This window comes from Manduca sexta, chromosome 7 (genome assembly GCF_014839805.1).
Source record: "Manduca sexta isolate Smith_Timp_Sample1 chromosome 7, JHU_Msex_v1.0, whole genome shotgun sequence".
Classification (NCBI taxonomy): Eukaryota; Metazoa; Arthropoda; class Insecta; order Lepidoptera; family Sphingidae; genus Manduca; species Manduca sexta.
Window position 1 is genome coordinate 6219295 of NC_051121.1, and position 72089 is coordinate 6291383.

Consider the following 72089-nt stretch of genomic DNA (forward strand, 5'->3'; position numbering starts at 1 on the left):
CTTTCATGTTTACATAAATAAGTGAAGCGAATCACTGAATTAATGGAAGCAAAAGGGTAAATTTACAAAAAGAAATTGCTATTAGGAAGTAAATAGTAGTTGAGTATAGGAGTTCATGTAGAAAATTAAATGTTTAGTAATGTGAAGATATGAAACTTTTGTCAAACAGCTAAGTTTACATGGTGGCTAAACTCGGCTGCGTGCAAGTGGTAGTTTGTCGGCATAACAGTGTGCCGATGCGCGACAGGCGAGTAAGCTTTCATGTTTACATAAATAAGTGAAGCGAATAATTGAATTGATCGAAGCAAAAGGGTATATTTACAAGATGAAATTGCTATTAGTTTTTTTTTTTTTTTTTTTTTTCCATTAAACTAGTAAGGTTACAATGAAGATATGAAGGAAAGAATCATACATATTTACAATTAGGTACACAGTACTACAATATTATGTTGGCTGGTCAGGGCCGCACGGGAGTGATGGTACGTGTGTTAGTTAGTAAAGAAAAAGTTTTGATAGTTGACAGTGAGAGTTCGTAACTTAGATATATACATGCGTAGGGGGGGGGGGGGTGTCTGCAGAGATCGCAGAGTGGGGGTATAAGTGATGTAGTGATGTAGTATAGCAAAAGTGAATTAAAGCGTACTTTGTCAGTTGATTTTATATGTGTATATAAATCGAGCATGCAGAACGGTATAGTTTGCACGCGTGTGTATTAATGGACACAAAGTATCCGTTTAGTGTAATAGTATAGGCGTAATGCTGTGCTACAAATATGAAGTGTGCATTATATGAATTAGTATTACGACCGTTCACCGATGTGCGTTAGACCAGTTAGCCGTCGTGTTTACATAACATAAATATGCAGATTTTGCTACACGCCGTAGTGTCGAGGCAATGAGTCATTGGTATTAAATATTGTTGTATTCTTTAAGCTGTGACACTATAGCGTGTATCAGTTGATCTAGTGACTCAACACATTTTTTGTTAGAAATTATACTAGTAATATTATATGGTTCGAGGTTGAAGTGATGGCAGGTTGCTTCATGTGGCTGTCTAGCTTGAGCGAAGCGGGGGCATTCTTCGAGTAGGTGTTTAAATGTTTGCACGATGTCAGGACTGCAGGGGCATCTGTCGGTCGCGGATATCTTGAAGCGATGTAGGTACTGCAAGCAGTACCCATGCCCGGTGAGCGCCTGCGTCCAGGCAAAGTCGATCTCAACCGTTTCACGAAGTTTCTGGATGATGTCCTTGTTGGGCAGGACATTTCGCAGGTGTTGCCCCTGGCGTTCTGAAGTATATGCGGTGTTGCTTTCAAGTTTGCTCTGGTTTTTGGTTATGTATTTTACGAAGCTTATGGGAAAGTAGTTATATTCTTGTGCTTGGTGTGAATGAGCGGCAGCTTTAGCGGCAGTGTCCGCCTCTTCATTACCTAGAATGCCGACATGAGCTTTAACCCATGCGATGTTAATATTGTGTCCGGTTTCGTTTATTTGTTTGATGGTCTTATGTATTTGAACTACCTGTGGGTTGGTACTGCTCGGGTTTTCGATTTCCCTTGCAGCGCTCATTGAGTCTGTGTAGATGATGGTATCTTGGAGCTTTTTCTCCATGATCCACTCGCAGGCTTTCCTTATTGCGAGAAGTTCAGCCTGGAAGACCGAACAGCTGCTGTGTAGTTTGTACTTGCGTACAGTTCTGGTGTTTCCATTGGGGTGGTGGGCGACGAATGCTGCACCCACATGTCCGTCAATTTTACTGCCATCAGTATAGATTTTTGTGGTGGTGTCATGAGTGCCGAGTGCAGAGGTAATTTCTTGTGTGGGGGCTGTAAGGATCTTCATATGTATTTTCTCTGAGGGGTGTAGCAATGCATGTGGTGGTGCTGGTTTTTCAAGAATTATGTCATCCGGTAAATGCGTCGTGGTCGAGGTGAGTTTGGTCAGTTCAGTCGTAGCCACCTCCATGATTTTAGCGTGCAGCGGAATGAAGTCGGCCAATGCGATGGAAGCGGTACCTGACACAGTGCGGAAGCCTCGTATAGCCTTGATTGCAAACCCGCGCTGGAAGGATTTGAGTTTTTGTTTGACGTGTTTATATTTAATGGCAGAATGCCATACTCCAGCGGCGTACGTGATGATCGGCTGTATTACATGCAAGCATATGATTCTTACATTGTCGGAGTGGATTCCCCATGTAGGTCTAATGTATTTACATAGACAGTTATATATTTTGTATGCTTTGCTTATAATGTGATGTATGTGTTTGATGAATTTGAGATTTTTGTCTATTATGACTCCTAGTAATTTGAGTTCGTTCTGAAATTGGATGGCATGTCCTTGCATTTGTATGTTTGCTATGTGTGCTTTGCGAGTGAACGCAACCATTTGAGTTTTGTTCGGGCCGAATTTGAGCTTTACTTTCTCGCCCCATTTAGTGATCTGTTCAAGAGCTTTATTGGTGTTATCTTGTAGGCTGGTGAGTTCTTTGTTTTGTACAATGAGTAGAACATCATCTGCATATGCTTGAATATGGCATCCGTCAGGTAATTTTGTCTCTAATAATTCGTCAAGGATCAAATTCCATATGAGTGGTCCCAGCACGGATCCCTGAATGCACCCTCGGGTCATGTCCTTATGTGTGGTTGTGTCGGCAAAGTTTATATGCGTTTGTCTTTCGATTGTGTAACTCTTCATGATATTGTAAATGTTCCTAGGGCACCTCACAGTATGTAGTCTGTTAAAGAGTGCAGGCCACCAGGCGTTGTCAAAGGCGGCTTGTATATCGAGTGACACCGCTATTACATGTTGTTTAGCTTGTTTTGCGCGCTTAATCGTTTCAATGGCGGTGTTGAGAGCTTGTGTGGTTGATTTTTGTGCTCGGAATCCGTATTGCTGTGGGTGCATATTATTGGTTGTGCCGAGATGATATGTTATTCGTTTAGCAATGAGTTTTTCCAACGCTTTCCCCAGCACACATATGAGCCCTATTGGTCGGTATGAGGCCATATTTATATAGTCGGATTTGCCAGGCTTAGGGAGGATTTTAACGAAGGCCTGCTTCCATGCTCTGGGGAAGTATTCGAGTTCTAAACAGCGATTCATTATTCCGGTGATGATTGAAGGGGAGGTCTTGGCAAATGCCAGGCATATGTCTGACGTAAGATGATCCACGCCGGGGGCTCTATGAGGATTCATGGACTGTAAGCATTCCAGGACCTCTTCCACTGAGAAGGGAGGGTCATTAGTAGTATCAGGGATATTGTGTGAGTTTTGTCTAATTACTTCCTGTGCTGGAGTATCTTTGCTTCTGTCGTCATCCGGGAAATTTTTTTGTATGATTGCTGTGGCCGTCTCCTGAGCGTTATTAGTGTATGTGCCCTCTATGAAAAGGGTGGCTGGTGGTTTGCACGGTGGAGCACATTTGAGGAGGCGGTTAGTGAGAGACCAAACGTTTTCTTTGCCTTGATAGCTGCAAAAGTTACGGAAGTGAGTAGTGGAATCCTGTCGGATGGCCGAAGAATATTCTTTGGATTTCTCATCTTGTTCATTAAGAAGTTCTTGATATGGTATGCCTTTACTTTTGTTGGAGCTGATATTGTGATGAATTCTGATTAGCTGCAGTTTCATTTGTTCCAGTTTGTCGTTCCAGAAGGGAGAGCACGAGTGGGGAATTTCTTTTTTGTGGGAAAGACCCGTTTACAGGTGGTTTGTATAATTTTAGTTATTTTGTTAATGTATTCGTCTAGCATGGTTTGGCTGAATTCTGCGATGTCATATGCATTAGTGAGCTTAGCATCTTCCAGATCTTTGGTGAGTTGTTCGGTGAAAATGTCCCAGTCCGCGTCGTTAGTGTTAAATTTGTAAGTAGTTTGGCTCTTGTTTTTACTGGGTTTGTGATCCAGGGCGAGTGTGTATGAAATTGCGTTATGTTGGGAAGTCGTGCAGACATCACCAGAGACCTTCCAATGTTGTATATAGTTGCTAAGGTATGGTGTTGCGATTGTGATGTCGATAATGGACTGCCTTAATCTCCCGTGAGTGATGGTTTCAAAGGTCGGTGCCTCTCCGATGTTGCAGACGGTGAGTTCTTTGTTAATTATGAGGTTCATGACGTCTATTCCTCGTTTGTTTGCCCTGGGTGATCCCCATACCTGGTGCCAGCCATTGAAATCGCCACCGATTATGCGATGCGAGTCTTTGGTGTAATCGATGAAACGTTCTAGCTTTGATATGGTGTTGTTTTTGTCTTCGTTAGGTTCTACGTATACGCTGGATATATATATACTACGATTGTCGATTTTCATCATCATGGTGGCTAGGTTGGTGGATGAGAACTGACTAATTCCCAGGGTGGAGCCAAGTTTTTTGTTGACAATTATTGCCGCTTTGACCGGCTGTTCGTTGTTGGCGGGAAATTGATGTACGTCATATCCAGGTGGCGCTTTTATAGTGATGGTTTTGCCAACATACGGTTCGGAGATGAGGGCTATATCGCAGTCATTAACCTCGAGGTATTGTAGTAGTTCTTGATAACTGTTGTAGCTACGGTCTAAGTTGTACTGGATAATACTGATGTTATTGTTATTTTTACTATTGTTTTTATAGGCCATAGTCGACCTGGGCGATAATGTTTTCACGTATTTTCTGAACAAGCGGGCAGCGGTATGAGGTGGCAGTGTGATTTACGTTTGTATCAGTTCCTCTTTTGTTATTGATTGTGACACAATTGTGGCACTTGAATGCTTCGGTGTTTGTGCGATCAGGGCAATCAGTGTCTTTGTGTTCGTGTGAGGCACAAAAACGGCAGTGTATGTTGGTGGATGTGCACCGGTTTTTGGCGTGCCCGAATTGGAGACAGGAGAAACAGTGAAGGAAAGGTGTGTAGTTCTCGACGTGCACCCGCTGGTATTCGATATTAATTCGTTCAAGTGCGATGAAAGCTTTCCACACTCTCGGTGTTGCGACCAGAGCTGCGTTGTAAAGCCAATCGTTACGGTTGCTTCTAGTGAATCTTATGGCGATGTCGTCTGTTGGATTTTCACAGGCTTCCGCGATTGTGGGGTTTTGTCCCAGGATGACACTAATCAGTTCTTCGGCGTTAGTTTCTTTGGTTATGCCCTTCAGCATAAGCATAGGCCTGCGTTTCCTTATGGGAGCGGCAGTAAGACCACCGACCGTTTTGATCTTGTTAAGGGTTGTGTCACGCTGTGTTTGCGTATCAAATTCGATCCTGACTTTATTCTTAGAGATTGGTTGAATTTTGGTTGGTGCAAAACCCATGCCACGGAACGTCACTTCCCTCTTGACACGAGTGATAATTTCTCTGGCGTCGGTAGTGTCTTCAGTGGAGGAAACAATGAGTGCCGGCTTGCAAACAAGTTGTGGTTTAGGCAGGGGTGTAGGTGTATGTATGTTGTTGTTGTTATTATTATTATTGAAAGCGACCACCGTAGCGTAGGTTCTTGCGCTGATGTTATTGTTGGTGGCGATGGGTACTGGTTCGGCAGCAGCACCCGCAACCGCCGCCGCTGTGTGCTTTGCGACCTCTTCGCGAACGGTAGCTCTGATGTCTTCCTTGATTTCGTTAAGTGTGAGTTCTATTTGGCACAGGTTGCTAATTTCTTTTGTGATCGCGTCAATTTCCGTGGCAAATGCAATGGTCGCCTTCTTATTTTCTGACGTGACGCTTTTGCCGGTGTTTATTGTGGTTATGATTTTGTTGGTTAGTTTGTGAATGGCCCGCAGGCATGCAGACACCGTGGTACGTGCCACGGGGAGGTTGTTGTTGTTGGCGGCGACAGGTGGAACGTCACTATGTGCGTCAGCAAACTCGTTGTCACTTATGGCATCTTGTTGTGTTGCGGCCATTGTGTTCAAGAGGGTGTGATAACTGGCAATTACCTAGTCTTGCCATAAATATTGTAATAAAGAAAAAAGAAAATTGTTAACTGCAAATAACATTTATTACTTTTACAGTGTGTCAGTTTAATACATAAATATAAAACAATTAAAAATATAAAAAGCTTATTCGAAGTGGTCTCCATTGGCTGCAATACAGTCCTTTAAACGATGAGGCCAGTTATCAATAGAAGCACGCACTCTTTCCATGGGAAAATTCTTCACTGCCAATCGTATAGATTGTTTTAGGGACTCAAATTATCATGGCGTTTAGAGCAAGCTGTACTCTCTAAAACTGACCACAAATCATAATCCAGCGGATTAAGATCGGGACTAGACGACGGCCAGTCTTCAGCTCTGATGAAGTCCGAAACGTTCGATTCCAACCAAGACTGCGTGGACCGAGCTTTATGACCCGGCGCCGAGTCTTGCTGGAAGGACCATACTTGGTTATTGAACATGGTGATGTTAAGGGGCTTAACTACCTTCTCAAGAATGGTATCTTGATACACTTGTGCCGATGTTTTGATACCTTTTTCACAAAAATATGGCTCAGTCACTCCTTCATAGCTAACACCCCACCAAACCATCACTGAAGTCGGATAATGTCCACGTTGCACTCTGTCGACTAATTGGGAAGCTTCCTTAGAGCTTTGAGCATAAATACGGTCATTTTGTTTGTTAAAATGTTGCTCAATTGTAAAAATTTTCTCATCCGTAAACAAAATTTTTCTGTGACCTCCCTTTGCGTACCGCTTCAGTAGTTGTTTCGATTTTACCACCCTATTCTTCTTTAAATTATCAGTTAAGAAATGGCCAGTGCGTCTCTTATAGGCTGCAAGTCCTAAGTCATCTTTTAAAATACGCGACATGGTTCTAGGTGCTATCTTCATTTCCCGAGATAAAATCTTTTGCTTTCGGACAGGATTTCTTCGAATTCTTTCCCTTACTGCTTTGACCACCTTTTTCGTACGAACACTACGTGGACGGCCAGATCTTTTTCTGTCACAAACAGAGGAGGTCTCATTGTACCTATTAATAGCCCGGTACACAAACATTTTACTAATACCAAGTGTATGGAGAGTTTTAAAAATTGCATTTGGCTCCATACCTACTTTGTGTAATGCTATCACAGCGATTCGGTTCTCTTTATCACCCCACACCATTTTAATATCGCAAAATATTTTACAATGTATTGGCGCCAAAATGAGAAAACACAATGAACAATCGTATAAAAATGACAGATTCGAAATTCAAATGTAATATTTTTTTATAATTAAGTGTAACAGTATTTATGGCCAGACTAAGTATATGTGCTTAATATGTGTATGCCCTTAACCAAGCTTCCTACCTTAGGGGGAGCAGGAACAGGAACAACAGCAGCAGCGGCAGTGGCGGTGGCGGTGACCACCACCAGGGTGCGCGCACCCAGCGTATCACGCTAGTGCTTATGTATATATTTGCTTGTTGTGCACTGCCCACTGTATTCACTTTCACAATTCACTGGTGAGTCACAAATATAAGCTATTAGCTGGTTAAAGTCAGTTATTTTATTTTATTTAATTTTATTTTATTTTATTTTATTCTATTTTATTTATTTTATTTTATTTTATTTTATTTTATTTTATTTTATTTTATTTTATTTTATTTTATTTTATTTTATTTTATTTTATTTTATTTTATTTTATTTTATTTTATTTTATTTTATTTGTTTGTTTATTTATTTATTTATTATTTATTGTTAATTTATTTATTTGTTTAGCACTATTGTAAATGTTTAGCTATTGTTCACAGTTTATTATGGTTTTATTATTTAACTGGTTTTTGTTAATGATAATTCACTAATTAGTTCACTATTAATTAATTATTGGTTAAAAGTGTCTTAATTTAACAATAGTTATGTTATAGATATTGCACTGAGTTTATTGCAAATATATATCGGTTAGCGCTTGTTAGATTTTTAAGTCACTATTCACTGTCATAATTTATAATTTATTTAGTTAGTTATTCACTTTTAGCACTATAACACTGACATTCACTTATATCGTGGTACCGAAAGGGTTTTTTTTTTTTTTTTTTTTTTTTTTTTTTTTTTTATTTCTAGTTCCCCCTATCCAGGACAAGGGAATGTTTTTTGCTTATTTTAAATTTTTTCTTTTCTTTTCATATTCTTTTCTTTCTACTTATTCTAGTTACAATTTATCTTATTTCTAGCTCATTTAACTTGTTATTTTACACTTATCACTTATCTATATCTTAACTATGGGACCTGTTTTATTAACCTTATTCTATCTATGTTATATTATTCTATATTATTTCTAATCTTCTCGTACGTATATATCTTTTCTATCAATGACTTATTACTAAAATTATATAATACCTTATTATTATACATTTAGTAATTCTTAATTACTATTTCTTTTTATTACCTTATTTACTATTATTTTGCAATATTTTAGAAATATACTTAAATCTACTTTATTTTTCATTATTCTAGGTATGCTATCTATGGTAATTTTTAAGCCTAATCTTACTTCTAACTCCCATCTTTCTTTGGCGTGGACGGTACACTCGAGTAAAAGGTGCGGGACCGTTTCCCGAACATCAGGGTCACATAGGCACGCCGGACTCTCCTTGCACTTGAATCGATGCAGGTACTCGGAGAAGCCGCCGTGCCCAGTGAACACCTGCGTCAGGAGCGGATCCGGAACGATCTTCCTGACGACCCTGTGCGCCTCGGCGGCGTCTGGAAAGAACAGCTTCGTCGTCGAAGCCGTCTCTCCATCCGCATATCTCCGGCTCCACTCGTCAATAGAGGCCCGACGGATCTCCCTCTTGACGAATGAAACCGGACATTTGCCGTAGTGCGCACGGGTCTTCAGGTGCAGTGCGGCCGCTTTAGCGAGCTCATCCGCCCTTTCATTTCCCTCCAGCCCCACATGTGCCTTCACCCAGAAAAATTTAATTTTCTGGGTGCGTTTGCTTGCTTTTTAAGCAGATTATTAATGTCAAACGCTATGGGGTGGAGGGAGTCACCACTGGTGACAACTTCCAGGGCGGACCTAGCATCGCTAAAGATGCCGCACGTAGGAAGCCCGCTGTGGAGCGCTTCCTCCACGGCTTTGCGGAGGGCGAGAAGTTCCGCCTGATAGACGGAGCAGTATGGCTCAAGCCGTAATTTTCTGGTACTCGTCTCGGCGGCGCCGTTCCAAATGGACAGCGCCGCTCCGACTTTCCCATCAATTTTGCTTCCGTCGGTGAAGATACTTAGTCCCTCACCGACGTGCTGAGCCAGTTCCGCCCCGTCAACCAGGCATTGGAAACTCCCGCTGCTCCGCTCCGCCGGGTGGTCCAGGCTGGCAAAGGCTACAGGGGCCTCTATCTCCCGATCGCCTACCACCCGCTGGGAGTACCCCCTCTTGACCTCGTAAAGGAGTGCAGTCTCCCTCACTCTTATGTCAAGGGGGAGTATTCCCGCGAGCAGCAACGTCGAGTTGAGAGAGGCAGTCCTGTATGCCTTTGTCAGCTTTTGCGCAAAGCTACGCTGGATGGTCCCCAGCTGCTTCCTAACACCTAATTTCTGGCTAGCGGGAGCCCACGCGCTGGCCGCGTAAAGGATAACGGGCTCCACCGCTGCCGTGTATATCGTCCGGATCACTTCTGGTCCCAGCCCCCACTGGACTTTGGCCGACCTGGCAAGCATTTTGTAAAGACCAGCTGCCTTCCTGCACGCCTGTGAAACGTGACTGTTAAAGGTCAGTTTCCTATCGATCGTCAGGCCGAGCACCTTGATCTCATTTGACATGCCAATGTCGACTCCGCCCATGTGCAGGATCGGGGTATCGTACTTTAACTTATTGGTGATTACCATTGCCATGGCCTTGTGTGGCGCGAATTTGAGTTTATTTCGGATACCCCAATCATGCACATAGGCTAGTGCCGCATTGGCCTGCCTCTGGGCAAATACATACAAAAACTACCTTCCTTTTCAACTAGTTTTACTTATTCAAATTTAATATTTTTTTAGAACACATTAATAGTTATATTCTTTTGTTTGATCATACAACCAATCAGCTTAACAACCTTAGATTTTAATTATTTAAGTTTATTTTATTTTTCAACTGTTTGGTCTTCATTTGACAGTTTTCGTCTTCTACTATTTTCTGTTGTCCTTCTGGATGCTTTAAATGAACCACATTCCTTCGCAGTCTTTGTCCTGTTTCTTTATTCCTTACTGTTATATCCCCGCCCACAGATTTTTCCACTACATGTGATGTAGGACTGAATGTAGCTGAAAGCTTATTAGGTTTTTCTATTTCTTTGACGTTCACCTTATCTCCTTCGGTCAATTCTAATGCCATTGTTTGGTAATGAACTCAATAGGCTCATAGCAATGACTACCCAGGGTTCAGCTGGAAGTGCAGGACCCTTCATTGGATCTGGAGGATTCGGTAAACTAACAAGTGTACAGCCCTTACAGCATTTTACCGTCAACTCAACATCCTTATCGATTCTCGGCCACTAAACCTTAGAATGTAGGCGACTTTTCATGGCTACAATCCCTAGATGGCCTTCATGAGCTGCATGTAAAACCTGCATTCTGAGATTTCGTGGAATTACTATTTTATTTCCCCTCAAGATAATGTTTTCATATAAACATTGTTGATTTCCTGAATAGTTTCGGATTCTCTCGATTATTTGCTGCATTGAGGTTGCATAAGGCTTCGCAAGTTTGACTATTTGGTGAACATAGTCTTCGGTTGGTGATTTATCTGGTCGCTCAGAGTACTATAGTCGCGTCAGTGGGCCCGCAATGTTAGTCTTGCCCTGTTTATATTTTATATTATACCGATAAGCCTGCAGCAGTCAATACGAGCCATGGCTTGCCTGAATGAACCAATTATGGCAGAATCCGATGGGTTTATTCATGCCATTAAGTTAAAAAATCTTTTTTCAAATGGCTATTTACTACCTCTTCTACCTATGGGCACAATGTGAGATCGATTTGCTTGAGCTGTTGTTAATTGATGCTCATCTGAGAGATTCTGGCATGTTCGATAGCTACATCCTTCTAATAAATTAATACTGTCTCTAAAGCCCCTATCTAAAATGCATCATGCTTTCTAAAATACGATTGATTGATGTTTGATTTTTAAATAATGAGGACATTACAGTATCAGAGGTTGTTGCTTTATTTAAGCCAAAACAATTGACAATATAGGGATCACTAGCTACTATCAGGAATATTTTTTACAGGTTTCAGTTTTTATATAAAGAGTAACTATATTTTAAAAACACAATTACTGCTTTTGTCTGTATAAATATATGTTCCATAACAGAAGACAATTTCATTGTTATTGGTACCATAATATAACCCACTAGTTATGCTTAAATTACGAGCTATTAATTGCTCTCGAGAAATATGATTAATACCTAGGTATTGAGGTACAAAATCTTCTAAAAGTATTTTATGACCTTGGTTCATGATTGATTCTAACCTGCGACGTGGCTTTCACATTAAAGTGGCTATTCTCTCATCCGACACCCCGATTCTCAATTTTGAATGCAAAGCTACAAGCTTCAGCATTCCATTTCTATTTTCTAAAATGCGAAGTATTCCATCCAATAAATTATTTGACTTCTCTTATGGTAAAGCTATACGTGACAATTTGATGAGCGCCAGAGTAATTGGTCCCACGTGTCATATTACTTTCTAACAATGCATGGTCGAGATATTTATCTTCTTTTTGTTGGCTGGACGTTTTCATCGGAATCTATTTGAAAACTATGGTTTAGAAGATCTATTTCGATGTTTTCCAACAGTGTTAGTTCCTCTTAGGGTTGCCAAGAGGAACTAACACTTTTGACAAAAGAAAAAGTATAAAATTGTTAAAATAGGTAAAAAAAAACTATTTGGACGAAAAAAAAGTATTTTTCATATTTATATTTTTATTATTTTAAAAACATATTTTTGTGTGCTTTTAGCACACGCTAACAATTTTTTGTTCGCTTTAAAACTCTTAAAGCTATTTTATAATCAAAAATTATTAAAAAATTATATTTAAATAACTAAATAGCTCGTTTTTTATAAAATTATAAACAGAATTGGAAATTGTATGCCGTTATTGCGCCGCTTACGCGGACGAGTTCATTAAGTAGGTACCAAATATTACTTGAATTTCAATAACTGACACTTTGTAAAATATGCAGCTGTTTGGTAAAACAATCGTTGCCAATACAATTTAAACAGAATTATTAGATATTGAATGCCGTTATTTCGCCGCTTGCGCGGACGACTCACCACGTAGAAATTATAATTTCAAAGTATGATATTTTGTACATTATTTTGTAGCCTTTCGTCAAATAATAGCAGATATTTTGTCAAATAATCACTCCTTATGTATTTGTGTAGCTATTTCAAAAATAATTTTGTCAAAATTAGCCACGAAATACGTCGTAATAAGAAAAAAACACAAGGTCAGCTTTTTGATTTGAATATAGATGTGATTTTTGATAAATCGTATAAATGGTAGCCAATATATATAAAATAACATTATTACATTAGGTAATTGTACTCACTCATAGTTTTTATCACTCATAAACACAAAAATGTTTTTTGTACACGAAACGCTCGCCTATTTTGCAGCCAAAATGGCGTCTGAGCATTCATTTGTCTTTTACTGTGTTGTCAGAAACAATATTTTTTTTTTGAAATGGGAATATCGACCTCTTGGCCATTAAAATCCAAAAAAAATATAATATAATCCCAAGCGGTCGGTTAGAATTTTCCATCGATGAACAGATGCTGAAAACTATGTGAACCACCTCTGAAGTACCCCAAACAAAGTGACTGATTTTACGGAAGACTTAGCGGCATCGCATAGTACGAGATTGTAGCTGTGACAGCCACAGGGTACATAAACAGCCAAAGGAATTATGTCTAGAATTCTCCTTTGAACCCCAATATTTTATAATTTGTCAGAAGAAGCTCTGAACGCCATATTGTTTTCAGCTAAATAAAGTGTAATATGCATTAATCTAGACAAAACATTATTCCATCTTGTAGTTTCATTTTTAATCAAATGTTGCTCTTGACAATCTATTGTTTTGTCTGTTTTTAAACGTAGTTCAGTTTCAATCCATAAAAGGTAAAAGTTCTTATGTGAAGTGCTATTCTCGTGAATTTTTACATTTCAGACAAGTGTTTCCAGTTGTTATATCCTTCAAACACTAAACTCGACGTTGAGCTACTATCAAACAATCGGCAACAAAAACAATAAACTCGATTCTTGGAAACGGAGTATACTAACCAACGACGCTGAATTGTTTCATTGTTAGCTAGTTTTTTTTTCTGAAATAAAAATTAGAGAAATGTCGCCCTGTATCGTTTTTCGGATAATTATCAAAGAGAGTTTGCAGTGGGCCACTAGTTATTATATGATCAATTATTTTGCTATTTCGAATGAGTGGCCAAGTAGCTGGATCTGCTATATTTGGAACATCAGTACCAACATCATCTAGCATTTGTACTTGTTGTACATCAGTAACGGGGTCATCCTGAGCAGTATCTGTAATTGTAGCACAACTTGCTCCCTCACTGCGGGACATTTCATCAACAATATTTGAGCAGCTATTCATTCTGACTTGTCAGGCAGAGGCTCCACTGCCGATGTATTCGTTCGTATTGCAGATGTAGATGCCACACTCAAGTCTTTATTTTTTGACGTGATATATTTATCTATATTCATAAACTTTTTGTTTTTTGAAATTCCTTTTCTTTTTCTGCTTTCCGTTTCCTATATTCTGACCAAGATGTTTTTTTTTACAAGATCACCGGGATCAGACATTTTGTTAAATTCTGCACCAAGGTAAATATGTGTCGTGTCAGCGAAACATTTCTAAAAGGAAATCGATTAAAATATAGCATCTACGCCACCTACAAGAATTTCATACCTATAAGGTATCGTAACTACTTATCTACCTAGGTACTTATGACAATTTATAAATAACTAGATACTGTAGGGGCAATAAATACAGCTAATAGACCGCATGTAAAATGTCACATAAGTATGAAATACAGGAAAATTTACTGTTTTGCAATTGTAAGTTTGTATTAAAATTACACTTATTACATCGGTCAATAAGTCCCGAGCCTAGGTAAGAAAAAAAATTTTTTTTGACATAATTCGTTTTTATTCATCAAGATAGTCTCCTTCAAAAGTGATACAATCAATCCAGCCCATCTTTAAAATTTTTATACCCTTCCTATAAAACGATTTGTCTAACCCTTCGAAATACGCTTCAGTTTCAGCGATCACTTCTCCATTTGGGAATTCTCCACTTCTCAATTTTTTTTCCGGAAAGCATTTTTTTCAGTTTAGAAACAGGTAATAGAAGCTGGGAGCCAAAACTAGAGAATATGGTGGGTGAGACCTCAACTCAAACTTTAATTCATGCAGTTTTGCCATTATGGCGACCGCTGTGTGACCCGACATTGTCTTGATGGAAAAGCACTTTTGACTTTTGCATTTGAGGCCGTTTTTTCGCGATTTTATGCTTCAGACGCACCAGTTATGCCATATAATATTCGCTATTGATCCTTTCTCCCTTCTGAAGATATTCAATGAATATTATAACTTGCGCATGCCAAAACACGGAAGCCATAACCTTGCCAGCTGACATTTGTGTTTCTGGTCGCTTTGGACGCCTTTCATCGATTGCCGTCCATTCAATTGACTGCCGTTTTGACTCTGGAATGTAGTGGTGGATCCAGGTTTCGTCCGTTATCACATATTGCAAGAAAAAAATCCGTTTTATTTCGCCTTAAAAGCTCCAAACGGCACTCTGAGGCTTCAACACGTTGATGCTTTTGGTCAACGGTGAGCAAACGCGGTACTCACTTTGAACAGAGCTTTCTCATAGACAAATGTTCTTGCAAAATGACAAATGCATTGCCTTTTGATATCTTTAGAATGTCAGCTATCTCCTGTAACATCACTTTACGATCTTCGAAAACGATTTTGTATACTTTTTATGTTATTTGGAATCACAACCTCATTTGGACGTCCTGAGCGTTCAACATCTTTGGTGTCTGTATGCCCACGTTTAAATTCAGCAAACCAACGTTTAACTGTTGCTTTTGATGGAGCAGGGTTCTCATAACATTTATCGAGCCAAACTTTTGTTTCAACGGTATTTTTTTCCATTGAAAAACGATGTTTAAACAACACTCGAAATTCTTTTTCTTCCATTGTTTTAGACATACTCAAAGTAGCATCACTAAAATTACTGTAACTTTTTTACAAATTGTTAAAAGTTTATGAAATTTTGACATGTGTTACTAGAGGTCAGTAATTTTTGAAAGTCGGTAGTATTTATCCGTAACAGTGCAATTTATATATTAGGCTCGGGACTTATTGACCGATGTGTTAATTGTTTTTTGTGCACTTTAATTAGATAAATATGACTGATTAACTCATATTTTTAAGAGTTTAATAGTTGATGGATTAAAAAAAATAGATTTAAATATTTTGTTGCACTCACAGAATTATCAGTTTTACTTTTTCATAACACATAGTCATTCAATAAAACAGTTTAGCTTTATATCTTTATCAAACAGTACTTATACTAAATACATTTGATTTATTTGATGAGAAAATTTTGTGTGCAAATCAGTATTTTTGGTGGTAATTTTCGAATATTCGAATAGATAAAAGTGGATTTACAGTTGTAGGATACTGCTAAATAATGCTCTTATTTATAATGATAATCAACCCTGGAAGAGCTCAGCTTAACTGGATATCGTGCGAAATTATAGAAACCAAGTTAACAAATCGCCGCCGTTCCATCGTGAAGTAAATAATAATAGTATAGGTAGTTGATGTTAAAAAATATAATACTTAGTAGTTTCAATAAATTTCGAATCGAGTTAAATGAACCCATCTTCACTGGTATGTAGTATAAATAGTTAAAATAAATTTGTACTTACCGAATGAAATGTTCCGTCTAAAAAGAAATACCTACTTTCACACTATTTATATGTTTACTTTTTAAATAAAACTAAGAAGACTAACTCGAGCGTGGCGACGTAGCGCTAAAAGTCAAAGCGTTTGCTTTTAAAAAACAATCGAATAATTGTTTTAAGAGCGTCCACTTATGGAAAGAATGAGGCGAGTGCGTTTCGGTTCGTCAAAAATGTAAAAGACTCGGGAATCCCCGACCATAGAGAAACACATGTCAACCATAGATTGCCAACACAACACTTTTCCCTAAATTTGGGGAAACTTACAAGTAGACCTCGCTCAATGAGTGAGGGAACTATAAACGGTGCCTGCGAGAAATTATAAAAAAAGGCGCCGGCCTGCGGCGCCCCTTTCACTCGGCGCCCCTGGGCGGTCGCCCTACCGCGCCCTACCCTAACGCTGCTACTGCCTATGGGCTATGTCGGTAACCTTTGTTCTCCTACGGATCTCCTCATTTCTGATTCGATCTCGTAGGGAAATACCGAGCATAGCCCTCTCCATAGCTCGTTGAGTGGCATTGAGCCTCCTAATGAGGCTCATAGTGAGAGGCCACGTCTCGGTGCCGTATGTTATCACTGGTAACACACAACTATCGAAGACTTTCGATTTAATAACGAAAACGATAGTAAAATAAAATCTCAGCTCCGAAAGAAACTCGGCTCGAAGACTCGATATTGTAAAAAAAAAAAAAATACTGTTAATTGTTCAATACTTTAGATTTTGTTTAATAAAAACCGTTTTAATAATCAAAGTCAAATAATATATTGTAGCATAAAAAAAAATCGGTACCCTTCAAAGAGTGTCGCCTCTCATCATACAACTATCCAGATTTACTAAAGAATTGTTCAGTTGCTACATAAGTAGGTAGCGCTGATAAAAACTTATCTGTTGCTCCCTAAAGCACTTTTTTTTTTTTTTTTGTTTCGCGGAGAAAGTGCCTTATTACTACCGCCCAGCCTTCGTGGGGGGCGACTGAGCGGTTATGCTGGGGTAACCGTGCCTTACGGCCCGGCGTTGAGCCGCCCGGATTTGATGGTGACCTTCGGGCGACCGCCGGGCCGAGTCCCTAACCCTATAGCACCTTGTAAGATGGTGAATACATTGGCTCTCTAAGAAAACTTTCTAGCGCTATTTCGACCACAGAACTTTAACTGTTTTCGTTATTGATCATTGGCTTGTCTTCAAGCTTTATAGAATCATGAGCTGTTCATAAGCTAGGCTGTTGCATCCGTGTTTACCTGAAGATGCACATATCGTCACAAGAGAATATGATCCCACATTCCCTTGAACGCTTGGCTGAGTAAATTTCGCTTTCAATTAGATATTTGGTTTTATACCGTGGATCGATTAGTGTTGCAGTAATTAGTGGAATCAACATTATAAAAATAAAATCCGCTAGTTACGTGCATCTAGTAAATTGATCTTGCCTCTACGTGATTTTCATATTCATAATCTTCTTCGTTATCATTACAAGATTGAGTGTTTTGTTCAGGAATAGATTTTCCATTTAACATTACCACCAATTTATATTACCATTACAACACAACATGAGTCTGATGAAATATCTAACCGGGCTTGGTAAATTCATTTCAAAACATTGATTATGTCTTTCATGAGATTCCATGTAGTATTCGTCTCGAAAATATCTTTTATCTTTTAATTTCCATGTCTATGGTTTTCGGTATAACTTACTTAATTTGTGCAACTTTGTAGGTAATTATAATAATAATATAATTCTTTATTGCACAACCAATAAAACACAAAGAAAAGCAAAAGCAAGCAAATACAAGACATGGTTACACAATGAGCGGTCTTATCGCTAAAAGCGATTTCTTCCAGACAACTTTTGGATGGACAGAAACAATTGTAAAAATAGATGGCGGTGTGCAATAAACGAGTGAGCAAGGAGAAATAGATATATTAGTAAATATTATAATACAATACATATTATAGACTAATATACAACAATATACTAATACATATTCATAAAACATAAAACAATAATGCATGTATAATAGATGCAATTATTTTAAATATATATGTGTTGCAGTGATAGATAGTCGTTTTTCAACATTCTCTTGAACGCTGGTAGCGATTTTGCTTGTCTGATGGCTAAAGGTAATGCATTCCAGAGTCGGACAGCTTGTACTGTGAAACATGAATCATAAAATTGTGACGAATGGGAAGGTGTTTTTAGTTGAAGAGTCTGAGAGGAGCGCAAGGAACGAGAGTGTGTGAGGTAAAGAAATTCAAAGCGATTTTTAAGGGAGCGAGGAGTAGTGGGATTAAAGAGAATATTGAAGAAGAGGGAAAGAATGTGCGCATTCCGGCGAAAGCGGATAGGTAACCACCATTTCAGCTTCTTTCGATATTCGTAAACATGATCGTATTTGCGAAGGCCGAAGATGAATCTGATACAGAAATTCTGAAGACGTTCAAGTTTATTGAGCTGTTTCTTCGGTTAGGTCTGAATATGAGGCATAAGCATAGTCCAAAATTGGGAGTAAAAGGGACTGTGCGAGTGCAATTTTGGTGGACGTGGGCAAAAAGTTATGCAGTTTTTTAATCGAGTGAGCGGATTCGTATAATTTACGCCTCATCTGCGTTACTTGAGTAGCCCAAGACATTTTTCGGTCAAAAATGACACCCAGATTCTTGACGGTTTCACTAATCGAAATGTAAGTTCCATCAAAAATTATTTGATGTAGTTAAGACCAGTCAATTCTGGATATCATTCTTGAGCTAGCCATTTCGATGGTTTGAGTCTTCACCGGATTTATTATGAAACCAAACGATTTACTACAATTACTAATGTTACGTAAATCATTATATGTTATCTTTAGAGTTTCAGGCAGATGATCAGTCGTGAACTGTGTATATATTTGTAAGTCGTCAACATAAAGGTGGTAGGATGAAGTAAGGTTTTGAGAAATAGGATTAATAAAAATAAGAGAGGAGATAAAACACCGCCCTGAGGTAACCACATTTTTCACAAAATAATCATAATCCTTGTCTTTCACAATTTTTCGTATAACACTCCAGCTTTCATCTTCTTGTTCTCTTTATATCCTAGCATTTAACTCAGTGTCTACAAAACATAATATATTCCTGCTAAGTGCATCAACATCAGGCATCATGTCACCAGCTCTTTGTTTTATAGAATAATCAAAATCTTGTAAGTACAGTATGCATTGTGCTACTTTTGCAGGTACATGATTCTTATTTAAAGTCTTCTGGAAGGCCAAAGTTGTCTGTAAAAAATGCACAATAAGATGTGTTTTGTATATCATAATCAGCCTACAACTGTGCACTGCTGAACATAAGCCTCTAGAGCGTGCCACGTTGCTCGGTCCTCTGCTTTCCTCATCCAGTGTCTAACGGCGATCCTACGAATGTCGTCGGACCAGCGGGTCGAAGGTCGTCCTACGCTACGCTTACTGAGACACGGTCTCCACTCTAGGAGTCGTCTGCTCCAACGGCCATCTTGCTGCACTTCAGCTTGCTTATTCTCCGAGCTATGTCCGTTACTTTGGTTCTTTCACGGATAACCTCATTTCTGATTTTATCCGCGAGAGACACCTAGCATAGCTCGCTTCATCGTTTTGTATATACAACTACATAATACAATTTCAGTTCAATTATAAATTTATATTACAATGCATAACTACGTAGTACTATTCAGTATTTTGTGCCATAACCATCAAATCTACTCAATTTTATTTTTCCTTTTTGAATCCCTATTTCCTACAATTAAGGTTTGTAATCCATCCATGATCCTTTTGGTATCACGGCTGTAAATGGGCGATGAACATCACTTGCCAGGTGACCCATTTGCTAATATGATTATGTACAAAAAGAATATCATATATTCTTTTTATGTATTATAACATATTATGTATATGCACACATACCTTTGACATGTTCTGGCTCATTCTTCATCGATTACGTCTTCTGGTAAATGGCCACTATCTACTACATAATAAATTTCTACATCAGTTTTGGGTAAAAGGGCTTCATCTATTAGCGTCTCTTCCTTTTAAGGTGCAGGAGCCGGCTGGTATGACCCTCCACCTGTCAATGCGCGCTTTTTTTTTATGAGCTAGTAGTGCTTTTTTTCTTGTTCTTAAATTATCCCAGCATTTCTTAAGTTGGGATTATGTTTTCTTAAAATTAGAAAAAAGGTTTTATTAATATAAGTGTTGGTTTAATTTGTAACAAATATTTCTTAATTGATTACTTCTGCGTACTTCTGCTATTAATTCTTGGAATCATGTTTTACTAATGGCATGGTAAAAAAAAAAAACATTGTTGTTGTCGTTGTCTCAATTATAAAGAAGTACCCACTTTCAATAAATTATTTAATTCTACTTGAGCATTTAAAAATTGCTCTGGAGGAAGTGTTCGCTGAGCTCTCTGATGTGGTCCCAGGCGTTGGGGTTGCTCTGGAACGGGTTGTTGTGGTGGACATTGGAAAGTAGACGTTTGTAGTTCACTGGACTAAAAGAAAGGAAAATTTAATTTCAATATAGTTCATATTTTAGTAAACACTATTGTTAAATAACAATATTTACTACAAATAGGAACAATACATTGTGACTGCGAACCATAACTTTCAATATTGGTGCTTTGCTAACTAGATTATTGTTTTTAATAATACTAACACCTATTGGCGACTCTTCAGGGCCAAAACCTACTGCCATCTCCTTCCCAATTGTACGCAGAACAAGTGTTGAGGTGTCTGATATATTTGGCACAGGAACTATGTTCCCTGTTGTGTTTTTGGCCTTTGTTATCAAAGCCCCCTCGGCTCTGGCCTTTGCCTTTTGGTAGCGCCAACGTAAAACACACCATTTATATGTCAATTCTGAAAAAAAAACTTATTTCTATTTAAAATATTCATACGTCGTTTATCTCTGAAGGGTTAGGCGGAGGCGAAACTAATGCACACATTTTTCATGAATCTTATTTCGGACCCATGATATAAGAGAGGCCGAGTCTATTACCAAATTGAACACAAATTCTCGGTTACCACTTACTAAAAAACACTACTTATAGCTGAACTGGGCATCCAGCCCGACGTGTCCAACTACGCCACCGGTATTCTTCCTATTTAAATAAGTACTTACCTGTTAATGCTGATGCTAAATGCTAATATGATATGACGTCATAGTAGTTTATTTATTATTTTCCAGTGTTCCACGGATTAACGCAGTCCTAGGTCGTCTAGAGCTTTAAGTTTTGACCATTGCGTATTAATTTGGATAGCTCCCATGAGGGAACGATAGTCGCCTGACGCAAAGTCGAGGTGAATGGACATATATATAAAAAAAATATTTTTGCCTTACTTCTTACACTACAACAGTATTTTTGTGTTAAGTTCCTTATTATAATGTACAATATACGTATATTTTATAAATATGTACTTAATTTATTTACTTACGCTTTCGTTTTACGATTTTCCATATTCGCAACTAAACTTCGTCGCTACGTGAACAGAAACTTATAACAAAATATTTAGGTACTTTTATGGATAAACCAAAAAGAATGTCAAACTGACACTTCTAACGTGGAAAGAAACAAAAATTCAATGAAATAGGTTGTATTGCTTGCGGGTATAGTTGACACCGAATTTAATTGATATTTTATAATCAACTCTTGCAGACACAACTTCTCCGACTGAATGCCTTCCAGCATAAAATATTATTATCCCAATAAAATATATCGTAATTAAGCCCGCCATTGCAATTGTAATAGCTCAAAAAAAAGGACTAGAGCTTGTTTTCAATCCCATTGGCATACTGATGGGAGTAGTGAAATCTGTATATTGTCGGCTAGAAGGGCTAGAAAGGATCGGCTTCAATTGATAAAATGCCTGATTTAAATCTAAGTGAGAGATACATTGCCCCTGATAGAGAGTCAAATATGTCAGCGATGACACAATCATTTAATTTTCTAAAGTCAATTACGAGACGCCACTTTTCATTGCAATCCGTCTCTGACTTCTTAGGTACGAGAAGAATGGGACTCGACCACTCACTCACTGCAGGCCGGTTCAATGATTCCATCCTTTAGCATTATTATTACTTGGTTTTGTATTTAGTTTCTTTGACAATAAGGCAAACGGTATTGCTTAGTATAAACTGGCTCACAATTAGTTTTAGTTTGGTAAAGGCTATAACATGCAGCAACTCCCAGGATTGTGCAGATTATAATTGTAATAATATTGATCACGGAGAGCTGGGTTTATGTCACCGGCATTGACAGCCGCCTGATCGCATGTTGCGCTGATTACGATACGCCCAGCGTCAATTCTATATACCAAGACAGTTCGTATTAATATTTTTAACTCTACCTTATTAGGTCCATTGGTGAAATAATACGCTAACGGCCGCTTAATTATTTTTTTCTGCCTGTTTAATGAAAAAGCAACGGATTGTATAATGGACTGTATTTTCATATAGGGGGAAGTCCCCTAGTGGCGGACACCTAAGGTTATTTATAAATAAAACAAAAAATATTTTAGGAATGTTTATTAAATTATGACTTATATTAGATAACAAAGTTAGAAATCAAATTAAATTAACAAAAATGCAACCTCTGCTAAAAAATAATTAATACTATCAATCAAACTTTGGTAACAAAAATTATAATTTTAAAAAGTGGCACCTAGTACCGGACGAATATTTGTGCCATACCCCTAACACCGGACATTTCAAAATAACCTGCATCGATCACATATGTAGCCATCTCCACACTCTGGAATGTCTGCACATGCTTCATGTACCCACCCACGACAGGATGAGCACTGGATCCAGTCTTCGTCAGTGTCTTCTAAGCAAACTACGCAAATTGTTATGTTTGTGTTAGATGTTTCAGTTAATGGTTCTACTGCATTTCCTTTCTTTCCTGTGGCTTTCACGTTTTTCGCTTCTTTTTCTTTGTCTACGCTCTTTCCTTTGGTTTTAATTCCTTTGGTTTGCTTTCCTTTACCTCCCATTGCTACTTCAAACTTAGATTTTATTTCCTTCTTTTTATCTTTCATGTTCTTTTCATTTTCTTTTTCTTCTGCCACTTTTTTGTATGGCGATGAAGTTAAAATTTCACTTCGTTCACTCTTTCTTTTTCGAGATGCTGTTCGTTTTTTTGCTTTGTCAGGCAAAGGTGATAAGTTATGGATTATCTGAACAAGATCGGGAGCAGAACTTGTCGACGGTTTGGGACTTGTGGTTATAGGATCACTATTAGATTGTTCAGATTCTTTCATTTGCTCTTTTGTGATTAAGTTTGATACCACGACAGCTTGTTCGTTGTTTAGTGCATTCGATGCAGTTTCTGTTTGTTCTGGTGGTATATTGGTCATATCTGCAGGCAAATAATCTAAGTCAGAAAATAAATGCCTGTCAAATGGATGGATTCCAGTGCATTTGAATCCAGATACTGCAATATCCAATCGAGCTACTTTAATAAATGCCTCTTTTACCAAACCAGCAATGTCGTAATCCGTTATCCGACATCCAGCATTTATTCTCATCCACAAGTCGCATTGTTGGTTGTATGCGTCTTTAAATGGTTTCATAAATGTCCTGTCCAGAGGCTGAAGCTTGTGCGTAGTGTGTGGTGGTGAACTCATCAAGTGAATATGATTTTCTCTGCAAAAATTGATAACCGCCAATGTCTTGTGGCTGCAATGGCCATCCAGTAGAAGCAACACAGGGTTCTCTTTGGTTGGTTGCGTGTGTTTGACGAATATTCTTAGATATTGCAAAAAAAAAGGCTGGGCCACACCGATGCTCTCATCTGGAGCATTCATCATTAGCCTTTCATTCATTCTTTGCCTAGGAAATACGAAAAATGGGGGTATGAAGTGACCGTTAGCACTCATACAGAACAAAACTGTGATATTTTTGCCTCTCTCAGCAGAAGTGAGCTTACCTACTTGACGGATGGCTTTCGGAGCAAGAACTTTTTGATGTTTGTGCACGCAACTGACACCAGTTTCATCACAGTTATAAATTCTTGAGGGTGTGAATTTGTACTGTTTCATCAGCTTTTCAAGGTTGTCGTAGAATAGATCCACTTGTGATTTGTTAAATTCTACGGCGCGCATCATGCTTGACGATTCCGGTGCTCTCAACGAAATGTCAGAATGCCTTTTCATGAAGTCGTAATAAAAATGTTTACCAGCACTGCCTTTTTCTTTATTAAATCGATGAGGAATCTTCATGACTTCAGCTAAGTCGTATGCTAATTTTAGAAACTCCTTTTTCATGAGCGGCATCCATCTATTCGATAAATCTTTAATGTGGTCCACCAAGACTTGTTCATACTCTGCTGAGAAGGTGTTAGTGAACCTACCTAACTTTGGTTTCATTGTTACTTCTTCTCCTCGATTTAGGGCCTTTATTTTATCATGTATAGTGCTTTTAGGAATATTGTATCGCATTGCAGCTTGTCTTACACTCAGTTCTTTTGACATAACCTTATCAATAGCAGTTTGTAAGCTCTGTGGCTCCCAGGATCCTTTCTTTTTCTTCTCTTCCATTTTAATTATCTTCTTTCTTCTATACTCTAAAACAAAATTAAATAATTAGAATAAAATACGTCATTTCTTACAAGAAATATCCATATGTTTACTGTCCGGCACTAAGGGACGACTTAGTGTCCGGTGCTAAGGGACACACATTTTCGTTCATTAGGTGGTACCTACTAAAATTGTTTAAAAGATCTAATAATATTCTACCATTTTACGGATAACAATCGAGTACTGCTTTTATCTTTGAATACCACTCAAATGTAAATGCATAAATATACTAGAATTACTTACATTGATATTTAGGTGACGCCGTGATTTCGCGCCTAAAACAGCAAACGGTTACTCCAGCCGCGGCCGTGTGCGTCACTGGCGAGGCGCGGCGCGTGATCCTGTGCCCCCCGCGCCCCTTTCACTTGTATTTTGAATCGAACTGCTTTATACTCGCTTGAATAGTACGAGTGTCCGGCGCTAGGTGCCGTCCGGCGTTACGGGACTTCGCCCTATATAGTTAACAATTAAATAATTTTGCATGGCAGCCATGATGCGTCGCAGTCCCGGGGAAAAAAAGAAAAAAAAGGGGCGAGCGTCACCAGCGTTCGGTGTTGCAAACAACTAAGTTTTGCCACTTATATTTATGTCGAATAATTGTATCGAACAATGCCTTTTATCATAAAAACCAAAGCATGGTTATGAGACCATTTTTTATTTGAAGCAAACTCTTATTTCATCTTTGTATGGATCATATAACACATGGGGAGTTATTGACATTTCGTCAAACAGAACAGTGCAAAAACGATCTTTGTTCTCTATTTCCAGCAGTGTCATTTTCAACCTTTTATAAATTGTAGGATTGATTTCTGGAGTTATCTTAATTTGGCTTAAAGTACGTTTCATCGTTCTTGATGGTAGATAGATGGTAAAATTTTGCACAGAAGTATGTAATACTTGGGACTTTTTTTTTAATAAAGACAATGACAAAATTTATTCCTCTAGTGAAAATCGTCTTCCCTTCGTTTTCTTTTTCGTCTGTAGCTTTATGCATGTGCATGAGAACAAACAACTGTGCTGGTTTTCTCATGTTTTTATTTATTATTTGAAAAGCTACATTATCAGACAATTTTCCAGCACTATGTAATCGCTTCTTAAATAATTCACGTCTTTTACGCAGGTGACATACTTTACTCCGTAACATTTTTATATTTTTTTGGAATAAACTTGTTTATATTCCAATTTGAGTATTGTATACCGCGTGTCTTCTACAAGTAGGCCTCGACTTATAAGGCTAAACACTTTTAAGAACATATATATCCATCTGAACCAAAAGACAAACCTTTGGCACTGGGTAAAAAATAATTATTGTGTTTACTTATAGATACATTTTAAAAGCAATGTGATAATTAATACTTGCTGGGTGCAAATGTCGGAGTGAACTATTACAAGAGTTCATGACTGTTTTTATCACATATACACAAACAAGTAGGGGAAGTTCGGGAGTCATGAACCACTTTTTATATAAAGTATCATATTTTCTTATAACCCTTTTACGCTCATAAGGAGTGGACAGTGGAAAAATAAAATTAATACTGGTTAGGGGTATATAATGTTGAGATAATAAACACATATATTTCTTCTAATTAGCCCTTTATTATTTGTTAATACAAAATATAACTTGACGAAAAAAAACGTTTTACATGTTAGAAGCCGATCATAGAGGAAGAAGGAGGACATAGACCATAGACACATATTAAACCTTTTTTTTTATAGTGATGTCCTTAGTGTGATTTAGTGATGTGCTTAATATTGTAACATATAATAAAAGTAAAAACATATGTACATATAAATATATATCTATACATATATATATAGTTTTCTCCACTAGGCATTGTTAGATCCAGCGTTAGGTATGATCAGTTTTAAATTGATCCGCTTGAATTTGTTGATCCATGCTTAATTTGTTGATCCAATACCATATGTACGTGAGTTAGTGGCACCGTTTGGATCAACAATTACTCGTCAATATACTTTTTTAAATAGCTAAAATTTATACAAATCCACTCCGTACTTATTTGATCCAATTCAAATGGGCCAATCACAGAGCACAGCATCATTCATTGGTTGGAATCATGACTTTAAATATGTTGGTTTTTGCTATAACCCGGAAGGTCGTGGGTTAGAAATTAGAATCCGCGCGACGGCACATACTTAGTGTGTTTGGTCGCAGTCAGGTTAAGGCATTATGGGCTGAAAACCTAAGATGTTTTTATTACATAGATACGTTGTCCGAGCTCAATACTGGCAAGACGAAAGTAAGGTAATTGCCTGACTTAACAGCCAATGAGCGTGCGGCACTAAAGTTGTTACGTAACTGTCGATGTATATATATCCTTTTCTAACGAATGTATGCTGCATCTTTTTATTCCTTCTTCGAGCCAATTTGTAATTATATGTACAGGCACGTGAACATAGCAAATAGTGAGCCGTTTTATGTGCCATTTTGTTAGTGTATGACGCGTCTATTTGTAAAACGTCATTGCTGAAAACCCGATTGCCTGACAAGTGAAATAATCCATGCGTCGGAAGGGCATGTAAAAAGCAGAAAAGTGACTTAATCTAAATACAAGTATTTGAAAAACATATATTTATTTATTTATTTTATTCGGTCTACCAACGGCTTTTACATATACAATATTACATGCTATTACATTTCTTATTATAAATAAATCTTAACTAAAAATAACAAGCCAACTTATAGGTAAACACAGCATGCGATAAAATAATGTTGTTACTTAAAACTAAATGACAAGAATATACAAGATACAAAATACGTATTTTGTATCTAGTATTGAAATATAACTTCCAAAGTTTCTTTTATTGTACAATGTATATACGGACTTACTTTAACTGCACCTGATTACAGTTTTTAGGCTAGGCTAGGTTAGGATGAAAAAAATAGGTCAAGCAAAATTAAGTACGTACTTTAATCAACGAAACAAAACTTCAGAAACGCCGCAAAATGTCACATGTATAGCAGTGATTCCGATATAAGATGAGCCTGCTTACAAGAAGAAACTGAAATTTTCTAAACTAACGTTTTGAAGAGGAAATATTTGTTAATTTGTAGCGCATAGACTCCATAACTAATCGACTGATTTCAAAAATTCTTTCACACATAGAAAACTACATTATCTGGTTGTGACATAGGCTATATTTTATCTCGTAGTTATATGTGACGCGCGTGAAAGCTAGTAATAAAATAAAATAATATCATGTTTACTAACATAATACCTATAACGGGGGTTAGTTTTTAAGTAGGCATAGATGGCCAAATTCTTATTTATAAGGAATATCGAATAATGCTCATTGGAGTCTCGAGCTCGATATTTATAAAAAAAATGGGATTTGGCCGTCTACGCTCACTTGAAAGCTCACTCGGAAATCTGTATATAACGTAAGCAGAGGGTTGAAGACTCAGAGCTGCATTTTAGTTCATAAAGACTGCCATTATTTAATCTTAAGTAAATATGCTTAATATTAACCCAATAACAAATAGTCAGGTATCAAAAACAATTATCTTATAAAATAGTAATAGTTAGGCACTCTTTGACAATTTGTAAGAAACTCACAAAACTTGAACTTAAACATTCATAAATTAGTTAATTGTTAAATAGCTTTTCATATTAAGTAAAACTATCAATCATTAAAATATAAAATGTACTTTTGGTGATTGAGGTAAGAGACTTAGTCACAAAAAAGAACTAAAAATATTATAATTAATCAATAACAAATTTGACATTAATCGTAAAGATAGTGTTCATATACGGCATATCCGCACGTCTTCCACCAAAAAAAAATCACAAAATAGGAGTTTTTTTGCTAAGTTACGATTAATTGTAAAATGATCATATGGTAAATTTATAACCATAGAATGACAACCAAAACAAAATTGAAGTCCAGCAAAATGAGTCTCAGGCCATGGCCATGCCAACTTATATTGAACACCCAGAAAAAATCTCCCTTGTTTAAGAACTTATCCACGTCCATAAAAACTACCATTGTTGTAGCTCGTTGTAATTTGTCAATTCAAAATTATTTAGCAACAAATTCTTTTACTGCAGTTATTCTTCAAAAAGATCTGAAATTATAAAACATATACAATAGAGTATCTATGAGTTAAGTATTAATAAATTAACTTTTTAATAATGAGACATCTCTGACTGCCTCCGTAGTCTAATAGCTACAACTTCGTAACCTTAACCCCGAGGTCGCAGGTTCGAATCCGCGCGGCGGCATATACTTAGTGTGTTTATTCGAAATTTCAGAGAACCACAGCAAGCACAGAAATTAAAGGTCGTGTGGTGGACCCTTAAGAAGAAAGGTGTTTCTGGGAAGTATATACCTAGGGCTGATTTGAAGATAGGGATGAATGGAAAAAAAGGACATACTGCGCCGACTCAAAATAAATTGGGACAGGGCAATTCCGCACAGGTATCTTAGTGCGATAAGATGCCCCGGGGCCACCCCGTATGCACCGAAGGTCACCGCGATTTTTGGTTAGTATGCTGGAGTAGGGCGCAGACAGGGTTAGGGACTCGGTCCAATGCACGCTCAGGCAATGCTATACTCCCGAGTGTCGACATTGGTATATAATATAGTTTTCGCGTTATTCCCGCCCACTTTTTATAGCCTACGTCGTCCGATATCCAAAATATTGTAAATTTTTATCTAAATCGAGAAAAAATGCACCCTACGAGTAGGTACTAAACCTATATTGGTACATATTACCTACTTAGCAAAAAATAAATTAAATAAAAATCACTCACTTTTCGTTCAATCCTGCCAGTTTTGAATTTTTCGATAATTCAGACATTGATTGTGCATATCCCAATTTAAATACACTGAATATTACTATTTTATATAATTTTAACACAGTTGATTGCTAGATACATAAAAATAGTAATTTCAGTTCTTGTCACCACGGTCTCGTATTTGACAATAAGCTGAGTAAGGAATTGTTTGTATACAAGTTTAACAACAGTGTAAATCAAAATATTGACATCCCTATCTTTCTAAACAAATATTTCCATAATACTTTCTCATCTATGTCGCGTGAAATTACGACCGTTGTTGATCCGTTGCTGAATTACCTAAAATGTTTATTTCTACTTACGTTTGAACTCGTAGTTCGCCGCCGCACCTCGACTTGCGATAATATTTGGATAACTAACTACCTACCTCACAGTACAGCATGTTGAGCTTCAAGTCGATCAATTTAGCGAATTTTGCGTTATGTGGTAACAAACATAAAAAGTACTTAATAAAAACAAAATCTACTAGTGACAAAAGCATCCACATTAGATATACCGTTGCACACCGTTTAAACTAATTTAGAGCATCGCTTCTTCCCAATGTATTATAAAACTATTTGATAGCTATCTTCTTCTCGTGGGTAAGCAATTGAAAATTGAATCGATTTTGAGTAAGTGTTATGTATTCAATCAATATTTATCATGGTAATTGTTCTTTTGCCGGTAGCAAGAATCGTTTTTAGACAATATAAAACGTTAATCCAGGTTAGGAGGCCTGATAGAACAAAATATTTTTGTACTTAGGTACCTTTTTTATTTTTATATTAAATTACCTAAGATATTTGAAGGAACTATAGGAATTTTCTTCTAAATTCTCGGGATAATTAAAATCATTAAAGTGGAAACTAATCATACATACATATTACATCATACTTCTACATTCTAAATTTAAGTCTCATTTATGAAAAAAAGAACTTCAGAGATCTTATCAAGTCTAACATTAATCAGCCTTGTTATAACTAGGTTTGTATTTATTTAGTAGTATATTATTACTTTACAACCATTTTAAATAACGTTTACAATTTCTATTTACTAAAAAACTAAACAATTACTTAAAACAAAATTATTAAACTTTATATATCTAATGTATTAAGTATTAATAACCTTTGGCTTTAAAAGTACCTATATTTTTACATTGCACTTTATGTATCTGAGAAATGAAATATAAACTAAAAAAACAAAACAACGAATACTTAACTATTTGTAATAAACCTTTTTCAAAAACAAAATTATAATTATTTTTATTTTAAACTAAAGTTTCTAATACTTGTTATGTTAACATTTGGTTTCAATTGCAAGTTATTTATTTATATATAAAAATAATGATAAAATAAAATAAAATACTTTATTTATCACGTAGGCGAACAAAGTTGCACTTATGATACGTCAAAACAAAGAATAAGAATAATTATTATTTCTAAACAACTATTAAAATCACTTATATAACTATGGAGATTTTAAATTAGGGATAAAGTTTATACAAAAGACTAGGTACAAACCGAAGTAAGCAGCTCGGGCTGGCAAGTAGGTGGAAATAGAAGGGTAACGCGTCGCGATCCTCACCGGTGAAGACATGAGCCCTAGCCTAGCTAACCTACCAGCCTTTCACTAGCTACCTAAGTGATGACTACCCGAAGAAGAAAGGCAGAAAGAAACTCCGGGCTTTCTTTTTGTCATCAATTGTTCAGTACTTCTTTTGTATTTTTTCCAGGTCTTTCTTGTACATAGTCACAATAGTTATATAAGCTAATGCACGCACATCACCGTTAACATGGGATAAGATGAAATCCAATCGACTAAACCTGGAGCGGCATAAAATAAAATTAGCGATAGCAAATAAAAGAGAACATAGATTCATACTTAAATAACGGCGTGCAGCGTGCATTCGCCTACATTTACAATCATAGTTTTCAATCATGAGAAAAGAAAAAAAAATAGTGATATTGAACAGGCAAACACAACATGATCGGGTGGTCGTCTTTCAAAAATTACATTTCATTAAGATATGATATGATTATGTCAAATTAGAACTATAGAAATGTCATTATTATAAAAAAATAGCATGTGAGACATGTAACAAAGACATTTTAGGCAGTTAATTAATTACTAATGTGTGCTAACATGGTGGGTCATTGTGTGCAGGACAAACTTTCCAAACCGTCTTATCATTAAGGTAATCAGATACAGTATAGTATCCTTTACACATTAATTCACGCTTAACATAACACTTGAATTTTTGTTTGGTCAAATTGGTAACTTCGAAGGGAAGTTTATTATAGAACTTAATGCTATTAACTAAGAAAGATTTATTGGTTTTACAGAGCCTATGATTAGGGACAACCAATTTATTTTTATTTCTGGTATTTAGACTATGCAAGTCACTGTTTTTAATAAAAGTACTAAGGTTTTTACGTACGTACATTATATTCTGAAAAATATATTCGGCCGGCAAAGTCAGTATATTCACCTCCTTAAACATTTGCCTAAGGGAATCATGAGAGCGAAGGTTGTAAATAGCTCTAATCGCTCGTTTCTGCAAGATAAAAATGGTCTGCAGATCTGCAGCAGAGCCCCACAGAAGAATACAATAGGACATAATGCTGTGGAAGTATGCAAAATACACTAGCCTTGCCGTAGCCACGTCAGTTAATTGTCTAATCTTCCTAATAGCAAACACGGCAGAGCTCAGTTTACTAGATTTTTTTTGAATATGGGGGCCCCATTGCAATTTACTATCGATTGAAACCCCGAGGAAGACCGTTGAGGGAACTAATTCTAATTTATCCCCATCTAAATCAATATTTAGTTCCTTTTTTTATTCAGTAACGAAAATCTGACACATTTCGTTTTTGCGGCATTTAAAAGTAAATTATTAGAAGAGAACCAGTCAGAAATCAAACTAAGTACTTTATGTGGCTCACCGAGATTCTCATCCCTTCTATTTAACTTAAAAATAATCGAAGTGTCGTCAGCGAACAATACTACATCTGCCATATTATCAACCATGTAAGGCAGGTCATTTATGTAAACTAAGAATAGGAATGGACCCAATATGGAACATAAGTAAGTAAGAATGGATATATAAGTAAGTAAGAAGGTACACAAAATATAGTTTTTCTATTAACATGTTGACTATTTAGTTATTAAAGTTGTTATATTTGTTTATTCTTAGTAATTAAATTGAAGCAATGGAATGTTAAATTTTAGAAATATAAGTTTGGAGGCTCTTTCTCCGTGCAGCCTGTTTCGGTGAGGTGTGTAAAGTAGTCCAGCTCCACTAAAAACTCTTTCACTGGGGACACTTGTGGGCGGAGTTACCAAATATTCTCTGGCTACTGGAGAAAGAATGCCATATTTGTTGCTATTTACTTTCCACCAAAGAAGTGGGTCTTCTTCATTTTCAATACGTTTATCCAAAACATATTAATTAATATTTTTTTTTATTAATACTTCTAATGGATTTGGAATATCATTATCTAGTTCTTCCTCGCTTTCACTTGAGTCCATCATCATTTTCATAGTTTCTTTTAACGTCACAGATTTTTCTGAAAGGCTGGTGCTGGAGCCCAAGTTTTCATTATCCTGATTCCTTATTTTAGGACGCTTTGGCTTGGAACATGACGGCAAACTTAAGTCCTCATCTCCAAGTGAATCTAAAATATTTTTTATGACTTGATGTTTTGTTGAAAGATTTTTGAAGAATTTTGTTTTGTATCTAGGATCAATAAACGTTGCTGTAGCAAATAATATGTCGTTTTCTAAGTGAGAAAATCTGTGTCTCATTTCTTGTTTTAAAACAAGTATAGTGTTCCTAATGCACTCGTCAGATGCATCATATTCATCAATCACCTTTTCCAGAGTGGCTAATAATGGAATCACAGATGATAAGGAAACATTGGCTGCACTTAGTTCTCGAGTTATTTCTTCAAAAGGTTGAAGCAATGTAATCAATTTTTCCACAAGTATCCACGGACGTGTTCTTCTGTTTGAATCAAGAATTGGACTGAAATTATCGGAATGAAGTGTTTTTGGCTAAATTGTTATCAACTTCCTGAACTGGTAATAGTGAACAAGGCCGATCAATCTGTTCATTAACTGACGACGGACTAGGCATTGGTACCTAGTAATAAATTTACGGGACGAGGTTTATCTAACTCTTCCAGAATTTGCTGAAGGCGAATTGTACTAAAATTTGGGAATTCGTCGTCAGATTCTAAATTATCTTTCCGATTAATCAGGGTCGTCAGGTAAGCTAAACATGTCTTGAAGGGCCACCTCTACTTCAATTTAACAAAAATTTTGTAAGAATATATTTACAATAAAAAAAAAATCAATAATAAGTTTAACATTTCGTTTCGACCGGATTCTTATGAGCATTGACGAACCCGGTCAACTTTAGAACACTGTAACAGCGTTTTAAATGAATAAAATTAAAATAGATTATAGGGGAAAATTTTCCTTAAAAGATCATCTACAAGATTGGTCTGAGGTTTTTTTTTTTAAAATGTATAAAAAAAAATGTTATAGAGCAAAAAAGAAAAATTTTATAAGTTTTCTCACTTTTTTGCTTATAACTTCTTTATTTTTTTATTTAGGGTAAAAAATTATATAATCATGATTGCAAGCAAAACAATTTGCTACAAATTATGACTTAACAATTTTTTTGTAAAACGTATAGTTTCCGAGATATCGCGAAAAAAGTATTTTCACCCCTTTTTCCAAGATGGCAGCCGGGCGACAAGGGTGGCGACCGCACAAACTTGAGGTTAAGCTTCTAATGAACCCCCACACATGTCCCAAAAATAAAATTACGTCCGCTAAAAAATGTAAACCTCATGTAACATTTCAATGGGCTAAAAGTACACTTTTATAAGTTCTCTGAGCTCCCACGAAAGAAAGATTTATGTCAACTGTCAAACCTTTCATTGTCAAACTGTCTATTGACAATCATAGAAGTTGCCTGAATGAAAAAATACGACTGGTGGACGAAATTTCGGTGAAAAAAAAATAAAAATGGTGGGGATAAATGAGTGTTGATGTCGCACCTGCGCATCTTTGATTCGTAGAAAAATTAATAAGACACTTGGTAAGGTTCTCATTTTTCTTTATTATATGAATTACAAAAACTAATTGAAATGTATAAGTGGCCGACGACAAAAGCAGCAGACGCCGAAAAACAGGAAGTGAAGTCGATAGTCTAAAAACTAATTCTAATTTTCTAATTATTATTTATGCTAGGATTCTCTGCAAAATCATTATCACTAGAACTGTCAGCATACGAAACATCCTCGTCTTCACACTCGGTTTCCCTATCATCATTCATATTTTTGTGTTTTTTGCCTTTTCTAATTCTCTTTTTTCTGGGCTTTTTGTTTTGAATCTTGTTTAGTCTTCAATATATCCTTTCCTTTAGCTTTTCCAAGAACATTATTTTTTAAGCATCTTTTTTTTGGATTTTGTTTGGTTTTTGTTCTTTTCTTTCCTTTAGTGTCTTTTTCGACTTTCTTACTTGTTTTATTAGTATAATTTTCATTTTAAGTGACACTATTCTCATATATTTTTTTCAATAAGCCTACTTTACGAGTTAGACTGGTGTCCTCAAACGCTTGAGATGAATTACCCCATATTTCCTTTCCAGTTTTTGTCTCTTGTATGTGAACATAAGGCATAGGATCAATTAATAAAATTAATTTAGCCTTAGCTTTGTTTTTTTTGTCGCGTCTGTACATGATGGGTTATGATTATATTTAAATAAAATTGAGTAAGATTTCTTTAATTCACATTTATTAATTCGTACGTTAAACGAACTATACATAGTCCATTGAAAAGTTACATTTGGGGTTGCGTTTTTTAGAGGACGCAATTTTATTTTTTTGAAGTGTAGGGGGGGTCAGTCTAAAGCTAAAACCAAGTTTGTGGGGTCGCCAACCTTGTCCCACGGCCGCCATCTTGAAAATAGGGGTTGAAATGGTTTTACGATGTATCTCTTAAACTATTTATCTGACAAAAAATGTATAAACACTTTTATTGCAAATTAAATTCTCTACAACTTTGGTCTAGTAAATTTTGTCGTAGAACTATAAATAAAAAGTTATAAGCGAAAATGTTAAGAAATTCAATGTTAAGCAATGTCCATTGCAACGTCATCAGAACGTGTGTTTATAAGGTTCATAATACTCTTTTTGTACTCATTAATACCCAAATACCCAAGGGACAATTAGGGAACAAAAGAACATCTGCCTGCTATTATTATTATTATTTCTTACCTCTCTTACTGTAAGAATAGCTGATAATATTGTGTTGAAGTTGTCCTAAGTAAGTTTTTCATTAGCATTTTGACTTTTAAAAGTCAAAATGCTAATAAAAAAAAAGTAGTTTTCACTAAAGTTAAAATCGTGTCTAAAATCATTCGAAATCGTCAGCAGAATTAAAAACAGAATAAAATACATTCGCACGTACAGAAATATGTAGCACAACTAAAAGATATAAGTTGAACGACAACTTCAACACAATATTATCAGCTATTCTTACAATAAGAGAGGTTAGAAATAATAATAATAATAGCAGGCAGATGTTCTTTTGTTCCCTAATTGTCCCTTGGGTATTTGGGTATTAATGAGTACAAAAAAGTGTTATGAACCTAATAAACACACGTTCTGATGACGTTGCAATGGACATTGCTTAACATTGAATTTCTTTAGATTTTCGCTTATAACTTTTTTCCCTACACTTCAAAAAAATAAAATTGCGTCCTCTAAAAAACGCAAGGTAAGGCCTAAAAAATGTAACATTTCAATGGACTAACAATATATTTTAACACAAGGCAAAACAATAATGCCACACGGCAGAATTCAAAAGAAACAAAAAACGTTTACAAGGACACCTTTAAATACACAATATATATTAAATACTTTTATAAAGACATTATATAAAGCTTTAAATTTATCTTTATTCAACAATACAATCTCCAACGACGCATTCCTACAAATCTTCAAGTTGCAAAAACGCTTTTGTCGCAAAACTCAACGTAGTGTTGTTATCTCTTCCAGTTAGCTTTTCAATATTAATCGAAGAAAATTGAAAAAAAAAATTACTTCCCGCACATTCTGTAAAATGTTTTCCTGAATTATTTCTGCTCGAACACCTATCAACTCATTTTGTACAGTCCTGTTGATGTACGTGGCGTTAGATTTTGAAAATTCTGAATTTTGCTGCAATGCAGTATCGCCAGAATCTATAAGGGATTTTAAAAGTCACGCCGTCATACGTGAAATATTAACCATCGTCATGGCATTCAAAAATCATGCTTTTTTTTCAGAAATATCTATCCACTCGAGTTAGGCTGTGGGTGACGGCATTAGGCTTTTTAAAAAGTATACAAGCAGATGTTCACAGCCTGAGGAGCTGAACCAGACTGAAGACTTTATTTAGTTTCTTATATTTATCTCAATCTATTACAAAGGTTTCACTTATAACTAAATACAAAGGGACATTATACTGTCTTAATGTTTTCCTGTTATTAAGGAAGACGAGTCTAATAGGTTATCGTTTAACGTTATCTCCTGGTGTACAATAACTGTTATGGCGATGTAACTCCTCCCTCCTTAAGAATGAAGCGTCCCGAAGGCTGCAAGGGCAGCTGAACAGGATCTTCTGTTGGCTGCCGGACTGAGGGTAGCGCTGAATTAGGCTTCCTGTAGAACTTATGGATAGCTCCTCCTGAGACTGCTTTTATTAAAATTATATATAGACATATAAATGGCCAGCTAGGGGTGGTTGGAATATTTTTCGTTTCTATTTCCTTTGTTTCCAAATTGTCTATTTGTTTTAAGGCATCCTTTAAATTATCTAATTCTATGTTTTGTAACTTAATTTTCGTGGGCATAGTTTGTGGGGCTTGATGTGCACGGGGTAGGGGAATTGTTTCCCTTACATTGATGTATTTTTGATGTGTTGTTAGGATTCTTTCCTTTACTTGTACGTTACAGTTATTGTCTATTGTTATTAGGAAAACTCCTTTATTTCGTTGATATTGAATGTCGTTACCACACGTTGTTTTTATAACTTCTTCCTGTTTTAGGGCGACAATCCAGGTGTTATCTTTTATTTGCTGTATTATATTGTCTTCATATGTTGCTGTTGCATAGGTGCAGTTATGTGGTTCTAGGTGTTGTAGTAATTGTGCTATACAGTCATTTGATTGTCTAAGGTCCTGCCATTGTAGGTGTCTGCATATAACTTCATCTTTTGTTATTGTGTTGCAGGGCTCGGGGCGGTACGCAAACTCGTTATTTCCCAAGATCATAATAGGATTTTTGGGTATTAGGAAGATATTGTGGTTAGTAGGGATTGAGTAAAGATATAATAGGTTATAAAGTTGTTTTGCAACTAGGGGTATCTCTAGTATGAAATTTAAGGTGCCATTGGTACTGTATGCTTTGACTGTTATTGCCGTTTCCCAAAGGTGTATATTTCTGATGTTAGGGTCAAATGCTACATTAACGTCTATTGTGTTTTGAATAAAGTTAAGTTCTTCTATAAGGTATGAAGGGTCTATTAACTAGGGTGCAATTTACCGACGTGTGAAACCGTAACTGCATTTTCTAATGTTTCTAATCTATCGTAAAGCTATTGAAACGACCTTTCTATTTCTTCAAATATGATCATAGTTAATATTTTTATCTCTAATTCAGTGTTCTGTTCTGTATACCTGTTTATAGAAGTATATATTTCTTTTTGATTTTCTTTAATGTGCCTTAGATTTCTTTCTTATTCCTGCATGAAATTTTTCATTATAGCCAAGCCAAGCTGTTTTATTTGCTTCCCTGCGTTATTGTTGAGCGAGCTATTTTAATTGCGTCATCCTGATCTAGGTTGCCTGTGATTGATTTTATAACCGAGCCTAGTCCGTTAATTAAGCCTCTTTTCTGTCTGTAGCTAGATTTGAAACCAATGATTTCTAATCCTAAAAATTGAAGTTTACTTTCTATATTATTTATCATGTATTCTATTTGGTTTTTAATAGTATACGTGTTATTTAGATCATTATGTTTTAACTTAAAGGTATAATAATTACTGCATATATCTATGTAAATATATCTTAAGCTAGATGTGTTGTAGATTATCGCTAACTGATATGTGTCTATCTGGTATTGTGCTTTCGCTTCAGTTAGAATTAATATTCCGTTGTGATTATTTATTGCCTGTAAAACTGCGGTGCTTGCGGCAAACCGGAGCATTGTGATGAGGGCGATGGTGTTCCTGAAACATTTTCAGGGCGCCTTAGTAAGCGAAAGTGGACTCTTATAGTTTTGGCATTTACATGCTTTCCCACTATTTCTGTTCTTTGTTCTGGGTGTATGCGAACAATTGTGTAGGGGCCTAGATATTTAGGTTCTAATTTATTGCTGCGTGTTGTTTTTCCTACTTGTTTATAAACTTTGTCGCCTACTTTGAACGGTGCCGTTTCCGTGTTTTCATTCACTTTACTAATTACCTGTCGTTTGTTGTCAGTAAGTTTTTTTATTTATTATGTCCTGCACATTTTTCAGTATTTGTTTGTGTTTCAGAACGTACTCTCGGTAAAATTCCTTTGGACAGTGAAGTTCTAAGGGGTTTATGCCTTAGATAAAGTATTAGGTAGATATGGCAAGAGCGTACACCCGAAAGGGACAGATAGAATGTACATCCTACACAATGTACTTTGTTGGGTTACTAACTACCATAATTTTTACCCAATTCTTGCTAATTCAGTTGCGACTTTTGACGAAAGTCTAATTTTAAAGCTACAAAAAATTTTAAAAACAAATCATAAATAGTTAAATAATTTCATAAGAGCGTTATGCATATTTTTTAGTCGTGGTGGTAGAGAATGAAGTTTCACAGTATATCATTATAATTTATAAGATTTTTACTTCTTTTAGTATTTATGACAAAAGCCAATTTAGAAGTGTGAAATTTTATTATAGTTACGTCTATATAAAAACGGAAAATATATAAATAATTGAAGCATTTTTTTTTTCTATAACTGCAAAAGTTTTGCACCCGCGACTAGGACTTTTCGGGAAGGAGCTCCATCAATCAGGGAAAATGGATCAAAATATGATCTGTGGTTCACGATATATTCACAAACAAACCAATATTTCATATATTAGTTATTGGCCCTTAAACAAAATTAATTTTGTGTACAAGTTTCTTATACTATTTTTTTTATCTACATAAGATTTGGTTGAATAAGGTAGCCTGACATTCAAGTATTTTTTGCATACACTTTTAATTAACATTGGATAGTGGTTAATAAAAACACTTGGAAAGTCATGAGGAACTTCCGCAAACAATCTTTTACCACTACATTTTTTTATGCATTCCTGAAGTAGATTATGCATCACGTCTTTCGTATAAATATTTTTGTTTTTTCTATATACCTCCTCAGCTACAGTGCATAAATAAATAAGGTCACGTGACGGATATCGTAAGCCGCCTTTATCTTTTTTAAATTGGAGGCTATTCACAATTTTTCAGTATTATACAGAGACTCAAGGCACTGCTCGCACTTTATTTGATTTTCCAAGAATATATGCATTAATACATAAAATATGGTTAAATATAAATATACATTATAAAACCAGCAATATATACAATAACCTTTTCATCAAATTCGGTCAGCCTAGTCGGATCTGCCAAATAGTCATAATCTGGAGGTAATACAACATTTTCAGTGTCTAAATTTTTTTGTATGTTGTCGAAATCTGCGGAGGTTAATTTGCTGCGACTAGTCGTTTTATTAATTGCCAGTTCGGGTTCGTTACATGTTAATATACGTATATCTGTAAGTGGAATACAATTCCCGGTGGTCGAATGTTTGAGTTCTCCATGTATAAGCATTCTTTTGTAAGCAGACTTAAATTGAGCAGCGGTTGGATTATTATTAAAGCCACCTTTTGCTCGAATGGCACTAAAGAATATCTCCAGGTGGTTCTGGCTAAGTTATATGAACTCAAAAATTCTGTACGGTTAGTTTTAATTAATTTATCATACAGAAATAAAATGGCTTTAATATTTAATAAAAAAAAACCTATGAAACCGGTTTTTCTATTGGATACTAAAATATTGGTATTTCCAATTTTAATTGATTTAATATAATCAAACATTTCGTCCAATTTTTTTTTTATATTGTCGTAATTCTTCGTCATTAGTGGTTTTTTATAATCATAAGCCTTTAAATTACACGTATTCAATATATCGAACAATATATTAAACTTTATAATAAAATTTGCCGTAGCATCGCAATTACCGAATTGTTCTATATATAATTCTTTGGAACAAAACTCCAAAGCATTCGCAACAGACTCGCTAAATAATCGTGCTGCTAACCGAACTTTCATAATTTGTTTTTTATAGTTTACGTGAGAACCTCGTATTTTATTCGCTAGATGAAAACCTTCTTTTTCCTGTAACTCCACTAATAATTCTATATAATTCCAACAAATAGAGTCACCATTTCCATGAGTTAAAATTAATTTATCGTCTAGGGTGTTTCTTATTAATTTTAACATGTGTGAAGGATCAGGAAATATAACTAACTCTTTGTCTTTATGAAAGAAAACTGGATTAATAAAATTTGTTTCTATGTTGCAGCCTAATATTTTTGCCATAGAAAAATTTGCTGCACATCCATCAAATGTTACAGAAAAGATATCAACCCCACATTCGGTTACTACATCTGAGCACGACTTGACTAACGAAGCCTTTTGCTCCGCAGTAACTCCGTCTACGAGGAAGTACCCCACAGGTAGCTTCCAACTGCCATTGATGCAAGTGAGCATAAAAACTAATGCTTCTTTAGCTATAGGTTGATCATCACTGTTTAATTCACATGTGACTAGGGTTGCCAACTTTTTTTCCAAAAAAAAAACGTATACAATCGTTTGAAGAGGAAAAAAATAAAGTATTTGAAAGAAAAAAAAGTATTTTTCAAGTTTTATGTTTTATTTGTCTTAAAAACGTATTTTTGTGTGCTTTTAGCACTTGTTAACAATCTTTTGTTATTTTTAAATGTTTCAAAGCTTGTTTGACAATCATCATTTAAATTTAAATAAATAAACAATTCGTTTTTGATCAAATTTATTGACGCTCTATTTCTCTCTTCTCGCCACTTGAGATTCATTACTGAAAAAACTCTTTCAGTGAAAGCTGAAGTGGCGGGAATAGAGAGTAAATAAGAAATATTTTTTTTTATATTTGGTAAGCTATCAGAATCATTTTTAAGAATATATTGCCATTTGTCAACTGTACTTTTCTCTGAAAATTCTTTATCATTATTTGTAATTTTTCTTTGAATTTCTTTAAGTGTGATTGTCTCAGAATATAAATTGTCCATTGTAATATTTAATCTGTCTTGTAATTTGGCTTTTATAATTACCATTTCAAAATGTTCAAATTTAATCTCATTTTTCAAAGACATGTTAGGAAGTATTGAAAGCCAATTATCTTCACTAAAATCAAACCATTTTGTCAAATAACTTATGCTCATATCAATAAAAGTAAAAATTACTGATAACTGTATTGAATGTTTCGTGTGATGACTTTTCAATTTTTTGCAATCTCATTTTTGTTTCATAACCAAAATACTTATCAGTTTTTCTTTGTTCTAATTCGTTTCTTAAATTACACATAATATTATAAACATCCAATATAGTTACCTCATTTCCTTCCAAACGTTTTATTATTTTATTAAAAATATTCAGCATGTGGCTTATAAAGTGTAGATAAATTTCAACAACTTCCCCTTCTTGATCTGAAGCTAAGAAGCTTTAATAATTCTTGTATAATTCTTGAACAATCATCACTTAAACTTATAAAATAATTACATATTGGTTCCCAATTAAGCAAAAGGGTGTCAATGGCTGGAAGTAAAGATAACCAGCGAGTGCCAATATGACGTTTAATTTCGTGAAATTCTCCATCAACCATAGAAACGAATTTTTTTAATTCATCTCTTCTACAAGCAGATACAGAAAAATGACTATATATTTTTAAAACAATATTTTCTATGTCACAAATCAAGTAGCCCATAGCATGTTTCACAGTATTATGCACAATGTGTGCATGACAATTGCCTTTATTAGATGTGGCACTTCTTTTTTAATATTTGTGAACAAAGAATGATGTATGCCAAAATTGGCATTGCAATTGTCTGCACTTAGTCCTGATACTTGATTGAATGACAGGTTGTAAGAGTCCATAGACTTCTTAATGGCTTCTAACATGCCATCCGCAGATTCATTTGAATTTTCGTAAAAATCTAACAGTTTATTTTGGATCCCTTCATTTATTGAAAAATATTGCACTACAAGTGGAAATAATTTAATATTCTTTTTATTTGATGCATCTGTTTGGAGACAGAAAAACACATTATCATTTAAGTCATTTATGACATTTTCCACAGAATATGGACCTAATACTTCTGTTACTAAAGCTTCCATTTTAGTTCTTGCCAAGCGTATTTTATTGGCTATTTTGGAATCAACATATAAAGTTTTGTTTAATTTATTCATGCAGTCCATACTATTATAAGATAAATTATGTTTCACAGTGTGAAAAGTTAATGCTAATTCCGCTGCTGTAATATTGTTATCATCACTAGATCCTGGACAATTAGTATTTGGTGTAAGGACATTTTGTAATGCACCAGATGTTCTCTTCATTTCAGCTTTCATCATATGCTTTTGAGTTTTTTGATGTTGCTTAATCTATAGAAAGAAAGAAAACAGAAACTACCACCAGACATACTAAACCATCACCATTTCAAAAATAATACTGAATCATAAATAATGAATAATAAATTATGCTTCAATTGAATAATATAGTGGAAAAAATTTAGAATAATATCAGAAAAAAATAATTTTATCCAAACACACTTAAGTAAATTATAGGAGAATATAAACATTTTATTTTAATTCAGACAATTAGAATGAAAAATATCATCTTTTAATATTTAAAAATAAATACCCAATTAAATAAAATAGCTTCCCATACCCATGCTTAAAATTGTAAGCAAGAAAATTTATTGATTATTCATACACTTTGGATTAAAATAAATAAAGCAAAATTGTTAATGCAACCTAAATTTCAAATATGCAAAACAATTAAGTAATTATATAACAAACCAAACCATCACCTAACAAACTGGCCACTCATTTGTTTACAAGTGAATAGTTGAATTTTAATGTCAAATTATAGATTTTATGTAGGTAATAACTTTTTAATGTATAAAAAAGAGTAATGAATTAGTTTAGGTAGGTTAAAAATGTAAGTAACTGTACGAAAGAAAAAGAAATATGACATACTTATTAACAAAACATACCTGTCCAATGCCAGCTGAACCGATTGTAAAATTCACGCCGCAGATATTACATCTTGCGTTATTTTTATTTTGACGATCACTTGTTTTTTCCCATTCAGGTTTATACTTTTGTAAGACTTTGGTCATTTTAGCTTTTTTAGGAGTCACTGGTGTTTCATTCTCAGACTCACTCGTCATTATAAGCAATTGTTTTCTTTAATAATAGTGAATTAAACAAACAAAAACAACATCGAAGAAAACAACGTACAATTTTCAAATTTTTCAACAACATCGATAATTCGATATACACATATATGTACGTCACATCTGTCACTGTCACATTCACACACATCCGACATGACATCTAGCATTTCGTATCAGTAATTAAAAATCGTTTTCATAATCTGTTTAGTGCCGTTAAATATTAGGTACCCAACTTATTCATGATTTTGCGCATTCACAGTAAAGGTTGAAAATAAAGTATTTTCACATACTTTATTGGTATGCAAAAGTATAAAGTATAATTACCAAAAATAAAGTAAGATACGTTATTATAAAGTATGGTTGGCAACCCTACATGTGACGGATTACTTTTGCATAATAATTTCAATGCTTCTAACGATTCAGTAGAAAAACCTGGCTCACCGTCTATAGCTTCATACCAACGCGCTGGCGTTCGGACATGAGGAAGACAGGTTTTAAAAGTTTTCCTAACAAATTCATAAGCGCGCGAACTGATAAAATGTAAGTTTAATGCGAATTTTCGCACTTCTGGTGAATATTTTAAATAATAAAATTAGTACAACTATCCTATAATATTATTTAATATATGCAGTGGTTTAATCTCAACATAGATTATGCTAGTATGAATATTTAATACATAATATAGTCAACTAGCGATACATTTATTATGGCTTGCTTAATAATTGTGTCCTTGTCTGTACCTACACAAATTGTCACGTTGTTACTGCAGAATGGTCTAGTTCTTTCGTGATTACTGTATACTGTATCCACACATCTCTACTTTATACTGAATATTTATGAACAATGGTTACAATGAAAAGTACTTGTAACTACTTGAACAATAAAGACATCATCATTATTATAGTACACAATACGAATATGTTAAGATTATATATTCCTCAACAGTGGTAATTTTAAGTCGTGAATGTTGGTAACTCAACAGGGCGTATTAACCGGACAAATTGAAAGTTTACTTCAAAGTGGCCACTTAATCCCAGTGACATAACTTTCGAATTCGCCTTCTTAATATGTTAAATTTATAATAATTATATTAAGTTTTACATAGATATCTGTTACTTTAAAACCAAAATACACATTTCGTTATAAATCTATCCTTTTCTCATTATTACTATTATTCGCATGTCAACTCTATATACTATTCTATCTCTATGGTTTCTGCTATGCGTGTGTCCGTATAATAGTTCGAATGGTGTTGTGGAGTTTGTGGGTTATCTGGTATTGGACCACTAATGCTGTATTAGTGTGTTGCCTCTATAACCTTAACTATCAGACGTTATAACTTTACTATCAGAAGGTTGCATAAATAAAATTCACCAGAGAAATAATAAAGTCTTGTTGTTCACCACTTTTACATTTGTTACTTTAGTTACTACTTAGTACTTAGAATGTGTACGGTACCCAACGGTCTAGTATGGCTTAGCGTGGCGGGTGACGGGAAACGACTGACTACGGCTGTCGGGCACACTCCCGCGCAGCTAAAAAATGTACGTTCAGCAAAATATAAATTCCATGCAACATACAGTGTACTACATAACATCCTTCCCAAAATTTTGCCAAACATTATAAACATTTTTATAAAATAACAAATTGATAAACTTATAATTACAATTACACAAAGACACAATTACTGTTCTAGTATTACAAACTGCATACTTGCAATTCAGCGAACGAAACATAATACCATAATAACAACTCAGCGTCACGCGCACATAACATTGTTTATACATATTGCATGAACTTTGTTTGTATCATCCATTGCGACATGATTGCTAAAAAAAAATAAGTTTTGAATAGGTGTACCGTACATAACTTTCTTAACACTACTACGACACTTTTAAATTCTTGAATACATATAAATTACACAAAATCGAAAGAATTTGGTTTGTTTTGGTACGTACGATAAATAATAATAAAAACTAATAAGTTTCCGATTTATCACTCAACACAATATACACTACTATCTCACTATACTTCAGTAGGTTGGCTGCTGCTGCTGCTGCGGTGTGGACTGTACCCTTACGACGGATTGCTCTAGTCCAGCGCTGGCTACTACTCGTTTCCTCAACCCCTAATTCCATCTCGCTCAGTAATTTCTGTAATTGTCTAGTGGCGGATTCTTCATATGTGGATAGTAACTTTTCCTTAATGGCGTCATATTTTCCACTTTCCGGAGGTTGCATTAGTAAGTCAGTAATCTGTCCTATGGCTGCCTTGCTCAATTTGGATATGACGAGATCATGTCTAGCTTGGTCAGATAATTTCTGAGAGTTCAAAGTCGCCTCAATTTGCAAAAACCAGTACCTCGGTTGGTCTGTCCAAAACTCCGGTAATCTTGACGATATCGTCACTGCTGCTAAGTCTACCTGCATTTTTGTTGCGGTCTTGACACCTGCTGCTGACTGATCTATGCGGTTCCATCGTGTATCGTGCCTTTTAAATTAATACAACGTCACCACGCTAGCCGTACCGTACTTGAGTTGAGTCGTTTCACGGACGCACTAAACTTTATTGTCCTGTGTTCTGTCGGGGTCACCACTGTGGAGTTTGTGGGTTATCTGGTATTGGACCACTAATGCTGTATTAGTGTGTTGCCTCTATAACCCCTTCACTTGACTATCAGAAGGTTGCATAAATAAAATTCACCAGAGAAATAATAAAGTCTATGGCTGGTTTTAGTTTTACGCCGACGGCACGCTCACCGTCAGCGCTCATAGCTCAGCGCGTAGTTTGTCAGCGCTGAGGCTCAGCGTGGCTCGTTTTAGTATCGTACTGACCGCCATACTGTACAGACGACGACCAAAATGCGGAGTGTGTTAATTATTGCTGCTTTGTACTATCTATCCCAAAAAATAAAACCGGCGACGACGAAGACTCCATGTTCATCCATTGATTGAGCAGAGAGCCGTTGCAGGAGAATTTGTCTTGTTATATGGCACTTTGAGGGCTGACGAAAGTAAATTCTTTAATTACTTTCGAATGTCAACTAGAACTTTTGACGAATTACTGGCAAAGATACAGGATAAACTGGTCCATTGCAGCTTACGAATCGTGCCTATACCACCGATTGAACGACTAATGGTGACTTTAAGGTAAGAAAAAATATATTTACTCATTTTATCATTATATTTATTCATGGTAAATTGTAGGTAACAAAACAACATATTTATTATTATAATGTTTCATATTATAGGAAAGACAAAAAAACAAATTACATATTATTAGTAATTAAACATAATATAATTATTCATCAGTACGTCTAGCTGTTTGATAACCAGAGTTACCTGGATTTGCATCATTGGTTTCGTACCCTGAGTAACCTGGAGTCTGATAATTGTATGATGATGCATACGTGTCGAATGTAGATCTTGCGTCATTAGAGTAAGAGCTATTTGAGCTATTTGGTCTGTTCCAATTTCGAATATTCGTGGCTTCGCGCAGCACTCTCGATCTAAACTCCAGCTTTTGTCCTACATCAAAACTTTTAAGATTGGACCTAAAGAAGCGAAAAAGCCAGGTCGTCTGCGGCAAGATCTGGTGTTTGATTACTTAATAAAGTTAATAATTCTTTTCAAAAGGAGAACTTTCTGGATTTGTTTTCGGGGCCCTTCTTTTTCTCTTTTCCAGCCAAGGTTTTGTGATGATGGTGAATCAACACCACGGTCATTCTGCTCACAAAAAACTTGCTGCGTGAATATATCAGAATCTTGAGAGTGTTCTGAAGATACCATACTATCCAATGTGTTATCTATATTTGCTAAGGGTGAGGGAAGGGAAGGGGAGGCTATGGTTTCATTGAGTGATTCATCAACTTCATTCTCAACTGTTGGAGCTAGGAAGCTTAATTCGTCATAATAAATGTACTTTTTGTATTTTGGTGCAGCACTTCCAGAAGGCGTTTTTTTCATTGCGTTCTTTGTTCTAAAAAACGCATCACGGGCTGTTTTCCATCTTTGTTGGACTAGTTTGCCTGAAATAATAAAACCTTTTTATTTTCAGATTTCTTGCTACGGGTCGAACATATACGGATTTGCAGTATTCATTTAGGATGGGAATCGCAACAATCAGTAAGATCGTGGACGAAGTGTGTAAAGTAACATGGAACACGCTACACAATGAATGCATACCATCAAATACACCTGATATGTGGCTAAATATTGCTAACGGTTTTCTACAAAAGACCAACTTTCCAAATTGTATTGGGGCTATTGATGGCAAGCACATCCGAATCGTAAATCCAACCGGTGGTGGATCAATATTCTACAACTATAAAAATTTTTACTCCATTGTTCTGCTGGCTATGTGCGATGCAGATTATTGTTTTACATATGTAAACATTGGAGCATATGGGAAAAGCTCGGACTCGACTATATTTCAAAACAGTACACTCTACAGGAGCCTTGAACAAAACACTTTAAATATTCCTAGACCGAAGCCATTGCCTGGAACAAATACTCCAGTTGAACATGTAATTGTGGGTGATGGTGCTTTTGGCATATCCAATAAAATTCTAAAGCCATATGCACGATCCAATATGACCCACAAGAAAAAAATATTTAATTATAGACTGAGCCGTAGTAGACGATACATAGAATCTACATTTGGTATAATGTCAAACAAGTTCAGAGTGTTTCATACACCTATTAATGTGAGTTTTGATGTTACAAAGAATATAGTTAAACCATGCTGCGTATTGCATAACTTTATAAGACTTCGCGATGGTTATCGTATAGAAGACACACTTACAATTGAGGGTATGGTAGACCTGCCAGCTGTACCTACAAACAGGTCTGGACACGCTCTGCGAGAACATTTTGCTGAGTACTTTGTTAGCCCTATTGGAAGCGTGCCCTGGCAAGATTCGTGTATATTTTAACTTGAAAAGGCTTTATCCTGTAGTAGTGTAGGTATTTAGATAATAAAATAAGAAAGTAAACAAACCAAGTTGTTGTTTTTCTTCTCCTGAAATATTCGAACAATGTGTCCGCAATATCCTCCCAGGCTTTGTTTCTTGCATCTTTATTTTTGTAGAGTGGATCGGATGCATCCCACAATTTCTTCCTCAGGCGTACCTCATCGATAACTCGACTTGTATCCACTTCGCGATTCGCCATGACTGTACGCGCTGACGACGTCCGCTCCGCTCGACGCTAGAACGCTCACTGAAAGCAGAGGCGCTCGGGCGATCGTCAGCGCCGACAGCTACGCGGGGCCGACGCGCGACGCGTACGGCCGCGTAGCTATCATCGCTGACCACTGTGCGCGCTGATAGGTACGCATCATTTAAAAACGCTTCCTAGAAGTCCATATATCTCGGCCATCAGCGCTGACGGTGCGCGTGCCGTCGGCGTAAAACTAAAACCAGCCTATATTGTTCACCACTTATACATTTGTTACTGTAGTTACTACTTCGTACTTAATAAGTGTACGGTGCCCAACGGTCTAGTATGGCTTAGCGTGGCGGGTGACGGGAAACGACTGACTACGGCTGTCGGGCACACTCCCGCGCAGCTACAAAATGTACGTTCAGCAAAATATTAATTTCAAGCAACATACAGTGTGTCCCTACAGTGTAAAGCCTGTAGCGGAGTGAAGTGTGTTATTGTATGCTATTATTGCATATTTCATTAAGCTAACGGGGTCGTCTTTGTCTGTGATTCTTTGTATCCTAATTAATTCTGCTAATGTTGAGTGTAGTCTTTCTATTGGTGAATTTCAGTTCGGGATATACGGTTTCGTGAACTGTATGTTTATGTTGTGTAAAGCACACACTTCTGTGATAACATCGTTGTCGAATTTAGAGTCTGGTATTCGTATTATTGAAAATATACTCAAGAGTGCTTCAGCAATGTGTATGCTGGTTGAGGCTGTAAGCGCTATTGCTTGTGCATATTTTGTAAAATTATCAATTATTGTTCGGAATGTTGTACCTCCACTGATATATAAATCCATGAACATATGTTCCATCGGTTTATGTGGTGTTTCTGTCAGTGAAAGTGGTAGTTTTAGGGGATTTCTCTCATATTTGCTTTTTAGACATGTATCACATTTGTTTATGAATTTTTGGATAGTAGCTAACATGTTAGGCCAATGGTAGTTTCTATGAATGTGTTTGTATGTTTCCTGTATACCTCTGTGTATTGTTCTTCCTTCATGATATTTCCTTATTATGTCGTTTTGTTCGGAAATATTTTCTATTAGGGTGACTCTATTTATACATCTTATTAATTTAGGACCGCGGTTGTTAAATACTGTCTTGTAAACTCTGCAAAATAAAGGGTAATATTCCTCGTGATGGAAAAAACAGTGGAACGTCCTGTCTGGGATGGTGTGTTCTTTTAGAAATTGAATTATTTGTTGTTTTATCAATAGATCTTTATCTTTTTTGATGTATCTAATTGAGAAGGATTGGGTGTACTAGGTAGTGTGGTTGTTTGATTGTCTACTGAGCTAGGCTGTTGTTCTATCACCTGGCTGATTACTTCCGGTGTTGTAGGTATGAGTGTGCCTAAAATTGCTCTTAAATCTGTGTTGCACTACTAACCTTGCACTACCTAACGCACCGTTAAGGTGCGTTAGGTAGTGCAATATTGTTAACATCTAAATCTGCGTCGTAACTTGATGTGCTAGGTTACGGATTTACTGTGTTGTGGTGCATTACTTGGACTCTAGATAGTGCGTCTGCGTTAGTGTTGACTTTACCTTTCTTGTATTGTACGTCGTAATTATATTCTGCTAATCTTAAGCGCCATCGTGTAAGTTTAGAGTTTGGGTCTTTAAATGTCAGTGGACGATGATCTGTATATATTGTGAATCGTTTGCCATAGAGGTATGATCTGAAATATTTAATTGCTCATACTATGCCAAGCAATTCTTTCTCTATTGTAGAGTATCTTTGCTTTGTGTCCGATAGTGTGCGAGAGGCGTACGCTATTGGTTTGTTTGATCCTAGATCACCTAGTGATAGTACTGCGCCTAAAGCTACATCTGATGCGTCTGTTGTAAGAATGAATGGTTTACTAAAGTCTGGGTATTGCAGAATAGGTGCGTTTACTAATACTTCTTTACATTTTTCGAATGCTTCAGTATACTCGGGTATTATATTTATTTTACTGCCTTTTTTTAAGCATTTTATTAATGGTTTTGTGAGTTTGGCGAAATCTTGTATGAATTTTCTGTAATATCCTACTAAACCTAAGAATGATTTTGTTTCCTTCTGTGATTTAGGTATTGGAATTTTTTTTACTGCTGCTATCTTGTCTTCGTTAGGCTGAAGACCTTCGTTTGTAAGTGGGTGTCCTAGAAATTTGACTTGCTTCTGTAGGAATTCTGACTTATTTAACTGAATTTTTAAGTTATTTATACAAAATCTGTCAAAAATTTGTCTGCATTTGTCTAGGTGTTCCTGAAGGGATGTAGAATAAATTATGATATCGTCTAGATATGTAAGTACGTTGGCTATACCACGTAATACAGAATCCATTAGTCTTTGAAATGTATTAGGTGCATTTTTAAGACCAAAGGGCAATTTAAGGAATTCATAATGTCCTCTTTCTATAGAAAAAACGGTTTTTTCTATGTCATTCGGGTGCATTTCAACTTGGTGATGTCCTGATGCTAGGTCTAGTGTAGTAAAGTATTGTGCTTGTCCTAATCAATCGAGAATATCGTCTATATTGGGTAATGGATATTTATCTTCTTTGGTTTTGTCGTTGAGTTTCCTATAGTCTATAACTAACCTGAACTTTTGTTCGCCAGTGCTGTCTAGTTTCTTAGGGACTATATGTACTGGGCAAGACCACGGGGAATTGCTCTCTTGTATTATTCTTTGTTCAAGGAGTTCATTTATTTGTTTTTTGATTTCCTCCTTTTTTTTTGGTGCTTGTCTATAATTACGTACATATATGAGTTTCTTATCTGATAGTCTTCTCAATGGTATTTCTTCGCAGTGGAAGATGTCGCGGTAATTAAAGCAAAGGTTTCTAATTTCGCGTTCTTCCTCTATATTCATGTGATTTGTCCTGATTCTGTTTAAATTTTCTTTTAGTTTGTGGTCTACCTTCCTATTTACTTTTATGTTGTGTACGTGTGCAGGTTCAGTTGTGCCATTTTTATTTCTGCTGAAGTCTAGGCTTTGTAGTTTTAGGTCATAACTATTTTTAAATTTGATCGTTTTTTCAGATGTGTTGATTACTGTTGTGAGCATGTTTCCGTTTCTTACTGATACTACTGATACTGGGAAAATTAAACCTTTTTTTGTGCTTTTTTCTGGTGCGAAATAGTCTCCTTCTTTGTAATTGCATGATAGGTTTATTACTTGTTCCGATTTAGGTGCTATTATACTATGTGTTTTAATGTCATCTCTGATTGGTATGACTGCCTTTTCTGTTCGTAGTAGCATGTTTTTTATATCTATCTTGCATTTAAGTGGAACTAAAAGGTCTAGTCCTAATTAATCCTATAAAATCTGGGTCAAAGCTAAACACTAGAAATTTGTGAGTAATATCTTTCTTAAAAAGTTTCTTTGGAAGTTTTATAAAAGCTACTTGTTTATGTTTTGAAGTTCCGTGTGCTATTTTTATATAGTGTGTTTCATTTCTTACTCTGAAATTTAAACTTTTCTTTTCTTTTAAAATTTTTGGGCTGATAAATGATTGTTAAGCGCCTGTATCTAATAAAAATCTGCCAACAAGTTCATTAATGTAGATGTTAGGTAATTTATTATAGCTATGGATGTTATTCATAAACACTATATTGTGACCTGATCTATTAAGTCTGTGAGAAAATTTTCATCCTGAGTTTCCTCGGATGGATTTTCCTCTGTTTCTGATTCGGACGATGTTTGTTCGTCGTCATCGCTGTGTAATTCATTTTGGTAATGCATTTTCTTTTTATTTGGGTCTGTTGAATCTGTAATAGGTTTTTTTGAGTAATGTTATTTTTTGTTAGTATTAGAAATTTTTTGTGATCTGTTAGACGTATTAGGTTTACTAGTGCTAGGTTTACTCTGTTGATTGCGTCTAGCCCTGAGATTTAATTCGTCCTGCTTTGCTACGGTTATAGCTTGTTCTAAATTTTCGGCGTTCTTTTGTTTTATTAATATTGCTGTAATAGAGTTCAATTTATCTAAGAAAGTTTCTAATGCCATTTTCTCGTAATATACACGTCTATCAGGTTCTGTTGCTATTAGTGAACTCATTAATATTAATTTTATCACCAAATGCATCTAATGAATTGTTGTCTCTATTGATGTTCATTAATTCCTGCACTAGCTGGATTTCCGTGCGGAATTCACCGATTTATTTCTGCAAATTACGTTTAATATCTTTCTAGGTTTTGGAACCTGGGTTTTTAGAGAGGGTTTCAACAGCTTTCCCTGTTAACTTATTCCTAATAAGGCAGGCGATGATATAATCATTCCTGTTTGCAATTAAATCTAATGCGTTTCTACACCTTCGATATAGAAAGTTAATGTTCTGGTGTTACCGTCGTAACTTGGTAACAATTTGGCGTGTGCGCCATACTCGATTGGAGTAGGCTTCGCTTCTGAAGTTGGTTTCTCATCGTGTGAATTCTATCACCAGCCATTTTTATCTGGTAGATTCGGAAATTCAACAACGAATCAAAACGTCTGGGATATCACAAGTGATATTAAAAATTTGTCCTATACGCAAGAGATACACTCATATACTAGGTAAGGATAGGTTTTTGAAAGATCTCGGGAGTAACAGAGTAAAATGCTTACCCCACGAGCATTGCCAACGATAGGCTTGAAGTTGAGCTTGTTCTTCTCGCTGCTGTGCTGCTGTCGCTTGCTGCTGTCTTCACCGTAGGATTCTTTTGCTCGCGCCGCGGACACTTGGTGTGAATATATTCGAGCCGACAGATCGCGAGATACCGACTGCGCCAGTTAGGTTGTAGGTGACGGCAATAGGCTTTTTTAAAAATTATACAAGCAGATGTTTACAGCTTGAGGAGCTGAACAAGACTGAAGACTTTATTTAGTTTCTTATATTTATCTCAATCTATTACAAAGGTTTCACTTATAACTAAATACAAAGGGACATTATACTGTCTCAATGTTTTCCTGTTATTGAGGAAGACTAGTCTAATAGGTTATCGTTTAACGTTATCTCCAGGTGTACGATAACTGTTATGGCGATGTAACTCTCGTCAGATAAATTTTCAGATTTTTGGACAAAATTTTGTTGTTGTGGTATAATAACACTGTCTATCTCCGATTCTTCAGATAAAGATGTTTTTCCAGAACAGCGATAGGAACAAGAAACTGTTAAATACGAGTCTGGATCAGTATCATTAAATTCATTTTGTTACTCTGTACTGTATATTGTGAACTATTGTTGAATTATAGTGGACTGTTATGGCTTATTAGCTAGTAACAAAAGTGATGCTGATTTATTTTCTATTTTATAAATAAACTACTTTGTAGGTAAACCACTGCGTTGGAGCAATGAGGTTGTGATAAGTTTATCGGTAATTCTTCTGTTTCACCACGGCGCATTGCATAAACTGTAGTCTCAAGAGTATTACGTCTTAAGTTATAAGAGATCGATGTACTAGCATTACCTCGAAATGAATATTTACGTTCTGGGAAACTCAACAATATATTTAGCTTACCTTGAGTAAAAGTTAATTGGCAATAAATTTGTTGTAGATGAATCGCTTAAAGAATCATATTCACTTAGAGATAATCAATAAATTACGTCACACGAATTTAATGATTTTTTGCCCCATCCCCCGACCTTGTCACGGCTGGTCGCATTTATGAGACTTTCCCCCTCTGTAGTGTGACGTCACTTGCAAAAAAAAATACATTTATAAATTATTGATCAAAAATAGCGTTTCCGAAATCAGTTTTATTTCCATTGAAATTATTGTTTACTAATTATTAATATCAAAAAATTGAAATCGAATTAATAAAACAATAAACAATTAATTATGTTAATTAAAGCAGTGGTTCTCAAACTTTTTAAATGACGGAACCCTTTTGGGAAGCAAAATACTTGATGACAATAAAACAATTGTTTTTATACGCGCGCTCACAAGTATACTACCCGCTCGTTTTAAGTTTGCCGCTGGCGATAGGTATGATGTTCGAAAAGTAGCGTCAGCAAAACATAATATAAAAATATTTTTTATTTAACTGTAACAATAAAAATTGTGTACGTACATATTTGGGTAAAACTATGACACATTATAAGTTTTGTTGTCACGTGGGGGAGGGTACGCGCATTCCACAGACCGGCAAACTTAGAGCGAACGGGTTGTACAAGTATAAAATTGTTGATACCAAACTTATGAGATATTGTACCAGCTATTGTAACACACGTTTCTACAAATACAAATAAATAACGTTCATAGCGTTTTGTCTCCGCGCGGCCGCGGAGCGACCAGAGAGAGGTGTTTTGATTTTTTTTTCTAAATTCTTGCGGAACCCCGACAGAGGTATCACGGAACCCTAGGGTTCCGCGGAACACACTTAGAGTATAGCTGAATTAAAGAAATAAAACAAAAAACTATTGACTGTATTAACTAAATAAATTAAGCAAAGCAAAAATATTACTATAATTATATTTAAATTAAAAATACAAACTTAATAATCTTGAATCCATGGACTTTGAGTAAGAAAATAAAGATCCGTATCCGCGAATATTATACATTTTTAACGATCCGACACATCAGTACTACCATCATGTTTCAGTGTCAAGAGATTTCTTCGTAGCGTTATTTCTGGTCTGATATTTTTGCGCTGAATAATAGATTTTAGGAGAGCTAACATCTCATTCGATGTTTTACATTCTTTAATTGTAGGATCAAGGCAGAAACAGTGGTTATGGCGGCAACAGTGGCGCAGCGGTCGTTGTTAAGAAAGTATTAGGGAAAACTTTCCATCTGTTTCACTCCTCGGAGGGTCTCGGAATATGTTCGTAATGCCACCAGTTCGCTCGAGTCAGCGATGTAATTAGGGAGTGTTATAAGTAGTTTTTTGTTTTGATAAGTGAAATCGTGAATTTTAAGTTTGTAGGGATGACGGGCAAATAAAAGAAGTGGAATCCACTGAAAGTCTTTACTTTTGACCCAATTAATTATTAATTACATGATTGCGCGCACGCCAGAGCGTCTGCCGTATCCACCATTGCTCGCGAGAGAGAGAGAAAGCACTCTCACCTTTCTCTTATGCCCCGAAAATCGGATACGCTTGCAAGAACATTTTATAATTATCTCAAAATACGATCAGATATTCCCCACAACTCGGCCATCCTCTGGAGTCTGGCCCCAGACTCAAGTAGAACTAATAAAATATCACCACAAACAAACTAGGCTTCAGCTACAGGCATCATTAATACAATAATTAATAAGGAATACAATGCAAATATACTAATATGACACTACATTGATATTTTAAACTCTTTGATTAATAACGGCAGACACTCTTACATGAATAATAAAATCACTCTAGATTACACATTTAAGTAAAATCAACATCAACCACAAACATTAAACCGCAATATAAATTACTACACATTTCACAAAGTACAATACTTATATCAAACAGGTACATTACCTTTGAACACAAATGTTAAATCTTAACATAACTTACATTTATTGCAAAGAGTACAATATTTATAAATATTAGGGTTGTCACATCCCTTGAAATCAAAGTTTCCTACATCATTATGTAACTAGTACATTTAATAGAAGTCTTACATGTTAAGTCAGCTAGGTACATACTACTACACACAACTGAAATAACAACATGTTAAATATATGAAATGCCACTATCATAATTATTTTCTTATTTTATTAAATTTTGTAAGAGACACAAGATGAAAATCAGTCTACACCTTACCACCCATATTATATTTACTTTTTAAGTTTATTCATTTAATTATACCCAAGGCTATAATCTTAGATTTACACAAGACAAGACAAATTAACAAAATAAAAATAAAACAAATCACATTATTTATTTTACTTATACTGGCCAAATCTTCATGTGGTCAGCAGCAGAGGAATTCTTGTTAGGCATCTCTGTACAACTGTCTACCTTAACAACATCATAACGATCCCGCCTCAATATCTTTGTTACCTTGTATGGACCTAAGAACTTAGGTCTTACCTTCATGTGGGTACCAAACTGGGTACTTTGAATAGCTACATAATCCCCTACAGAATACTTTGTACTACTTTTCCTCTTCCTATTATTTTTTCCTGTTCTCCTTATGTATTCTATACAGGGTTATTATGAAAGCCTTAGCTATTTTTACAGAAACTCTTTTGGATGAAACATATAATCAGATAATTTTATTTCTATTAGTTTTTGATTAATTAAAAAAAAGTTATTACGTGTCAAAGTTTTCCAACAAAATAGCGAAATTTATTGTCACCGATTGACGATTCATAAAAGTAGGTACGGCGCGGCGCGCGGCGGTCGTTGACCAAATGCCTAGCGGTGGATCATAAACGTGTGCCGAGCCATGGAATTATCTTACCTACGCATTTGTCATAAGGTTTAATTTTTCCTTCATACTTTTACGGGCTTAGGACCGTCAAAATACTATCTTATTTTTCTTAGTATTAGGCGTATTTAAAAAATTGTAATCACCTTATGTACAAATAATTAATAATCAACAAGAAACAAAAAAACGAACCTTAATTAAAAATGTCAGTCATACTGCAACGTATGCTCAAAGTGGAGTCCATTTTTCTCTAAACAGCGCCTTGCACGCTTAATAACGTTCGACCGTAGTCTTAATAGCACTGCACTATCACTTTTAACAGTGTCAAAAGCACTAAAGATTTTAAGTTTTAAGTAATCTAAACTTTGTAGTTCTTCGCGGTAAACGAGACGTTTGACTTCACCCCACAAATAAAATTCACAAGGCGTAAGGTCGGGTGACCTAGGAGGCCAAGCCACGGGACCACCGCGGCCTATCCATCGGTCTCCGTACTCATTATTAAGGTACTCTCGTACGTCGCGCGCGTAATGCGGGGGTGCACCATCGTGTTGGTAATAAAAATCATGTAGAAACGCGAGCGGCACGTCTTCTAAAAAGTCTTTTATTACACTACGCAACATTTCGAGGTATGTGCCTCCGGTCAGGTGTCCTTCAATAAAATAAGGTCCGAGAATCTTGCAACCAATAATCCCCGCCCACACATTTACGCTAAATCGAACTTGATGGTAGTGTGGTCGAATAACATGTGGGTTTCGAAATGACCACCAGTGTTCGTTGTGGCGATTGTAAAGACCAATTCGAGTGAAGAGCGCTTCATCAGTCCATAAAATGTTGACATTTTGGTTTTGTATTAACCACTCACAAAAAATCCGACGTGATTGCGTATCGCCTTCATTTAATTGTTGCACCTTGTGATAATGGTACGGGTGAAGTCCAGCCCTGTTAAGGATTTTCCATATTGTAGTTTGGCTCAAATTGAAAAACCGTGCGGCGTCTTTGGTACTAGCTCGGGGATGGCTTTCAAAGTAATTTAAAACTTCGTCTTCTTGTCCCAATGTTATAAGGTTTGTTCGACCAGAACCAGACGCGTGTGTAGGTATTTTAAACTGGCCATAATCAAGAAGCCGTTGGTTTACAGCCAGAATTGTGTTGCGGTGAGGAACTCTAACATTCCGAAGGCCTTGGGCATTTAACCGTGGGATGCTCTCCGCCTCGTAGAGTCTGCGAGCTTCGTACAGGCTTTCTCCACTTTTTATGTACACTCTCACCATTTCATAATACTCCCGATTGCTGTACATTTTTAAAATAAAAAAAAGTACAAACAGTCGTTATTGTGAGCGCGAGTCGCGAGAAATTATGACGTAGGTACGTGCGCGCGAGCCGCGAGTGATGACGTAGCACATGCGTACACGTCACAGCTAGCCGGCGAGTAAGGTGCTTGACGGTTGTTTAGACCGCTTGACGCCACCCCCGCCCTACCGCGCGCCCCTTGTTCACCCGTCGTAACTCTTCTACTACTCCTATGTGTGCGTGCGCATATTTTATCCAACTTTCGGGGAGTTATTTTTACAACAAAAAATGTAATAAAAAAAATTTTTTTTCTTCAATTTTGGTTTCAGTTAAGGTTATAGCTTAAGGTCCATTTTTCATACATTTTGTTTCACCTTTAATCTGGGTAACTAAACAAGTATTGGCAAGTAAAGAATTTAAATTCACGTCTAGTTAGTGATTAGTTCTCGCAGTTGAAAGAAAAACGTAAAAATAATTAATATGCATGGATATTTCGGCCTTTAAAATTTCGTCGTATTAAATTCTTTACTTGTCAATACTTGTTTAGTTACCCAGATTAAAGGTGAAACAAAATGTATGAAAATGGACCTTAAGCTATAACCTTAATGATTCTTGTTCAGATAAAAAAAAATAGCTAAGGCTTTCATAATAACCCTGTATATTTGCATCTTGGCCGTTTCTTTTTCTTAGTTAATAGTAAAGGACTAGCATATTCAGAAAAAACTAGGTCTTACAATACCTTCTTGCAGCCATTCTTCTACCTGCTTATCTACAACCTTCTGCTCTTGAGCTGACAAACGCCTCGGATGCTGCGATACAGGAATATTGTCCTTTAACACGATGACCATCTCCAGCGGTGTCTCCTTCTGCCTGGACAGGCGTATACTGCTCCACCAGGTCACACACAGCACCTTGAATGTCTGAAGGAATATGGCTCAGCGGAATAGGTTCTGTATCTGTAAGCAAACAACTTAACAACTCGCCCTCACCTTGAGGCATAACATTCACAACCCCTTTTTTAATAACAACTCTAACATCATTTAAGAAAGGTTGACCTAAAATCATCCTATATGGCATTGTATCTCTGGGCACAATACAATATGTTACATTATAACAAAAATCATCAATTTTTACATCACTTTTAAATTAACCGACCGCTACTACTTTACTATGGCCTAAACTCGTTAACAATAGTTATCTATAGTGTAAAAACAATCTTTAAGTTCGAAAAACAAATCCTCAGTAACTAAATTAAGATGCTATGATCAAGTACATGCAGATAGTTAGCCAGCTGGGTTTTAGAGCTATTACTGGCTCATCAATTTCTTGTGTTAATTGAGTTTACTTCAAGATATCATTTAGATTATCTAGGTTTACTTCTTCCAGCTGGACGGTAATTGGAGATTGCGTCGAGTCGAACTGTGTTTTTGGCAGGGAGATGCTTTCCTTAATATTTAGGTACTCCATTTGGGTTGTAAGTGTTCTACCGGTGATTTTGACGTTGCATTTCTTATTTGTATTTATGAGAACTATTGCTGATCCGCTGGTACTCTACGGTTTCTTCGCAGGTAGTTTCCGCGATTTCCTCTTGTTTCAGGATAGCGATCCAACTGTTTTCGATTTTTGTTTTATGATATTCTTGGTAATTTCAGCCGTTACGTACTTGCAGTTATGTGGTTGTTTATGTTGTAGGAGTTGTGCTATACAATCTTCTGACTTGCTGAGTTGGTGCCATTATTCATGACGGCAGATGAGTATCTTCTCCGTTATGGATTTGCAAGACTCGTGAGGGTACTCGCTGCTCCCCAGGATTAGGTATGGGTTTTTTGGTATAAAGACCATATTGTTTTTATTCGGGATTGAATACAAATGAAGCAAAATATAAGGATAATTAGTTACCAACGGGATTTCTAACACAAAATTATTTAATTCATTCGTACTGTATGTAATCCACAATAAATATGGGCGGAAGCCTCACGTAAGCAACCTTAACGTGTTTTATAATCCCATGAGCCGTTTTTATGTATAGGGTCTCATGTTCTATGTGTGCATTTATTTTTGTAATTACGTCCGGTGCGATAAGCGACTGAAATGCTCCGGTGTCTAATAAAAATTTACCGCCTAAGTCTTCTAGGTATATAGGTAAACGATTCTAGTTAATAAGTTTAAATATACTACGTTTGGTTTTCTGCTTCCGGAAATTCGCAAAAAATTTCCTGTTCTATGTAATTTATAGTTTCAGCGTATCAGATCTCTCAACAGTCCGACTCGTCGGGTCAGTCCTTTGTCGCCAAACGCTTTGGCCAAACTATCCCACACTTCTTTGCCTGTTTGAGCTTGTTGTATATGTATGTAATTGATAGGATCAACTAGTAAAATTATCTTCGATTTAGTGTCCTTTTTTAAATCAACTTCATCGGAAAATTCGACGCAATCACACAATTCCTCGTGTTCGAGGAAAGTTTGTACTGAGAACTTCCAAGTAGGATAATTATCTCTCCCGGTCAGCTTTTCTATCAGAGTCATCGTATTTGAAGGCATTTTTGGACGACGAACTCGTTGCCACTTTTAGGTTATACTTTATTTTCACTGACTTTATCTATTACTGATAATAGTTTTGATTATTACTGTTAAGCGACGATAGCCTAGTTGGGTGTGGAACGGACTGCCAAGACGAATGTCCGCAGGTTCAATTCCCAAGGGCACACACCTCTGACTTTTCTAAAATCATGTGTGTATTCTTTGTCAATTTGTCGTTCGCTTTAACGGTGAAGGAAAACATCGTGAGGAAACCTGCACATCTCAGAAGTTCTCTATAGGAATTTCGAAGGTGTGTGAAGTCTACCAATCCGCACTAGGCCAGCGTGGTGGACTAAGGCCTAATCCCTCTCAGTAGTAGAGGAGGCCCGTGCTCAGCAAGTGGGCAAGTATATAATACAGGGCTGATATTATTATTATTATTACTGTTACATAGTGATGTAGTCTCAGCTTACTAAAGTGACATCACTATGTGGCGTCCTTCCGGCCACTGTCACTTCCGCACACTTTACGTCCCGATAGCGTCGGCCTGGTCATGTCTGATTATATTTATGTTTGTAGTCTTAATTAATAAATATATTGTCATAAACGACAGTGTCATTATTCATCAAATACAGAACCACAATATATGGTGTCAGAAGTCAATTCAATCAAAAAAGAAAAATGTCTAAAAGCGATAAAGACACGGCAAGTGGCGAGCGGCAAGAAATGACTTCCAAGTCGTCAAAGAAGCTCAACATTATGGGTAATATCAAGCCCATGAGTCTAGAAGGAAATCTGTCCACAAACTGGAAGAGACGGTATCAAAGTTTTGTCATTTTTATGAAAGCGACCGCCATTTTTGATGAGCTGGATGACCGCAAAGTGGCTGTCTTGTTGCATTTCATTGGCAACGAATGTCTTAATATATTCATCACTTTCAACCTAAACACAGAAAATGTAAAATTTTCGCAACTGGTCGAAAAGTTTGAACAATACTTTGTACCTAAAAGAAACATTACATATGAGTGTTACAAATATTTCACTACAAAACAAAAAGTAGATGAAAGTCTAGAAGATTCCCTAACTCGTCTTATAAATAAGAGTAAGTCATGTGAATTTGGTAGTCTCCAAGATAGAATAATAAAAGATATTTTCATCACTAATATGCATGAAACTTTTCATCATGTCAGAGAAAAGTTGTTACTTGAAGATCTGTCATTAGAAAAGGCGCGAAACCTTGCTAAAAGCATTGTCAGCGAAAACACATGCAGAAGAATTTAAGGAGTCTTCTTCCAATGTCTTTTATCAATGTCAGTCATCAACCAAACCACAGTCACGAGCGAGCTCAAAGTCAAGAGCCAGGTCGCAGTCTCAAGATAGAACAAAATGTACTAAATGTGGTCAAGTGCATAAATACATGTGTCCTGCTAGATATGCAAAGTGTAGAAAGTGCAAAATTAGAGGACATTATTAAGCGTGCTGTAAGTCTAAATCTGTTAAACTCATACATGTAGCAAAAAGTGAAAATGTCCAAAGTTAATGTGTCAAATAATATGCTAATTGGAAATTTAAATTCAAGTCACTCTAAAAAAGCAGAATGGAGTATTGATTTTACCTATTAACAACATCAATATAAAATGCATATTGGACACTGGCAGTGATGCCAATGTAATGTCATATAATTTATTTAAGTCACCAAATGTTGTCAAAGAATTTTCACCTTGTCATGCTATAGTAACTTCTTATTGTGGAAATACCATACCAATATTAGGTCAACAAACATTTAATTGTGTTTTTAGTATTGGTAGTCAGAAACGGATAAAAATATTAAATTTATTATTGCAAAAGTGTCGTCAACCACTGTACTTGGTAAAAATACTTGTACAGAATTGGGCCTAGTTAAAAGAGTGTTTAATATTGAAAAATTAAACAACTGTCAAAGTCAAAATAATATGGCTAGTCTAACTAAATGTCATAAAATGTCAAAACTTACAAATAGCAATATAAATTGTCAATTACAAGCACATGAAAATAATTCTGAATTTAAGTCATGCTATGTCAAAAAAGATACTCATATAGAGAATCTTTTGTCTAAATTGAAGTCTGTATTTGATGGATTGGGCTGGGTCTACCAGGTGAATGTCATATCACAATTAATAATGATATCTGTCCTAAAATAGATTCACCTCGGAAAATTCCATTCTCACTTCATGATAGACTGAAGAAGGAACTAGACAACATGGAAAGTATGGATGTCATCTGTAAGGTCACTGAGCCAACATCATGGGTAAGTTCACTTTTATTAGTTGAGAAAAAGAATGGTCAACTTAGAGTCTGTCTCGATCCAAGAAACTTAAATGAAGCTATATGTCGATCACATTATCCAATAGCTACTATTAATAATGTACGATCTAAGTTGCATAGTGCATCATATTTTTCTACTCTGGATGCGAGTAGTGGATTTTGGGTAATCCGTCTGGACTTAGAAAGTTCAATGTTGTGTACATTCAATACTCCTTTTGGTCGGTATAGATTTAAAAAATTGCCATTTGGTATTAATTGTGCCCCTGAAATATTTCATCGTATTATGACTGAAACATTTGGTGTATTGCCTGGAGTTATGGTCTATGCTGATGATATATTAGTCTATGGCAAGGATCGTCAAGAACATAATGAAAATTTACAAAGAGTATTAATGAAGGCACAACAAGTCAATTTAAAATTTAATAAAAGTAAGTGTAAATTTGGTCACACACAAGTCAAATATTTAGGTCACATATTTTCACAACAGGGTGTGTCACCGTATCCAGAAAAAGTCAGGGCTATCAAGGATATGCCGTCTCCTATGTGTCTTAAGGATCTGCAAAGGTTTCTAGGTATTTTAAATTATTTAGGAGCATTTATTAAAAACTTGTCAGAGGAAACTGAACCTCTCCGTCTCTTATTAAAAAAGTCAAGTGAATTGCTATGGAATGAAAGTCATGAAGCTATATATACACGTCTTAAGAATATTATTTGTTAGGCACCAGTATTGTCACATTATAATGTCAAAAAGTCAGTTCTCTTGTCAGTAGATTCAAGTCAGTCAGCAGTCGGTGCAGTCTTGCTTCAGGATAATCATCCAATTTGCTATGCTTCTAAAACTTTAACATCAAGTCAGAAACGTATGGCACAGATCGAAAAAGAATTATATGCCATTGTCTTTGGATGTATTCGTTTTCATCAATACGTCTATGGTAAAATAGTCTCTGTCGAAACAGATCATCGTCCATTAGTTACTTTATTTAAAAAGCCTTTAGCAGAAGTTCCAACGCGTCTACAGAGGTTAATGTTGAGAATACAAGCTTATGATTTAAGAGTTGAATACAAACCTGGTACTAAAATGTACATAGCTGATTCATTGTCTCGAGCAGCTTTACCAGAGTCCAGTGAAGATGAGCTGGATGAAGATGTCAGGGTTCATGTCAATATGCTTGTTAATCACTTACCTATTACAGCAGAACGTCTCCAGTGGCTCACCAAGGCTACGGAACAAGATGAAAGTCTGCAACTACTGAAGAATTACTATCAAAATGGATGGCCTGATAGAAAATCTGAAGTCAATAAATTAGTCTTACCTTATTGGAACTGTCGTCATGAAATACATGCTGTTAAAGTCAAACTCTAAAGAGTTGAGACCAGAAATTCTGAAAATGATACATAGTGGTCATCAAGGTATAGAAAAGTCAAAAAAATTTGCAAGAGGTGTTGTATATTGGCCATTAATGTCACATGATATACAGCAATGTGTAGAAAATTGTGAAATCTGTTTGTCACACAGAAATGCAAATCCTCCACAACCTCTAATGTCTCATAAGATTAGTTCTTTTCCTTGGGAAAAAGTCGGTATAGATTTTTACAATTTAAAGGTCAAACTATTGTTGTCGTCGAAGATTACTATTCTAATTATATAGAAATAGCTAATGTCAGCTCAACAGGAGCAAAAGCATTAATAAATGTTTTGAAACCTATATTCAGTCGTCACGGGATTCCTGTAAAAATAATGTCAGATAATGGTCCACCCTACAGTTCACAAGAATTTAAGTATATGTCATACAACGTCAATTCCTTACCTATCACGGTCAAATGGATTAGTGGAATCTGGAGTGAAAATAATAAAGCGCATACTTACCAAATGTGCTGAGTCTGGAGATGATCCTCATCCTGCCTTGCTGCAATATAGGACCACACCTAGAGGAAACTTACCGTCTCCTGCTGAATTATTGATGTCTCGTCGTCTCAGAACACTAATACCTTTTTTTTTTTTTTTTTGTTTTCGCGGAGAAAGTGCCTTATGACTACCGCCCAGCCTTCGGGGGGGGGCGACTGAGCGGTTATGTTGGGGTCACCGTGCCTTACGGCCCGGCGTTGAGCCACCCGGATTTGATCTTGACCTTCGGGTGACCGCCGGGCCGAGTCCCTAACCTATATACACGTACGGCATACCAACTAAAACTCCGCGGTGGCCGTCTTCGGCGCATTAGGGACGACTGTGGGCTTCCTCTGACTGAAGTGTTTAAGTTTTCGTCCGCAGTCGTCCCTGCGCGGTGCCGCCTGTTGCGGCCCGTCTCCTATGGGGGGGCTCAGAAGCCCCCGCGTAACCGAAGGACGCTCTCGGCGTCAACGGCAGCATGAGGCCTACCTTCCACGCTGCCGTCCATCTCGGGGGTCATCACAATGTGCGAGATGTGCACAACGTACACTAAGGGCGGACGGCCCCCAGCCGCCCGCCGACGACCCCCCGATGGCCCCTATTAGTCGCCTTTTACGACAGGCAGGGGATACCGTGGTGGAATTCTCCAAACGCCCCCATTCCACAGGGCGGAGAACACTAATACCTACCGTTGTTAAGCATCTGCAACCTAAAATAACAAGTCATAAGGAATATAGGAAAATAAAACAACATAATAATGTCAAATAGAAATTTTATTTTGATAAAAAATCTAAGGAGTTGTCTAAAGTCAAGAAAGGAGATAGGGTGATGTCCAAAAAATCACCTGATTCTAAATGGCAATCTGGAAAAGTCATAAAGGAATGTGATGAACCTAGATCATTTATTGTCGAAGCCCCAGATGGATGTACATTTAGAAGAAATAGGCAACACTTGTTATGTCCTCCGTCTTCAAGTCTTAATAAGGAAAATATTCCAGAAAATTTAACAGAGAGTCAAGAAATAAGTCAAAGTCAAAAGGAGGAAGTGAGAAAGGAAGAACCTATAAAGGGTATACTTAAAACTAGAAGTGGCAGGCAGGTCAATCTCCCATTCAGGTTGCAAGATTAAGTATATGATTGATAAATGTCAAGTGTAATTGTCTAAGTAAATTTTAAGTCTTTAAGTTACACAAATGTATAAGTAACATGTCATATAAATTAAGGAATGTAAAAGTTATAAGCCAAATGTATATGTTGTCATTCTGTGAAACTAGTCTTAAGTCTCAATTGTCTTTGTTAAAAACAAAAAATGAAAAAGGGAGATGTTACATAGTGATGTAGTCTCAGCTTACTAAAGTGACATCACTATGTGGCGTCCTTCCGGCCACTGTCACTTCCGCACACTTTACGTCCCGATAGCGTCGGCCTGGTCATGTCTGATTATAATTATGTTTGTAGTCTTAATTAATAAATATATTGTCATAAACGACAGTGTCATTATTCATCAAGTACAGAACCACAATACAATTACTTGAACAATTGCGTGGGTTTGGGCCAAACCACCTGATGATTTAAGATATAAAATAATAGCAGACACTTCAGCGAACGTGATTTATTGAGAGATTTTAGCATACAATGTAGAGCAATGTAGAGTTTTAGCATACAGTGTTGTGCCAATCGATAAAGAAGGATGAAATTTATAATATTGCAACAAATGGTATATAATTTGTGTTGACAAAGTTCATTTAATGAAAAAATAAAAAATAATACTAGTGTACTCTCTCTTTTCAGGATTTTAACATCTATACATTACTCCTTGTCCAGAGTTCCTGAATAAGTACTCTCCGTTTAGCCCAGCCCTGCACCAAAGCGACATTACTGTTGCGTGTGTGCTGAACTGCTTCTACACTTACATTATAATTGAGTTGCAATTGCTCTTCTCGATTCTGTTCATCGTTGCTCAATTGCTGCACAGGAGTGTTCGCTCTATTGTAAATGTTGTGTAATACTACACAAGCATTTACAATAGATCCACCTAACTCCGGCGCATAAAGCAATTACAATAAACCATTCCTTTTCGCTTCTGAAATAGATATTTTTGAATTATATGTCGGTCTCAAATTTATGTTTAAAGGGGTTTTGTTACGCTCTCGTGTCAACTTTAGCTTGGCTTCAAACCAATCTTGTTCAAAGGACATTTTATATTTGTACTTATCAGTATTCTTAGTGAACTTAATCATTGTTAATTCTGTCAATTTTATTGGTTCGCCATGAATATTTTTTCTAAAATTGAGATTTTATTCTTCAGCTAGAAACTTTAAATCATAAAAACTGTTCCAGTGCATTTTTTGAACAGAAAGGCCTCTTGTCCACGTCACGGTCGTTCAACCGTACGGCGTGTTAGCCGTACAGCTGAAAAAACATGAGAGCTTGTACATGACACGGCAAAACCACCGGGCGAGGCATCGGCCAAGTACGGCTCAGTAGCGTTTTATCTGGAGCTGTGCAGGACGTGCGTCATGCATTTTCATACGAAAAAGAAGATTATCGTTGCTTATTACATATGAGTCGACTAGTTTCAAAACCGGGAATCTTTTTGAAAATTTTGATAAATAAAAAAAAACGTCCTATTTTCTTTGCATTATCCTTGCCATTCAAAAACTAATTTATATAGCATCTTCGATAAGTTATACATCTAGTAAAAACCTTATTTTAACATTATTCACTCTGCAAGAGTCACAAAATCAGTTTTAATTTTTTTTAGATTGCCTACTTTGATAATAAATTTTACAGAATGCTGTTTTTGAAACTGATCACGATGTAGATAACCGTTTTTGATCCCAAACACATCGAGTGTTTGTGAACCTAGAATCAGGGTTGTCACAACTTACCCGAGTATAATTTAATTACACTTAATTAAGTATAATTAATGTAGTAGGTAAAGTTTTATTTAATCATTCTTTATATTATTATGTACTTACTAAAGGATTGAATAAAAAAATACATTAATTAAAAAAGCATTTCGTTTTTTAATTAATGTATTTTACACTTACTTGTTTATAATACTTATTATTAGATTATACTTAATTTAATAATATTATAATGCCTATTTAATACGCAGAGGCGAGAGAATCCTGTTGATCAAATATATCCTTGTAAAAAGATAAATCTGTTCTATCATTCCACTTCGGGGCGAAATGTTTATGTTGCAACTTTTTGACATCACATAATTATTTTTTATTAACAGAAACTATGTTCGGTAACTGTTGTGGTATTATATTACCAATCATCTGGTTACGTTGGCATATGTTTACCGATTTTGCTAAATCACTTTTGTAGTAAATTTCACCTCTTACCAAAACATTCCCTGGTACTTTTGACCGCCTCAGAATGAATCGTTTGCATTCTTTAAATGCCATATTCCATGATGTTGTGGGCCTTAGAAATGTTTTCACAGCATCTCTCAAGTTAAAAATTGGACAGTCCTTCCCCAATCTTACCAATGTTGAAGTTTCTTCCAAAATCTCTTTTATTACATCAGGGTGTAATATGACATCAAGTTTTCGCTTTTTTTTCTCAGCAATGCCGAATTGTCTGTCTGCAGGCATAAAATAATATCCCGTTGCGGAGAATACAAACTCGATTGTTTTAATATCATTATGTTCCAACAACCTGCGGCGGTTGAGGACCTGCCCGCAGATAGAAGGGAGACAATTAAAAACTCAGGGTAATTACGTGGTACGAGCTTTATTTTTACACCTCCGCGTTACACCCGGTACTGGTTGCCGGTGTTATGCAACAAGAGTCACTGGCCTGGGGAACTCCGATCCAGGCGAACGGCACGTAGATGTTGCACGTGGCTGGCTGCGGCGGCAGCTCGCCGGCAGTCGGTCGGGGTCAGCACACCCGACGATGGTGGTGCGCAGCTGGACGTGGTCGGGAGGCAGCTCTCCCGTCCGTCTGCTGTCCGTGATAGTGCACCGTACAAGCACACGTGGTAGCACCGTGGAAGAAGAAGGCACGCCGTAAAGAAGAACCTGGAATCGGAATCCACCAGGTCGGAATGCAAGCTAGGCTTACATTCCGCGCCAGCGACTCGTGACAGCTCACAAGCCCTGATGCCCAGAATACATGATTAGCGGTTAGTAAATTGGCACACTCACCCTAGCGGGAACAACGACGTGTGTGAATATGTAGTGCCACGGCCAAAGATAATGGCTCAAAAAGGCGGCGGGTCGCGTTGCACGCAAATTTGGCGTCAGAAACATAAAAGTTTATTTACTACAGAAGAGTGGAGGTCGAGGGAGAGTCCACCACGCTGGCCTAGTGCGGATTGTTAGACTTCACCACCCTCGAATATCCTTGATTTTATCTTTTTACATAATGTGCATGAAAAAGCTCTTCCAAGAGAAAACTCGTGTATTAGATCTACCTCAAGTGAAAAAGGATTTGGCAAAATATTTGGAAAATGTCCGTGGACAAAAAATGGACGTGGCCGGGGACCCAGCCGTGGACGCGGACGTGGTGGAAGGCGGGGAGTGGGAAGTCGTTGTCGGGTTGATGACCACGGATTATCCCGGTTTGAAAGAAAAAGATATAGTGGAGATCTATCACCCAGATATAATAATTAAATATGGGCAAGATCCAGAAAATACCCAAACGCAGACGCAGAATTCTCAATTCTGCGTCTGCGTTTGGGATCTGTATCTTTAGAAATTTGGCGTCAGAAACGTAAAAGTTTATTTACTACAGAAGAGTGGAGGTCGAGGGAGAGTCAACCACGCTAGCCTAGTGCGGATTGTTAGACTTCACCACCCTCGAATCTCCTTTATTTTATCTTTTTTCATAATAAATGTGCATGAAAAAGCTCTTCCAAGAGAAAACTCTTGTATTAGATCTAAATCAAACGAAAATTTATTTGGAAAAATATTGAGGATTTAGAGATTTTGTTATGACCTTTGTTTTTAGAAAATTAAAAGCATTGGAACTGCATTTCTTATTATAGAGTGAACTCTTTTCTCAGTCATAAGTACAGTTTTCTTTTGAAGATCAGTTTCTGAAGCTATTTTTCCAGAGAGCTCTAAACACTTTCAAAACAAGCATCAGTTTTTGGAGTCCCAAAGCCCAAATTGTAATGCGAATTAAAAATGTGGCGAAAATATGTGTTCTTAACAGCAGCATTAGCATACTTACTATTTTTGTAGACCTTATAGAGTTTGTCAATATTTAAATGTGAGGGTAATAAATATTTTCGTTCAGCAAGCAGTCTTTGTCTTTCTACAATAAAGTGGTGTACTTTTTGTGTGATTTCTAACCTTCCTTGTCTAAAGAAATAAATATAGTCAATATATATCAAATTATTTTATTTTTTATCTAGCCGTTTGCGGCACTCAGGGTGCCGCTTTCGATGTTTGGGGCACTTTTGGGGCCCCGCTTCTGCGCGGCATTCCGCATAGAAATTGCCCGTCCCCATTTCAGGGCGTTACGTGACAGCTGTCAGTTTAAATGACGTAGGATTTAAAGGGTTAAGGAATGGCTTAAGATTAGTTTCAAATTGTTTTATGAGTATTAACGGTTCTACGTAGTGTCGTACTTTTTCAACGGTGACGACAGTTTTCTCAATCCCGTTTTTAGTGTAGGATTTTCTTTTGTTTTTCCCAGGCCCAATATAAAACTTTTTCCGAGTTATCAAATTCTTGGTATATTGGAAATCTGTTCACTTTCTTTGTATACCATCCAAGTTAAAAATGATGCAACATATGCTCTTAATAACGTCAGTTGTCGAATTTTCTTTTATGATATGATTCTTTTTTAGAAATTCAGTTAGCAGATCCATGTTTTCGTGTTTGTCACACAAGCAAGTGTGCGCATATTTATTTTTGGTTGCAGCACGCAAAATGGGTTTAAACGTGAAAACGTGTCCTTTCTGGACACATGCTTGAATAAATTTTAGTACAATTTGGCGGATTCGAGTTTGTTTTGTGTTACTAGTATTGCTTTTATCATTCAAATCTACCGCTGACTGTTTTTCTTTTCTTTGCTGGCTATTTGTATCCTTTCCTTTCTGATGTAGTCTTTCGATTCGTTTTTTATATAAATTCCTTTCGCGGGCAACTTAAGCAAGTTTTTTTTGTAACGCGGTGAACTGGGAATGTTTAGATTTTTGGTATCTACGGAATTTTTGTTGTAAATCACGTTGAAATTTTACACGTCCTTTCACGTCGAGCACTTAGGCGGCACTGTATGCAATGTTTAGCGCACAGCGGGGGGGGGGGGGGGTCATATCGTTAGATAAAACGATATTCTTAAACATGTTTAGACAACGGCGATGAAATGTACGTCTAGGACAAATGCATTTTTATTAACCATTAGTAATATTATTAAATATTTGAATAAATGTATTCTGTAATACTTTAACTATTCACGTATCAAATAAAACTAGATTTTAATATAAATAACCAATAGATTTTTATCAATGAGGTATAATATACATCGAGGTTACGTGTGGACAAACGCGGCAATGAAAGATTTCGAGATTTAACTTTTTTTTTTTGAAGTAGCTGCTAATCCTATTAATAAAATATTTTGTGCTACACATAGATTACTATTTCACCTAACCAGAAAAAAATGTTAGAACATTTTGTCTATGTTTTTTATTACAGATTTCATCGATGCCACGCAATTT

General features: G+C 36.2%; 2 protein-coding genes, 2 long non-coding RNA genes and 1 other non-coding gene across 6 annotated transcripts; 2 read left to right on the plus strand and 3 right to left on the minus strand.

Annotated features, from left to right (window-relative positions):
- Positions 1 to 22197: 22197 nt before the first annotated feature.
- On the minus strand, positions 22198 to 28024 carry LOC115454741. Of its 2 annotated transcripts, XM_037447596.1 has the most exons (3): positions 26994 to 28024; positions 24744 to 26701; positions 22198 to 24487 (listed from the first exon to the last, which is right to left on the minus strand). In XM_037447596.1, exon 3 carries the CDS (start codon positions 24459 to 24461, stop codon positions 22632 to 22634), a length of 1830 nt encoding a protein of 609 aa, XP_037303493.1. In that variant the 5' UTR covers positions 24462 to 24487; positions 24744 to 26701; positions 26994 to 28024; the 3' UTR covers positions 22198 to 22631. The 2 variants fall into 2 exon arrangements, with proteins under 2 accessions (XP_037303493.1, XP_037303492.1); XM_037447595.1 differs by having other exon boundaries at positions 24744 to 27145.
- An 8051-nt stretch (positions 28025 to 36075) lies between these two features.
- On the minus strand, positions 36076 to 43859 carry LOC115441408. The gene is made up of 2 exons (XR_005111962.1): positions 43853 to 43859; positions 36076 to 38085 (listed from the first exon to the last, which is right to left on the minus strand). It is a non-coding gene; the product is annotated as an uncharacterized LOC115441408 (transcript).
- Positions 43860 to 45176: 1317 nt separating this feature from the next.
- Positions 45177 to 52143, plus strand: LOC119193835 (protein ANTAGONIST OF LIKE HETEROCHROMATIN PROTEIN 1-like). The gene is made up of 2 exons (XM_037447597.1): positions 45177 to 47014; positions 47922 to 52143. Exons 1-2 carry the CDS (start codon positions 46902 to 46904, stop codon positions 48796 to 48798), a joined length of 990 nt encoding a protein of 329 aa, XP_037303494.1. The 5' UTR covers positions 45177 to 46901; the 3' UTR covers positions 48799 to 52143.
- Positions 52144 to 61570: 9427 nt separating this feature from the next.
- LOC119193837 lies at positions 61571 to 64937 on the plus strand. The gene is made up of 2 exons (XR_005114075.1): positions 61571 to 63500; positions 64711 to 64937. It is a non-coding gene; the product is annotated as an uncharacterized LOC119193837 (long non-coding RNA).
- Positions 64938 to 65129: 192 nt separating this feature from the next.
- LOC115441391 lies at positions 65130 to 71697 on the minus strand. Its single transcript, XR_003938462.2, has 3 exons — positions 69568 to 71697; positions 66091 to 69441; positions 65130 to 65506 (listed from the first exon to the last, which is right to left on the minus strand). It is a non-coding gene; the product is annotated as an uncharacterized LOC115441391 (long non-coding RNA).
- Positions 71698 to 72089: the final 392 nt, after the last annotated feature.

Bases quoted from the DNA above. Each gene is read 5' to 3' on its own strand.
- LOC115454741 (XM_037447596.1), bottom strand. From the start codon at position 24,461: ATGGAAGAGAAGAAAAAGAAAGGATCCTGGGAGCCACAGAGCTTACAA.
- LOC119193835 (XM_037447597.1), top strand. From the start codon at position 46,902: ATGTCAACTAGAACTTTTGACGAATTACTGGCAAAGATACAGGATAAA. The intron at 47,015-47,921 runs GTAAGAAAAAAT...TTTTATTTTCAG, and splicing joins CGACTAATGGTGACTTTAAG to ATTTCTTGCTACGGGTCGAA.